Below are 72,089 nucleotides of genomic sequence, written 5' to 3' on the forward strand. Positions count from 1 at the left end.
ACTCCTTCAAATTGAGGACATACAGGCTTCTGTGAAACATTGATGGGAAAAAAGCCTCTGAGACTTAGAGGTGAAATTTTTCAAGGCTATGAATGTATACACAGCCAGGTGTTAAAACCCTGAAAAAGAGAATAAATGTAAAAATGAGAGGCATTTCAAAGAGACAGCAACAGGAGTCTGCACAGCAACAATTAAGAATACAATGTAAAAGATGTTATATTGAAAGAGAGAATTTATATGTCTCTGTGAATGGGACAAAATTTAAACTATAATTATTCTTTTTTGGCATACTAGCAATTTTGCCTATTGAAAGTTTATTGTTTACAAAAAACTGGTATAAGGGTATTATGTTTACAAACTCTAATGATCATAGAGTCAATGGCTTAAATTTTGGAAAAAAAAGGTTTAACTGTGTTGGAGTCCACATAATAATTATTTGACAATTACAATGCACAACAAAATTATTAAACAGGTTTGTTCTTAGATACCTGTAACATTCAGTATGAAGAGCCTCAAAAAAGTTTTGCTGTCCTTAATACCTTCAGGGGTCTGTCAGCAAAATTTACTTTGAAGAGCAAAACTATCTCTCCATGAAATCAACAGTCACTCACCCTGACTTCAGAGGGAGCTGCATCAGGCACTGGTGACAGCTCTAAAATTCAAAGTCATTTCAGCAAGTTTCAGTGAAAGGAGGGGTGTTCAGCAGGACACAGCTCAGGCCTTCAGAGTAAATGCATTTCCATCTGAATAAGTCTATATAATATATATTTATATTTGCACTACAATATTTATGAATATGTGTGGAAGGAGCCTATAGAGCATGTAGCAATGCAATACCCAGAAGAATGAGGTAGTTTTCAAGACATCTCAAATAAAATTAGTTGATAGATCTTCAGGGAGGTTTTGGGGCAATACTCTGAACAACCTGTACAAATTGCTCTTTCAATATGGCAAGTATGATGCATAACTTCTAAGGAGTCATAGAATCATAGAATGGTTTGGGTTGGAAAGGACCTTGAAGGTCATTTAGCTCAAACTCCCCTGCCATGGGCAGGGACAGATTTTACTACACCACATTGCTCAGAGCTTCATCCAGCCTGGCCTTGAGCATTTACAGGGATGTAGCATCCACAGATTCTCTGGGTAACCTCTTCCAGTGTCACACCACCTTCACAGTAAAGAATTTCTTCTTAATATCTAATTTAAACCTGCCCTCTTTCAGTTTATAATCATATCCCTTTATCCTATCATTAGACATCCTTGTAAAAAGTCTCTCTCCAACTTTCTTTTTTCACCTCAGGATAGCCCAACAGTTTTATTAGTTTTGGTTTTGAGCAAATATACAGAAAAGTGTTTTAATTTCAAATCTGAAATGAAGCCAAGGCTGGGCTTGATGCTGTTGTTTAGTGATAAAACGTACATTTCTTCATGTTTTTCTGATCTTCCTTCATACTGCAGCTAATGATGGATGTCACGTATGATTAGCTGAGTTTCAACACAAGAATGTGCTGAACTGGGTTTGAGAAAGTGATCCTAAGGCAAAATTTTCTGTGTTTTGTAGGAGCAAGGCCCTTCATGTTCTAGAGCTGACTTTTAATTATAACTGTAGTTCCAGATTCAAGTCAAATGATTCAATATGAAGTACTTACATTTTGAAGAGATTATATGCTGAGGTTCCATTATTCAGTCCTGCTTCCCTTTCCACACTCCCCTACACAGGAGTGCTTTGCAACTTTTTATTATTATTTTCCATTGTAAGTAGTGCTCTTCTGGTTTCCTTTCCCCTTTCCCTCTCATAATTCCTGAATGTATTACTTTGTTCAGACATTAAAAAGCTGCAAATATTATAAAAAAATTGCTTAAAGTCATTGGAAAGAAGCACTGGAGCACAGGACTTTGCATTTCAGATCGTAAAACCAACAGAAATAATTTAGTTCAGATTGGGAGGACTGTAACTCACTGTTCACCAGAGGGGCCTGCTGCTGATCTATATTTTATGGAACGTACATTTTTAATGAAAAAGGAACAGTTTTCCATCTTGAAATGAAATGAAGTACTGATTGTTCCGTAATTTAAAAAGAATTTATAAAAGAAATCACTTGCTGCTCCTGGTTGCAGTAACCCACCTGATTGCTTATTTTCCTTGTACGTCTGTTCTAACACCTCATTTCCCTCTTCCCTCAAAGAAAACTCTGCACCCTCTCATTTTTTCCTTCTCCTCCCTTATTTCCCCCTCTCCTGATTCTTATGACTATTGCTCCTTCCCTTGAAATGCCCAGACTTGCCCACAGTACTCTCCAGAGGGATGTTGCCTCCATGTCAATGCACGGTGGAATAGATTTTCCATCTCAACACCCAAAGGGGCCAGCTGTGTCCTCAGGTGCATCAGGCACAGCTTCACCAGCAGGTTGAGAGAAGTGACTGTCCCTCTCTGCCCTACACTAGGGTGGCCTCACCTCGAGTCCTGTGTGCAGTTTTGGGTGCCACAATTCAGGAAAGATATAGAGCCATTAGAGAGCACCCAAAGGAAGCACACAAAGACAATTAAAGCCCTTGAGGGGAAGCCATATGTGTAGCTCCTGAGGCCACTTGTCTTATTCAGCCTGGAGATGAGGAGACTCTCATTACAGTTACAGTTTCCTCACAAGGTATTGATCTCTCCTCTGCGGTGACCAATGACAAGACCCAAGGAAATTACATGAAATTGTGTCAGGAGAGGTTAGATATTAGGAAAAGGTTCTTCATGCAGAGCATGTTTGGGCACTGGAACAGCCTTCCTAGGGAAGTGGTCACAAAACCAAGCCTGAGAGAGTTCAATACCTGGACAGTGCTCTTTGGCACATGATGGGACTCTTGGAGCATCCAACACAGGGCCAGGAGTGTTATTTGATGATCCTTGTAGGTTTCTTCCTGTTCAGCATATTCTTTGCTCAGCAAATTCGATGCCTTGTCTTGGCCATCTGTGCTGGACACCTCCATGAGTTCATGCCCTGAACAGAGGTTTTATTCAGAAACCAGGACCCCCTTCCACAAATCCATGTGCCCTTCTTTGCCTAGGCCACTTTGGACAGGGGAGTCTAAAGAGATTATTGCTACCCTGGGGCTGGAACAAGTGGGGTCTGTGCTGCAAGCTTGATCTGTCATTGTGGGTTTATTTTGATTTAAGGTAGCTACTCCACTATTCTCAGATTGCCTTTCACTCTTTTCAAGGGGGGTGTAGATTGATGGCATTGGCAAAACAACACAAAGAAAGGCAAACTGCAGATGCCAGCTCCCTGCGTGGCCTGAAGAGAAACTTTCTCCTTTCACAACCACAGTACAAATGCCCAGTCATCCATTCCCTAGCAGGAATAAGGGAGAAATTATCCTAGAATATGGCCTGATGCCAGCATATTACAAAGATCCATATACTATATGTAGTGGTACTGCACTTTGTATATTTTGAATCTCAAACATTTCTGCGAGAGCCTCTGCTGGGTCTCTTTTATCAGCCATGGGCACTTGGGAAAGAGAAGGGAGGGATTTAGAAAACAAATTAACAAGAAGCCTTCTCACAGAAAAAAACTTTCCAGAGGCTAAAAACAGATGAAACGAAACTCTAAGCTGCTGCTCTATCTCCCTCTAGTGAAGCAGCAGCACCTGGGAAGGGCAGCTGCTGCTGCCTCACGTCTCATTTTGCTGCATCTTCAGGCATTCATCCACCAACCACAGCTGGTTTTCTTTTCTTCTTTAGCCTTATTGCACATACTGACATACTCTTCCTCCAAAAAAAAACTAAAAAAAAAAAAAACCAACAAAAAAATACAAACTAAAACCAAGCACAAGATCTGCACAGCATACAAAATTTTATATAGAGATTTTGCTTTGTTGTTCTTCTCATATTCTTTTCTTTCAGCTCACAGGAGTGGTGATTAAACCTTTCCTGATGATTTCCTTATTTCTAGGTGTTTGAAAAAAAAAATCACTGCATGTTTATTTCTACTACCAAAATGTAAGCAAGATTAATTAATTAATAAATCTTGATGACAGCATCTAGGCAGCTATGTATCTGACTAGTAAATGGGATATGATTATTGGGGAGTAGTTGCAAGCATTTTTGAGGAGTGAGTGATACTCCACTTTAAAGAGCATATTGGAAGATATTTGGATCTGGTCTATCTGTCAGCTGCACCACAATTAATTTTGTGCTATAGAAAGTATCAGTATGGAGACCAGCAGCCAATGTAATTAGTTACATCCTCCTGTCACGAGCCACAGCATGTCAAAAATAGTGATTCACCTTATGTGTCATATGCCTTCTCTTTGGAATGCAGACATGGCCATGCAGCATCCTAAAACAGATTAGTGTGGTCCTACTGGTTTAAAGCCAAGATTACTTTAAAATTAATTTAAAGCTTCATATCTGACCAGTAAGTACAGCACATGAGAAATTTTCCTTTCTGCACTCATTATAATCTTGAGGTTCATCTTTTTTTGTGACTGCAAAGACAAAAGCAGAATCTGACTTCTTGCATTTGGTGAACTGTTCCTGCAGAAGTAGCAAAGTAAGAAGCCAACTTGCAAACTCCCCAGCTGCTATGAGGTCCAGATCTCCATTTTGAACTGTTCCTTCCTTCACACACTGAGTTGCTGTTTGGTCACTCTAATGAACATGCTTGTCAGTCACATTTCAACAGGCCTACACAGAGGAAATCTGTCTCTGTCTTTACATCCTACAGAAGGGCAGTATTTTTCTAAGACAATAATTTGAAATCATGAGGGAATGCTTAACCAGTTCCACAAGGTGGTATCTCTCTCTCCCATCAAATATGTGATTAACATATAGCAGGAGAGAAAGTGAGTCCCAAGAGAGTAATGAGAGAAGACTAATGCTACCTTTACATCATGGTTAACCTGTAACAAGAATCCATTTAATCCTGGGGATTTGTTGAGCCTTTTCAACTGAACATTTATTCAGCTACAGATTGATTTTTAAATATGTTATCTGGTTCTTTCAAGGACGAGTGGTGCTTCTAATCAGTTCCCCCACAAAATTAGATACTGTTTACACTCTCTAACTGCAAACATCCTTGACTTTGGGAGATTTGCATTCCACACATGTCTGTTGTTTTTTTCTTCTGGTACTGTTATGGAATTATAGAAGACTCAACTGTCTACATTAGTGAAGTTTTTCTTTTTTTCTTTTACTGTCTGTCTCTGCTTTATATATTCCTGACATGCACTAGATTTTTTAAAAAACATACTCAATAATTGGTGTTACTGGTTTTCTCTGCTGCAGGGTGTACTGTAAGAATGTACATTTTAGAGAGAAAAAGGAAATCAATTGCTTTCTAGCAGGCTGTACAGAATTTTCAGATGTATTCTATCTTACATCCTATGCAATATCCCACAGGATTAAAAAAAAATAAAAAAGGGTGCAAAATCAGTGGAAATAATGTTACTAACTGCAATACTACATGTTACATATATTATGTTCACATAATATGTATATTAAGTTTTTGATAGGTAAGCCCTCAACTCCTCTTTCTTCCAGAAGCCCAGCATGGTAGCAAATTCCTGCAGGTGGTTTTGCCACTGTTGCAGTAGGGCTCAAAGGAACTCAAAACAGCACCTGCCCCAGGCTGTCTAAAGACAACTTGAAATAAAAATCAAAAAATATGCAAAATGTTGCTCCTTGGATTTCCAAAATGTGTCAATTGCCAAGGTCATGAATCAAATCAGGGGGATCTGCAGAAAATTCAACCTGCTGTATTGGTACTTTGGATAGTAACAGGTAACAGAAAATCAGTAATTTATTACCTGTGTTTCTAATTTCAGCTTCCAAAAGTTGTCACGGTTTTAGAGCCAGACCAGTGACAAGATACACGGAGCTCATGCAGCAACACTCACTTTATTGAGCTCTTAACCTCCTTATATACCCATCCAACCCATGGGGTTGGTCCTCATTGACTGAGCCACTCACTTCCTGGGCAACCAGGCAATAGGAGCTTGAGTCCCCAACATCCTGGGCCTGCTCTTATATATAAGTAAGGCAATTATGTAATGGATACCATATTTCCATTATAAATTTATAATTATTTATACTTTGAGGCCTACAGGCCAGCTGTAGGTGAGCACAAAAGTTACAGGTTTCCAGGGTTTGCGACACTTGCCTAATAAACACTGTCTCATTTCTCCATCCCAGGGCATCAGGTTAGCTCTGACTCACAAGAAAAATCCTCCTATTAGGTAATGAACACCATGACCTGCAGCTCGCAGCCCCTATTAGTCACAAGGAAGATGACTTCTTAAGAGCTATATTATTTATTTCAGCAACCTCCAGTAGAATAGACAGGACAGCGGGGCTTGCATGTAAAAAGACCTGAGCTGATTGCTTTTAGGTTTGTAGCTAATTAGGAAATTTGGGAACCTCTGATACTAATCTATTTAACCTCAAGAGAAAATAATTGCAAGAGAAAACATTGCAGTAATGAAATCCCCTTTGCGTGCAGCTCTGCCTGCTGATGGGCATGGACAGCGGAGCAGCCAGACGTGCGCTGCTGCCCTGCGTCTGCCTCGCACGGACAAACACAGACAGAACCGCAGATGGAAACGTTCCCCTTTCCAGAAGCAATCGGCTTAATCGTCTGGCCAGCAGGTGGAACCCTCCTACTTCTTTTTCTCTTTCGACCACGACTCGAAAGCAGAGAAAGGCCGCCCCTGTCCTCCTGCCGGCTCGGCTTTGCGGTGGGGCAGCGCTGCCCGCTCTCATCTCCGATGCCGCTGCCGCAGTGCCCAGGAGCTGCCTGCCACCTTTCCAAAATAGGGGAGATAAAGCCGTTTCCTGGGGGCTATATTTCGTTGTCTGACCGCAAATGCAACTCTGAAATACTATGAAAATAAAACGTGTCATTGAGCTTTTCTGACAAATATATGTTAGTTTTCCCCCGCTAAACGGGTTTACAAGAAATCCAGAGAGGTACTTTCTACAGGGAAAGTGGTATTGGCTTTAAACTTAAGTAGGTATGTTTAAATTAGCTATAGGGAAGAGATTCAAAGCAATATCTGGTCAAAGAGTTCTAGGACAATATCCTGGCGTGACTTTATGATGCTTGCATCATCATTCATCTGTCTAGCCTGAAAATAAGTTTTGCACCTTAAAGACCGGCTCTTTAGCTTCTAAAGCCTGAGCATTTAATGCCTTTCACACAGAGATTCTTATTTAAGCAGAGCTTTAAACAATTGCTTTAGCAATAGAGTTTCTTTTTTATTGCTATGTTTTCTCTTTATCCATGTCCTACACTTGATTTACTTACTTTTCTCTCTTCAAAAACATCACATTACCAGAATATTTATTTTGCTCATCACTAGAAAAATATTTGATTGGTTAATACAAAATAATAATCAGCTCTTTGCTGATTTCACATGTCAATTAATTGCTAGTTGAGACTTCTGTTGAATTCTGTCTTTAGTAAAAGTGAAGTATTTTCCATATTTTAAAACATTTGCAACAAATCAGTCCCACTTACCTATGGAGTCATTCTAACCATGTGTAACCAGCAAGGCCTGGAGCAGTAGGGTCATGTGCAAAGAATGCTGCTTCTTCTTAGCAGCTGATCTATGTCCTCACATCCCCCCTCTCCCCTCCGCCCAGCTGTGTGCTCTACCAACCTTTTCTAAGTGATATTGCATTGCAAATGCATCCACATCCTCTTTGCTTTTAGCACTACTGGTCCAGAGATTTTTCCTTCCCATTTCATAAATGTGTATTATTTTATCTCCAGATGGATTAGCTTCATCTTTCCAAGTTCAGCATCACTCAGTCCTCAAAAATCTTTGCAACTACTACCCAGTCTCCTTTGTGTGAAGATCTATCTCTCCTAAAGGTTTCACTGTTTAATGTTCTTACTTCTCTTTTTATGTTTAAATTTTTTCTTTGAGACAGATCTCTTATTTCCTGGCCTGCCTCAAAAGAGTACATAATACAAAGAATGAGAGACATAAGTTTTAATTCCAAAAATTATTTTGGAATTTTTTTCTTCATTATTTGCTGTTCCTTGTGAACAGCTTATTCTCAGATATTTAAAGAGATATTGGCTCCAGAACTACATTAAACAGAAATATTCTTTACATAGTCATAACAAAATTCTCATTTTCCCCTTAAATGATTAGTTCACTACATTTTTTTCTTCTACTTTGTTGCTGCAAATTTCTTCATGCTTTATTGCAGTAGGCTACTGTTTATAACTTGCTATAAGGTATTTATATTTTCTCCTGAAAGAAACTGGATAGGCAGCACAGCTAAATTCATACTGCTATGAAAAATATTCCTTGTTTTTATTTCCCAAATTTTTTTAACTTTGAAAACTGAAAGAATTTTATTCATCATTTGGTAATGAAGGGGTTGCACCTTTTCTTCCAATGTCTTCTGACTGACCAATGGCTGCACTTAAATTCCCACTTTTTTTTCTTTTGGTGGTTCTTTTAGAATGTCTCTAACTGGCAACATCAGGAATGGAACATCTGTATTTTTTCACTTAACAAGCCTAGCACAATTAGCAGCATCAGTGCTGCTCTGATGCTGGCTCTGCTACAGAAAGAACAGATCCAGAGGCCCCCCTTTTATGGCAATATACAAATCATCTAAAATCCAGAGGGAGATGCACCATGTAAACACACAAAAAGCAAAGCTCATTATTACAAAAGAAAATATATATCCTTAGAATATGTCATTAAATGCTGGTGTCCTTTCTGAAGGTGAAGTCCCTTGTCAGGGAAAAGGGAAGCCACACATGACACATGGCAGGAACATAATTTTGTTTAGAAGCACCAGAATAAGATAGTACTGCATAAAATAATACAATGACTTGTAAAGTCAGGTGTGTTGTGGTAACTCTTTGTGTTTACCACAAAATAATTGAGAGGCAGCTTATTCCTAAGTGAAACTGAGATTAAGTTTTTGGTCATTTACAAATGAAGCAGCGTGTGTCAATGAGTAATAGCAGCAGAATAGTTAATAGCAAATTCACTCCTCCTGAATGTGGTGTCCATGCCTGTAGAGATCTCCTGAGGTGCACACAAAGTCCTTGATGATTAGAATGCATGAATGTCTAACCTGAACTGGAAGCAAGTGCCCATCGTTAATAGCCATGTCTGGATATAGTTTTGCTCTAAGGTCAGTGAAGATTTAAACTAAGAGCTTCAGCTTATCCATAGCAGCCACACAGTGCTTCTAATATGTTTGTACTTTCTGTCTATATTCAGACTGAATAGTGATTTGGAAGAAAAATAACTTTTTTCTATACTGTTCCTTGTTTTAGCAGCTTAGTTTGCTGTAAATGGTTGTTTTCTCAGATAAAGTTTGGAGGTAGGGGACAAAATAAATAGTGTTGTTCTGTCCTTTTTCCTTTTCCACTCTGTGAATATAGAATATATTTGGTGACATCCAAAACTATTACTCATGGAGGCAGCAAAAAGCTAGGTTTGTTATGAGTAAATCTAGAGACACTTGTGCAGAACAACCAAGAGGTCTGAGTACCTTCACAACAACTGCAGTTGCTGAGAACTAACAGTGCTGATGATTTCTGCTCAGACTTGGGAGGAAGTTGATCAATTTTCTGTGCTGTGTTTGCAGATATATTAATTACCAAATAAAGATTTTTCTCCATGTGCTAGAGAAAAATTCCTCAGAAAAAGACTTCATTCCTGTTGTGGCCATTCTAGAGAACACCCATTCCCTGAAGTGGACACCTGAGCAGACCCAGACCTGCAGCAGCTTGCAGGATTCTTGACAATAATTGGGCTGCAGCTCCATAAGATACCGGTGTTTTCAAGCTTGGAAGCACGTTTAATACAATGAGGACTAGAGAAAGAAATATGGGTCTGAGGGAGGTGGTAACCTCTTCAGATTGTACACTTTGAAGTGTGGACAGTCTGGTTGTGCTCTTACTGGATCTTGCTGCCCTGACCCCTGTCCAGTGCCTAGCACTGAGTAAACAAAAGAATTGTGGTGATGACATTGGGGGGTTGACCAGTTGAAGTCATTGGACTCACCAGACATTTCTGTTGTTTCCAATGCAGAGTAATAGAAGGATAATTAATCAATCTAGTGTAGATTAGCTTCCCTTCACTAACTGGGTTGCGTGCGCTACCCAGAATGCTAACCATGTTCTAAGCTCTGTAACACTGTACAGAACAGATCATCAAATTTTTGCACTTTCTATTTAAAAATGACCACAGTAAAAGTCCAACAAGAGTTGCCTATGAGGAAGAAACTACAATCTTTAAATATGGAAATCTTGATCTTTCCAAGAGTTTTCTCTGGTTTTCCCTCAAGAAAGATACAAAACAGCATATAAAATCTTGTTATCCCAAGACCAGACAGGATAAAGTCCTTAAAAATCTGGTTCTATTTTTCACAGTCTGCCTCTAGATAAAAGGCCTCAGGATGAAGTGAAAATAATACTTCTCTTCTCTATGTTCTTCTTGGATGATCCAAGGGATAGAAGCCATGTATCTCTGATGTCTGGTAAGAGAGCTGAAGAGTGAACTTCCCATCCTTGCCCTTTCATTCACCTGGGGAAAGGAAGCCTTGTTTCCATCAGATGTTGAGGAGAGCAGGCAAGAATTTTGTTCCCCCACTAGCTCCGTTGGGAGTCATCACTGCATAGCACTGCAGGAACCTTCCCTTAGCTGTGCTTGCTGAGTAATTATCTTCTCTAATTCCAGGCTTCTCACACTCCAGCAGATGTCATACTCTTGGCTGTAATCTTTACCAGTCTCAAGTGGCTCTTCTCACATGAAAGCTCTGGAATCACAGTACCTTTAAACTTCTTTCTTTCTTTTTCTACTCCTAGAGGAGTTTGAGATGCAGGTGGATTTAGCTTTGCTTTGTGCTCCTCAACAAGGGCTTTACCTTGACCCCAGGCTCAACACTGTTGATGCACAGATGATCTTTGCAGACATAATCCTGCAATGACTCTTCCAAATAATAGAACATACAAAACCCCCTGCAACTCATCAGACTGACACAACTCTTCTTTGGGCCCAGAGTGCAAGCAAGAAGCAGGAGAAAGGATCCGTGATACCATATCCTGTTGCATTTACTTACTTACTTCACTTACTTGTTTCTAGCACCTCATTGCTGCACCACGCAGAGACTTACCTGCAAGTGTCTGTGGCAAATCCAAAGGAATAATCTCAGAGATTGCATGGAAATACAGTATTTCACAACCACAGTGTAAGTCCCCAAAAGTATGCCTGAAACACAAAAATATTCTTAAATAAAATGGACAGAAATAACAATAATTTTGACAGTACAACCCTTTCACCTCTTCTCTGCTTTAATTAAACTTCAGTACCTCAAAGCACATATCAAATGTATCTTAGTACTGTTACTGCAGGAGACTGGTACTTTTAGAACACCAAATCTCAATGCTCTATCTTAAAAACACAACATCAGGATTCTTGGGCCAAAATTTGGGTCTTTGTCATGGACAGAATATCAGACAGACTGGACATCAGAGTATTTTTTTTCAGAAACTGTTCTAAGAAACTAACAAACAAAACATTCTACAAGGCAAACAAGGCAAAATGCCATTGAACTGATTTGAACTGATTAGATAATCAAAGCCAGGTTGGATGGGGCTTAGAGCAACCTGTTTTAGTGAAAGGTATCACTGCCCATGGCAGAGGGGTAATATTTAGATAGATAATCTTTACAGTCCCTTCAAACCCAAATAATTCTGTGATTCTAAGCTTCTACCTGGAGGAAAAATCTTTTAAAAAAACTTTGCGTTTTTATGCCAAGTAAAAGCTGAAGAAATCAGCAGATATTGACAAGAAAATTTAATTTTCCTGTAATTTGGAAATTGCCAAATTAGCTGAATTATCCTCATGGAGTTTGGAAAGTATCTACATTTGCTGAGCTGGAAAACAATCACAAGTGTCCTAGCAGCTTCCCACCTCCATTAATATACAACAGATATACAATCAGATCCAGCGTCACACACTATCCACTTGTGCTGCTCACAATCTCCAAGGTCTGAAACTTCATTAGGGATTCATTTTACAATATTGAAACATTAATTTTCACCCATGATGAGCATTGTTTGTCCCTGACAGAAAAGCAGCAAGGATTTTGGGGGATGTGAGATCACACTTATTAATAGATGAGCAGTTTAGGGTGGGGTGCCAGTAAATAAAGCATCTGGGCAGCCTGCTCAGAGAAACGGGTGGTAGGAGAGAGATGGGGACCTCTTCTGTTTGAGGCAAAGGTGATTTAAATGAGGCAAAGGCATTTAAGGCAGATTAAATGAAGACAGAGATAAGATGTCCTGCCTGGGACAGGAAATTAAAATCTGGAGCATATGGTTATGGGGACACAGGGAAGGAGTGACAGGTGGGCAGGTAACATTCTCACCCACCAAACTCTCCTCTGTGCCTTCATTCCTGTGCTGCTGAGCAGAGCTTTTTCTGACAATTCCTATTACCTGGTGATTTATAGGCATCTCTCTCTCAGATGAACCAAAACACATCTCTTCTGATGGACTGTATTCTGCAAAGCATGAGGTTTTACAATTCAGCTGCTATGTGTTATCCCACACAGTAAATGTGGGAATATTTATGTAGGTTTTCTAATACAACAAATATATTTCCCCAGATGCTCTTGACTGAACATATTGTTAATGGGAGTGTGCTCAGCTTTTCAGAATAAAATGCCTTTAGAAAGGAGAAGCTGCTAAAAAGCTCAAATTCAATGTGATTTTTTAAATTTAAAAGAAGCTTTCAGGTGCACCTGCTATCCTTTCTTGTCAAAACTGCTCTAAAATCAACACTACAATATTTCTCATTAGCTCCTTCTTCTCAAACATGTCATTACCCAGAGGAGATGGATCATAGTAGAAGAGAGGTGTATATTCGATGTTAGGATGAAATTCTTTACTCAGAGAGTGGTGAGGTACTGGAGCCAGGTACTTCCCAGAGAAGCTGTGGATACCCCCACCCTGGAAGTGTTCAAAGTGAAGCTGGATGGGGCATTGAGCAACATGGTCTAGTGGGAGTGTCCCTGTCCAGGGCAAGAGGGCTGGAACTGGAAGATCTATATGGTCCCTTCAAAACTAAACTGTTCTGTGATTCCATTAATTTTTAAACCTATGGATGCCAGAAACTCAATCTCAAAAGGCATTCTTGAAGATTTCTTACTCAGTACATTTTCCAGATTGCAGTCAAATAATTAGGTGATCAGCTGATTTTAATTTCACCAGATCTGTGTATTAAATATACACTGAAAAAAACAAATCTAAGAGGTACATGCGAAGTTTTTGTTCTTGTTTTTGTTGTTGTTAAGAGAATTCCTTCTAATTCAGATGTTAAACTCTAAACCAGAATGGAATCCAGTCTAAATGACATCTTGTAAATGCCCCTTTACAAATAAGACTACACTATAATATGTATATGCTTTCTTATGTGCTGGGTACTTGCTCCTGATATCTTCATGTGCTGCAGGACAGTTTGCATTTCCCAGGCTGTGTTCATAGCTTGAACAGAAATAGATTTTTAACTCCATACTTCATTTTCATATCTTCACTACCACTACAAAGAGCCCAAACATCAGATAATGCACATCAACAAAGTATCATGAATGTCTTGGAAGCATGGCAATTTAGAGCAGGGGGAGATCTAGTCTTAAATTGTAATTAAATGAGAAAAAAGAGGTCTGATCAGATTTACAAATCTGACACAGACTAAAAAGATTATTGATTTTTTTGTTTAGTGTTTTTGTATTTTATAAGCATGAATAAAAGTCCTTCTATAAGCAAACCTATTTGTTAAGAATTACATTGTGATTAATATCTCCCCTTAATTTATTTGTGCCTCAGATTTTGAGAATGACAATCATTTGTGTTACTGCCACAGCCTCTGTTTGCTCAATTGATTGCCTTGTTATTGTTTCTCTGTCTGCTCATCTATACAAGTGAAATGATCTTGTCCTTTCCCCTTTTCTGCCTTTCTCAGATCATTTAACGAGACACACTTTCCATGTAGTCCTTTGTGATGAAAAAGGGGAAAAACTGTTGGGAGAGGGACAGAGAACTGAAGTCAGTGTCTGATCCATACAAAGCAATTTACCTGCTGACAGTGATTTTGCTTTTCAAAAGCCTTTTCCAAAAAATGTTGTGTTCATGGTTAGATCCATTTATTTTCTTTTCCCATGGGGTCATACTTCAGCAGTTTAGTTCCACAGTCTAGCTTTATTTGAATCTGAAAATGCTAAGATTGTGTTTGTCTTTGGTATAAAAAATAAATAAAAAGTAAATAAAGCAAAACCGTATTTTTATTGTAGTTACCACTAAATGCACAGAAAGTAATAAAAAGTATTAAAAATCATTCAACTCCCACTTCTTTGACACTTTAAAAATGATTTACAATTGTATTGCCACTTTATTCCTGAAAACTCAAATTTGTTTGCAATAGACTTTACTGAGTATCCTCTTGAGCTGTGAGGGTGTGTGCTGGACTGCAGCCCAGAGCATGTGCCTGCTCAGGCAGCACTCATGGTTTGGTGTCACCTCCACACACCACAGGTTGGGATGCTGGGGGCAGTGGTTGCTGTTCCCTATTGACTCAGAAAATTGGTAAGGGATTGGCACATATCTGACACTAATGACCCAGGCATGTTACGTCTGCCTTTTCTCTAGCCTAACAGCACATGGGAGCAAAGCCAGAACCAAAATGGAAGCATGCCAGTGTGAGGAGGGATTCCTTCCATTCTCTGTGCCCCACATGGCAATGTGCATCTTCCTGGAGAGGAGAGGAGAGGAGAGGAGAGGAGAGGAGAGGAGAGGAGAGGAGAGGAGAGGAGAGGAGAGGAGAGGAGAGGAGAGGAGAGGAGAGGAGAGGAGAGGAGAGGAGAGGAGAGGAGAGGAGAGGAGAGGAGAGGAGAGGAGAGGAGAGGAGAGGAGAGGAGAGGAGAGGAGAGGAGAGGAGAGGAGAGGAGAGGAGAGGAGAGGAGAGGAGAGGAGAGGAGAGGAGAGGAGAGGAGAGGAGAGGAGAGGAGAGGAGAGGAGAGGAGAGGAGAGGAATTTATTGGGATAATTTTTCATTCACTAATGTGGATGGAGAGGCACAGAGAGAGGCTGAAAAGGAGACCATACCATATAACTCTGGCAGTAAGTGAAAGTGCCTATAGAAAGAGCTTAATAATACAAAATTTCCTAGCAGAGTGAAGGAGACAGAGGAATCTAGTACATACTCACATCCATGTCCAGAAGAAAACACCCCTTTTCCTTGGCTGTGTAGTCAAGGAAAATCTCAGGTTTTGGCTCAAGTAGATCTATCAGATGCCTAAAACTGGGTAACACAATTTTAGCCTTTACCACCAGTCTTTATTAGTCATCCAGCTCTTTGGATGAGTTTAGATCATCCTTCCTATTTCCTGAAGCAGAACTGTTGCTTCAGCTATCTGCAGACTCAAGAGGACAATATGGCATTAATATCTTCTTCATCTGATTTTCATTGGACTTATAGGAAGAAGAGGTTTCATTCAGAGCAGACCCCAAGTACAAAAGAGGGAGTTTTATATACTTTTCTTTTAATGACCTGATCCTGTAATGTAAACTTTATCTCCACCTTTTACTCTATTACTCTATTTCAATATTATAATCACTCTGTATTATATACAAAGAAAAAAAAAGGCATTTGAATTAAAACATATTTCAGCTTTTGGCATCTCTTTGAATAATTTCACTTTTTTTTTTTTTTTTTTTTTTTTTTTTTTTTTTTGTTGCTGAAATGTTTAATGGAAGGGATGCTGAAAAACTGAATAAACTAAAGAAATATAAGCAGCATCCAAGACAGTGAGGAGAATGCAAAGCTAAATCAGTTATGGTCTCATTTGTAATACTCTTGACAGAGGCTTATATTTGAGATCTAAAATTCATGCAGAGGAAGTTTAATCTGCAGGTTTTTGTCATTTGGTTGTATTTCAGTAAGACTGGAAGTGTTCTAACAAGTCAGGTACTATCTATCATCTGATGGCAAATCCTCCAGGCAAATGACTTGTGTGGAGCTTCCCAGCAGCCTCCCCACCCCCCGATATTTAATCCTCCAAAAGACATTCCTGATGCTTGCCCAGTTGCTTGCTCAGTGTCAGCCTTTGAGGGCTTTTTCTAGATAAAAACAGGCACCTGCAGTGGATAAGTCTACTTCTGAAGCAGTTGCCTCAGTGATCCCCTTTAGCCACTAGAAAATAATAAGATCACAGCAATAAGACCACCTTGTCCTTAGTAAATGTCTTCAAAGATTGAGGGGACCTGCATCTTTCACTTCAAGTGAGCACACAATTCACTGACCATTAAGGGAGTCTGGAATGATTAAGTCACATGAAGATGTCTCTGAAGTTAAGTAAGAAGTTTTCATATTTTTTGTTTAGATTGGTATGGTTGAGCTACAGACACTATCTACTGCCACCACAGTACCTGAGTTTGATACAGGCTTTCAACTCAATGGATAATTTAATTATTCTCCAAGTCATTCCTTAGATTAGAATAGAGAGAAATTAAAATCTTTGACAGGATTTTGGTGGGTTTTGGGAGGCTTTTAAAAATAAATTCAGTGTCATATCCCACATATGCTTTCACATATCTGTTGTGTGGAAGTCCCACTGCCCAGTGAGAATGCCCACTCTCCATTTTCTCCACTGGAAGGGAGGAGGAGAACAAAATGCTCTGTATATTTCACTAGAAGCTATTTAGTCCATAATAGTTTAATGATTGCTACTTAACAAGTAGGGGCATCATAATTAATATCACTTAGACCATTATTTTCAAAGATGAGTCCCTTATGTTATAAGAGTATCTGCAATATGCTTGACACTATTAAAAACAAACAAACAAACCCCACAAAACACCCAAAACAAATAAACAAACAAACATAAAAATACAGTCCTTACATCAAAGAGTTAACAGTGTCAAAGTAGTTTATTTAGGTGGAAAAGCACGATTTGTTTCTTTTTTTTTTTTTTATTGCAGTGTTTTCTAAGGTCTTGGAACTTATGAGACCTTCACACAAGATAATCTTTCCCTCCTTGCTCCCAACACACGGGTTATTTGGGTGATTAAAACTGATCAGGCTCTGCTGCAGGCTAAAGGTGTTTCAGACAGTCAGGCTCGGATCTCCGGGAGCCTTTAGACGCTCCCGTGCGCCGGCGCTGAGCGCCGCCGGCACCGCGGCTTCTGTCCATGGTGCTGATGCCCCCGGAGCCTGCCCGCGTCCGCTTCCCTAAACTGCAGGAGGCAGTGGTGGGGAAGAGCAAAACAAAAGTAAAAATAATAGTTTCACTGGAAAGCCAGTGAAATTTTGGTGTGAATTTTAGTGAGAGGATTTTATTTTAAATTCATTTAATTGATCTATAATAATTCTTATGCGCATAAGAATTGAAAATAACCAACCATTTGGTAATTATTTTGTTATTATAAATGCTACCGTAATTCTTCATGCTAGTTTATATTTCTTGGGATAAAAGCCCAAAGCCAGTCTGTAAATTAAAAAAAAAATAGTTTAAAAAATAAAAAAGAAAAAAAGAAAAAAGCAAAGCAAAAAATGGAAAAGCAAAGCAAATAAAAATTAATTCTAAAGAGAAGTATGTGCATTTGGCTTTTTTTTCCCAAGAAGAGAGGTAGAGACCAATTAAACCAGTACAGCCTAACTATAAATACTGGTTAAGCCAGTACATAAACACAAACCACTGTATTGAAGCACTGAGTTAGAGAGGAGGCAAGCTGGAAGCGTTGCTGAGTTTCAGAAGAACCTCTCATTCATTGATAAAAGTTTCAGTTTTGTAGGTAAATCTCTTCCTTTTATATTGTTTGAAAGTTACTCCTGCTAAAGCCCACAAGGTCTTTTTCTTGTTCTCATTACTTCTAACAGCTGGATGGATAGCCTGTATAGCACAGAGTGTGTAATAAATAATGAATCACTTTGAAACATTGCTTCCATGAAAAGTCACATACAAATATGATGTTTACTTGTAATTCATTTACGTTATAAAAACACTAGCTGAAAGGGTGACTTCCCAATAAATCTGCTAGAGTACTGGGTAATGGAACCTAGCTTCTTTCCTTTTATTTTTTAATTTTTCACCTCAGCTAATTTATTGGCCCTTTCAAAAATTGTACTCCAAGGCACATTTTTTAGCAAATTCCCCATGTGAAATGCATCTATGGAATTGTCACAAGTTCCTCCAATTTTTAATATCAGTTTTCCCCAGTTTCAATTCAATGAGCAACAAATAATAGAAAAATACCACCTTTCATTATATTTATATTTGTTTCCCACGTGTGTCAAAGCACTAATACCTTAAGGATCAGTTAGTGAGCTCCATTATTCCTTTCTCTTTTTTTCTTCATAAATTAAACAACAAAAGTAATTATTCTTATAAAAATGGAATTAATCAAATGTGCTAAAGAATGTTGTACTGGAAGTGTCAGTTTTGTCAGAGCTTTAGTAACATTCATTTATTTTAAACCAGATACTTAGGCCTTTTACAGACTCACAGACTGGTTTAGCTATGCAAGCTCCCTTTTTACTTGACCTGCTCTGACCCAGGTCTGCAGGAACCACAGATCTTTAAAAGTCACATTCTCCATTTCTTAAGCACATCAAGATTAGCAGCTGGACACAATTATGGTGATGAATGTGGAGTTTTGACACACAGAGAACCTTGAATGCCTTGCCAACATCACCAAGAGTGCAAGAATTAGTGGTAGGTACAAGGTTTTCTGGTCAACATTGGCTATCCTAAACTTAAAATCAACTTCCAAAATCTTTCTTTCTGTGATCAGATTCTTTTTAATCAAGTATTCTAGTATATAATATGGAATATTTTGGTCATTTACACTCTGTTTTGCAGACCAAGAGTCCTGTAGCAAATCAATGGCATTTGGGGATGCCATTTAGTTTCCGCGATTCACCATTTTTTTTTAACTGAAATCAGTTACGGTAATTCTGTCAAGCCCTGAAGCAGGCTCTTTGAATTGGGATGATCTATTTACTGATACACAGAATATGCAATATTTTATTTGTAATTTTATCAAAATAGATTTGTGTGCCAAAAGCTTTCCTACTGCATTTTAAATACATACTTAGATCAGAGAAACACAGAAGCAGAAAGGTGGAGTTTGGATGAAAGCATTCTTAAATGAAAGAGGAGATTTTTGTCCACAGTCGAGAACTTTCCAGTAAGAGATTTTTTCAGCTTTGACTGATCTGTTTCAATATATCTGTAGGTACTGAGATTCAGAGTTAAAGAAGTTTGTAAATCTATTAGTGGAACCACTGAAATCCACAGGATTATCATGATGAGCAATTAGTTATCTGTAGGAGAACTTGAATTACTGAAAGTAGAGCCAAACTGCTACATAGTGATGCAATCACTCCATAGTGATAACAATGAACATATAAACAGATAACTCTGTTTTCAATAGATGTCATTACAGATGCTGTAAGCAAGATATTTGTATCTAAGCAGCACTGACTGAAACAAATGACAGTGATAAACACAGAACAATGCCTTGTATCAGATACATCTGTGTACAAGGGCTACAAAATGCCCAAATACTTGAATCCTTTGCACTGAGATAAATATGTTTATATTGTGTCTTTCAAAAGGTCCAGATTACCCTGCTAATCCAGTTGTCTTCCCTTTCTGTTCCAAATAACTTGAAACTGCTTCAAAAGAAGAGTTTTTCTTGAAATTTGAAGTACTTTTTCAGTTCCATTGATTCAAACTTGCTTTCAAACAAGAAAAAGCATTCCAGCCACTTTCAACTAAGTACTACAGTGCTATGTTCAATAATGTTTCTGAATGTGCATTAGTAAAATAAAATGAAACACGAAAAAAACTCCAAAAAAACTGCAATCTACTTCTCCCATGCAGTTTGAAACCACTCATAAAATAATAACTTGTGACTAGAAACAACTAGTGTCACTAGTGTCCTGCTGAAACTGGACATTGTTTCAGCCCAGAAATATTGACTTTGTGAACCGCATCATTAAATGTGTAGATTTTCCAATTTGAGAATTTTACATAAATTCAATAAATGTTTTATGAGATTTAACTACAACATTTAAACATTATCTTTATAAACTCCTGAATACTCTGTCTAAGATTATGACTAAACCAGAAAACTTACCCACACTTCCTTCACATTCCTCCAAGGATATATGTATTATGATACCATTTTCTCCCACTAATTACTGGCACTGTTTTCAAATTCCTGGTAGCAGTACATGTGCTTTTCAAATCACCTCCTATCAGCTGACATTGATGAGAATAATTACTTCAAAGGTGATAAAATCAAAATAATTTTACCATTTGACTTCAATGCTATTTCAAGCTCTCTGACTTAACAGGAGAGAAATAATACATTTTCTATTTTTATTTAGACAGATTATTTAATTTGAAAAAACCAAATTGCTTTTCTTGTAAATCACTTATAAATTAGATCACAGAACAAAGAAGCATCTCTGAAATGTACCCTGATGGCTGTATGCAGCTTATTGGCTGCTAAAAAGCTGACACTTTTTTTAAACATTACTGGTTTATACAGGAAGGATTTCCATTTTTGTTTTTCCTCTGTTTACCCCTGTTCTATGTGTGGTTATTTTGTGTTATTTAAGACATCTGTATGTAGGCACTGACTTCAATTTTCTTAAAGGAATGGAGTAGTCTAATAAGAGAACTGAGGTGAATGGTTGAAGAGACACTAGCCAATTTTAAAGACAGAATTTAAAATCTCTGTAGAAGGCAGGCATCATGTTTACCATAAAAACTCAAGAAACATGAACAAGCATGGTAATATCATCTATTAGTGGGTTTCTCCCTGTCAATGGATGACCATCTGTATATGCTTAACTTTCATTATGGAAAAAAAGTTAGCTTAAATTACATTTTATGTGTCTTTCTCAATAAGCTAAGCAGATGTAGACTTTAGTTAGGTTTCTGTAAATATTATACAGGAGAGCTAGGAATTGTTCTGACAAGTGTTTTATTAAAAACTTGTTTAAAGCTGATATATTTATCTTCTTTCTTGAGATTTTCAATTGACTGACACAAGTTTCAACTTTTCTGTTATTACAGACCATGTACATAGCAACAGACTAATTCATTGCCCAAATAGGGTCATGTGACTTCTGTGGATATTTCAGCTATACTACTCAAAAACTAGTTCTTAAAAAAATTTAAAAGGTTTGAGTTCTCTAATTTTAAAATCCTCACAAAATCCAATGAATTTTTCAAGATTTTCCCTTGAGAAATAATTTATTCTTTAGCCAAAACCTATGGACATAGGTGAAGAAAAGCTGAGTCCAAATAGTACCAGTTTTTGATAAAGCAATTTACCCAGTGCCACAGAGAAAATTAATTTTTAATGCTCGGGATCAGTTACTAATAGTCATACCTGGAAGGCCAGTTTTTCACATTGTTCTCGCTAGATATTTTCAAGGAAATTGCCATGGTTTAATTATCATAAGATTTTATTCAATTATTTTTGTCAGTTCATACTTGGTAAAATTATGCACTGAAAATCATGTTTGTCATAAGAACATGAGCACCATACCTACTAATAATAGTAACATCTAAAGTAAGGATTATATAGTATCTTAGGATCATAGTTAACAAAATTTAGTTTCTATATGGTTTAGTGCTTAGGAATTTTACTATTTGCTTTTCTTTTTGTTTGGTTTTAATTCAGTTTGCTTTCTAATTTCTTAGTAGATGGTGGTATCCATGGATCTATAAATATATTATTCATCTGAAGTTCATCATAAGAAAGAACCAGTCATCAGAGGCTTTGCCAAAATTCTTTAGATGTTTCCCCTAAAGACCAAAGTCCTATCAGAACAAAGTTCAAAGCAGCATAATGCTGGGTGGTGCAGATTTTCTGGTGAAGGTACAGAAGCACATTTTCCTGAACTCTTCTGAAACTGCTGTTGTAAAGGTCTCTTCCATGCTGTCACCAAAAAAAAAAATTCTTCCTAAACTAAGTTTGAAAACCTAAAGTTCTTGAAATGCCTTCTCAATTTCTATTTTTGTTTTTTCCAATACCACAGCAGAAAATTTTCTAGTAAATTATGCACCATTTGAATCCAGACATGTTAACATCAAGTCCTTGTGACTGGCACTGCAGGGCCAAGCATCAAAATGTGAAAAACAGGTGAGCGTGGATTAAATTAATCCTAGTTTTTTCTTGCATCCTTTTCAGTTCACACCCAAACTCACTACGAGCCATTTTCACCATGGTTTCAGAATGTTCATATGGCTCCAAAAATGGTTCAGAAACTTCTCTCCCTCCTTTGGTTTCTCCTTCTGCTCTGAGATCTCTTGGGATATGAGACTTGTCTCCAAGATCTGCAAACAGCCACTTGTGCATCAGTTTGCTCATGACTGTGTGGCTTTCTTTGCTGGGGTGAAGCAGGGGCAGCCTCCACTCACCACACTTCTCTTTCTCCTTTGGGACTTACTTGGTTTTCTGTTTCCTCTGTGGATGAAAATTACTACTATGGTTTCAAGATCATAATGCTCACGCAGGCATGCTCCTTCTTTTTTGGGTTTGTGATTGATCACTGACACACTCTAAGCTGTCATACAAGGTGAATTATAAATGGTAGAAATGCTGGCCTGTAGCTGAGGGTGCTACTGTGCCAACTGTCCAGCAGTTCAAAGGCCCTTTGCTGTGAGCTTGATAAATGGTGGGTCTCCATTCAGACAGATTTGTTGCTTAGGGACAGATTTACTCAGAAATCCAATAAGCATTTCAATCAACTTGATCTCATTTAGTTCATGGTATTCAAAGAAAGGTGGATCTCTGATTTATGTATTTCTATTTATTGGTCCTAACTCACTGTATTTAAAAAAAAAAAAAATCAAAATAATTATATGCTTTACTTTTGAATAGCTTGCCAAACAGATATTTAGCATTATGTCTTCTACTAAGAACCCATTGTTTGCATTGTAGTTTCATTTTATTACAGTTATTTTCTTATTTATCATGTTGCTCAGTGATGCTGATCAGCAATGCAGGAAAGAATATGGGAAAATATGCAGCTTCTGCATCATGGTCTTCACTATAATACATTTCTTTAGCACTTATTGCAATGGAGCTTTGATGTCCCTGGCTTCTGGAAGTAACTGTGAATATAAGTATTCAATAATTATAATACTGCAAAACTTCTTTACTTTCTTCATTTCAATCAGTATCATTCAAATACAGGATTTCACCATTAACTGGTTTTTCTTTGATCTGATTTGCTCTTATTTACAAATTAAAATAGGAAAAATACAATACAGATAGTGTTAGAGAAAGAAAAAATAGAACATGTTCTATTTTCTCTTTCAATCCCTTAATTTTAAATTTTTAATAACAGCTTTTTTACTACAGGTATTCAAAATTTAATTCAGTTCAGGTTGCCCAAAATTTTTCACAATAAAAGGCTTATTTTTAATTGAATACAACTTTGCTGGGCACCAGTCTACAAGCTGAAATTTTTCATGCCAGATGTCTGACTTAGATTGGATATTGATTTTTCTTTTCTTCAGAACTTCAGAAAAGAAACAAAGCAAAACAAAACATTAGTTGCTGCTGAGATTTGCATAAGGCAGCTACAGAAACTGACTGGACTTATCTCTTAAATATATAAATCTATACAAAGGTGTCACATATTCCCTTAGTGTGCTCTCTAGATAAAATTATCTGTATTTCTGAAGTACTAATTTGCACCACAGAAACGTGGAGAAAATCACCAGTTTTATTTTCATTGCAAAGTTTGAATGAAGTGTACTTGTAAGGCCACATGGTTAATGAGAAATACAAAAAGAAATAGAGAAGATCAACGCTTATTGGAAGAGACAGGCATCTCAAAGAAGAATTAGTATGTGATTATGCAGTTAAAGACTCAAAAAGTACATGGACAAGAGAACATTAGTATTTCAGACACAGTCCTAACTCTGTTTCTCTTGTATTTTTAAGTACTAAACTTTAGATTCTTACAATTCTTTTTTTTTGTTTGTTTGTTTTGCTCACTTGTTTTATACTAAAAACTGTCTGGAACTATAGCACAGAATTAAAAAATACATCACATAGCATTTGTCACTGAAAAAAAAAAATCTGTTTCTTTGACACTTTATCCAGTTTACTATCAAAAGCGTCACATTTTTGATCTACATTGTCTGGAATCCTAAAAGCTCAGAACTGCAGCTATATCTTCCCAGCAAGGCAACCAGAGACTGCAAATAGCCATCTAATATATCTTTCAAAAGAGTTCTCATCCAGGTGGGGGTTTTGTGAGCTGTTGAGCAAATGGATGAATAATTTATTTGGGAACTCTATGGTTAATCAAGAAACTGCAGAAGGAATCTAAGATAGATACTACTCCAAAATGCATAAGATGGAGAGACCTCTCTTTTAGAACAATTCTACATAAACCTTTCTGTAAGTGTCAGTAAAACTCTAAATATAGGCCTTAAACTAAGCTGTAGTAAAATCTTTTTTTATTAAGGAACACACCTCAAAACCCTGGGGTTGGTTTGTTGTTGTTGTTGTTGTTGTTGTTGTTGTTGTTGTTTTCCTAAGAAGCAGGAAGTAACTCTGCAATCCAAAATCATAAAATGCATAATTACACCATGAAATTTTTAAACATAGAAATCTATGAAAAGTTACAATTTTGCCTCAAAAATTTACATAGCCATATAGATATTTATTGTTTAGATGTCCTACATCATGACCTAAACCTGTGACTTCTTTAATAGTGGGAATCACAGCCCTCCGTGTAAATGTTTACTGGCAGCAGCCTTCAGTTTCTTTCCCTCACTTTCTTATTGTTCAAACTCCTCTGGGAAACAAACTCACAGGAAGCATTAAAAAAAAACCAAAACAAAACTGGGTGACTGTTTAGCCTTATTTTCCCTGAAAAGATGATTTTTTATTTTTATCAGCTCAGTTAGTTGTATCCAGGGTGACCTTTTCCCAAGAAAAATTTTGGTGATGACCATACATTTAAAAATGCAAAAATCTGTATTATTGCCAAGAGGGAGTCCAAATAACCATACATAGGCTCAATAATTCTTCGTAAATATTGTAACATCTTTGCTTAAAAGGCAAGTATTGTATATGAAAACTAATTTCCATTGTTTCCACAAAGCACTCCTTAATAGCTGTATCAAAAAATGTGATTAAAAGCAGGAGTCCATGTCAACTTTCATAAAATCATAGAATGGTTTGGGTTGGAATGGACCTCAAAGATCATTTAAGGAATGGACCTTAAAGATCATTCTAATCCCTCTGCCATGAGCAGGGACACCTTTCACTCACAAGTGTGTCCTTTCTTAAATATAAATAAAACTAAGCTTCAGAATTTCAAACAGTATATTTTCAAACTGTGTTCCTTTAAAAAGAAAATTATGCTTAGATGCACTGCAATTGATTTAAAAGACAAAAATTACCAATGTATTGTCACTTTTCCTGGAAGAGGTGACCTAAGTTTAAGTGCTTCGACAGCAGAAATTACTCTCTTTGGAAACATGGTCAGGTCTCACATGGAATCAGTCTTGTAGTTGCATGAAATACCTCTATCACTAAAGCACATCTTTTCCCAAGGGACATAAAATTTGCTGTACACATTTGTGCACACCCTCAGTTACCATGAGAGCTGAGCTCTGTGGGGTGTGGCTGATGGATGCTGTTGGGTGCAGCTGGCAGAATGCACACAGGGATCCAGCGTAGCACAGTCCTTTCCCAAAAGAAAGCACTAGAAATCTACCTGATATAGTAGTAGTAGATGAGAAAAGAAGTCATAGTAAATCTAATATTCCCTAAAATAATTGTCATAGTCCTTCTCAGCTACATCCATATGAAGGCAATTTCAAAGCCCAAAGCCATATCAACTAAAGGAACCTAGAGCTTAAATAGAAGTCTCATGAGAGGATGTATAATTTAACTTATATCAAGGCAAAACTTGGACAGAGTTGATTCATGGGGTGGACAGTTGCTAATCATTCTAAAGCATCCAACAGACAAAACTTGTCACAAGAGCCTACATAAATAAAAATAGGTGTTCAGGATTTGTTTTAGTGAATTTCATTTAAATTGAATTTATTTTAAATTAAGTATTTTTGAGAAATAATTATAATGAAAAGTAGTTTTCCCAGTCCAGTTCCATAAAAAAGTGTTAATATAACCCACTAAGTACAAAAGAAATTTCTTACAGTCTTCATTGGAGATCAGAGTTGGGCTTTAATTTCAGAAAGGATTTTTTTTCCATTGGTTAATATTTTTTTAATTTGCCTAAGACAGGCTTGAGCCATGCACTGCATGGTCATGACTGTTTTTTGTTTTTTTTATTAAGCTGAACAAAACCAGACTATAATTGAAATTTTGTGTGAATTCCGTTTAATATTTGTTTTAACATCTGAGTATTTTCTATCATATTTTAATTCCTAGAACTTGTTTTTTTTTTCTTTCTAACTGAGACACCCTCATTGTTTCTAAGGAGGTGTGTAACTTCTACCTACTTTTTATATATAAACCATATGCGTGTATATATATATATATATATATAAAATACCTTTAAATACCTATTCATGTTTCTTCCATGGCAGTATTTCTGTTTAGATGGTGCCTAGATGGTCACTTGTGTCTGAGATACATCACAGCTGCCTACTACTGGGAGAGACTGTGCACTCCCAAGGCAAGGATTACACCAGTAGAATCACTGAACAATCCAAGAGTCTAGCTGACAAAAATAGTAACGTTTCTAACTTTTAATTCTTTGGCCACCTTTATATGGGTTTCTCAAGTGAGGCCAGACCTGAAAGCAGGTCTTATGCACACAATCAATTTATGAGTGTACAATCATAATTTATTGCCCATGAGGCACATAAATGGCTGGGGCTAATGTGGTGTGATGTGCTCAGCAGTTCGTGAGCAGGCAGACAAAGCTGCTCTGCTAGCCAAGCTGGTCAGGCAGTTGGCAAAAATACAGGAAAGTGCCAGTCCTTGGGTCCTACTTTGCAGTAGACTCAGCTTCTATGAATTTTCACCTTTCTCCTCTCTGACTTTACATCTACCCATATTGCAATTTTCCTCTTGAATCTAGGATGATTTCAGATTTTCTGCTTCAAGTTAGTTCTTCTGCCAGTAGCAGCTCTGTACTCCTGTGGGCTTTTTATTTCTACTTTTCAACTTACATGAGCCAATGGCCCATGTTAACTGCCTCTCAAGAGCTGACAGAGAATGTCACAGTTCAGCATGATCTTCCCTTTCTCCAAACTGGGGCAAGGGCATGTGTGGGTTCTCTTTGCACGTGTACCCTTATTCTAAGCACTTAGAAGCTCACTGTCCAGCATCATTTGGAGACGGAGAGCAAAAGTGCAAGCACAGGAAAGCTGGTATGACTGTAGCTCTGCAGATAAGGTTTGTAAGATGCATGACAAAAACGGTGTCTCCCAAAGAACCAGCTGTCCCAGATCTGAGAAAGGCCAATGCACATTCAACAAGGTTTGGACGGGGGGTGTGGCAAAAGATGGTTCTGACCAGTCTCTCATAGACGTACCTTGGCTTGGTTCTTGCCCAGTGCCAGGCCCAGGGGTGGCAAGGAAAGGCTGCCAGGGAGGCTTGAAGGGACCACAGAGCTCACCTTCCTCCCCTAACCTCTGCTCTCTTCCCTTTCTCCATTGCTCTTTTCAGTATGTCTTTTTAGATCAGCCCTTTCTTTTCTTCCTCTTTCCAGTTGGTTCAATAAGATCCTGTTCCTTCCTATTTCCCCTCATTCCCTTTTGTCTTCTCACCTCAATTTCACTTCCTAACCCTGCTTCCCTGCCACGACACGACAATCAGTCTCCCTTGAGTCATCCTTACTTCCCCCCAACGTCCCCTATCACTCTGACGTCTTTCCCCCTTCCTCCCCCCAGCTCTGACGGACGCGGTCCTCTCACCCCACCGAACCCTCCTCCTTTATAAAGAGATTTTCCTCTTTTTAATCCACGAGACCCCCGCCGCAGCCTCAGCACTCGGCGCACCGTCGGCACCGCGGGGCGAGGCGACCCTTCCCTCGCTCCTTCCCTCCCCCCGCCAGCGGGAAAGCCCCGGCCGGGCACAAAGCCCCCGGCGGCTCGGCCCCGACACCGCCCCGGGGATGGGCGGCCGTGCCCCGCGGGCGGCGGGGCAGCGCGGCGGCGGAGCGCAGGTGGGCGGCGGGCGAGCTCCTCTCGCTGCCCGACGGCGCGGCGGCCGGGCGGCCGGGCGGGCGCTGCTCCGCGGGCGCGGGCGGGGGGCGGCCGCGCAAGGCGGCCGGCGGAGCGCGGAGCCCCCGCAGGTAGGGCTGGCTCGGGCGGCTGCCCCGCCGCGGAGCCGCGGAGCCGTCGGGAGCGCGGACGGGTCTGCCCGGCGCGGCCGCGCGAGAGCGGACGCGGAGCGGCGGGGCCAGGATGGGGAGGGGGCTCCGGGAGAGGCTGGGTACGGGGCTGCCGCTGTCTGCGTCCTCCGGAGTTTTCCCCCGCTGCTGTTCGTATGCCTTACCATTTCTGCCTTCCGACAGCTTTTAAGCTTTCCGTTTGCTTCCCATATTGTGGGAGACCAGATTCGTAGGTTTCCTGCTGGACAATTAAATCGCAGATTTTAAAATATGACAAATGTTACAAGGGGGACAAGACTTGGCATTCCCATACAAATACTTTAAAGATATGTTTTGCTGTTGCAACTATTGCTTATACATAGTTCTAGTATTAAATAAGATAGTTTTGTCTTCAAAATAGAGATTTTTATTATGAAAAAAATAGCCAAGATCTTCTATGTCTTGTACCAAATTAGTCTGTGACTGAAAAGTTCCCAGACATTGAGGACTTGGTGATACCAAAATAATTCAGTGCTCGATAACTGACTTCTAAGGATAGTTTAGCTTTCACCCACGTCATTCATTCCTCTTTGTGTTCAGAGACTGTAACCACTGGTTGTAGCTCCACAGGCGTTTAAATTGGCATGTGACATTAATCTCAATTACATCTGAAACTCTCATTTCATAAATTCACTGGAATAGTCTCTTGAAAAACCATCTGAAGGCTTTTCTGCACTAATTCTAAAAAGCAGGCGTGCTAAAAGCAGACCTATTATTGCATTCTCTCCAGAGGTCTTAATGAAATAGCAATAAAAGAAACAGTTGGAACTTCAACATGGCTTTCCATGTGGAGGGACTGGTGGCCATAATTGTCTTCTACCTGGCAATCCTGGCAGTAGGGATATGGGCTGCTTGGAAAACCAAGAACACCAGCAGTGAAGGAGATCGCAGTGAAGCTATTATAGTCGGTGGAAGAGACATTGGTTTGCTAGTTGGTGGATTTACAATGACAGGTATGTAAAAGACCACCTTATTGTTTCCTAGTCAGTGTATAACTTGTCAGTTTTCCATCTGAATGAATTGCAATCTGCATGTTTAGTAATGCAAAGTGGGGAAAATATATATACTTTTTATCCAGTTTTTTAATGAACAGCCAAATGTAGCAAAACCAATATATTTGTAAATTTTACAAGAACTAGTTTTCATATATTTTCATTACATGTTCATCTGTAGGCCAGATTTTTTTGGGACAAAAGTATGGATTTAATATAGATTAATTAGAAAGTTTTAAAATAACTGTTATTGTTTTTAAACCCATCCAAATTTGTGTGTTATTATTGGGTTTCTTTAATCTGAGTGTAGGGAAAAAGACTGGTCAGAGGGGGAGGGTGTACAACATAAATTAACTTTCTAAAAGAAAATTGGCGTAACTGCAGACTTGTAACTGTACATATTTCAGCAAACTTATTTTGTGGATTCTTTTAGCTTCTTTTTCAGCAGCTGGACAAAATAATACTTTATTCTCAATAGTAGCATCAGTAAGAAAAGGCTGGGTGAAGGAAGAGTTCTTCACTGATTTTGTAAACAGTGCTCTCTGACTCCCAGAGCCAGTCAAACCAGCCATCCTACATGGGTAAATAAGATATTCACAATATTGTCCAAAATCTCAAAACTTCTATTATGGTATTGGAACAAAAAATAGGAAGAGTAAATTTGCCCACCATTATATTAAGGCAAATTAATGTTTAGACATGTGTTGTTGTTTGTTTGGTTGGGTTTTTTTATTCTTAATTTAATCTAAATCCTATTCAGACAAAGTCCTTTCAATTGTAAAATTGAATTTATCTGACTATATTTATGTTTTGGTGTTTTGTGCTGTTCTGCTTTCACGAAGATCTAATAAGGAAGAGCCAGGTAAAACTTGAGCCAAAACTCTGCATTCTTTATTTGAGATAAATTCACATTCTTTTGCAGGGATGTTTTGCTCATTCAAAGACTGAATGTTTAGATATTAAGTAAAGAATGTTTGTAAAAGTCAATAAAGTTTGAATACAGTCAGATGTTCTACTTTTTGCACTATGCTGTAATTTACTGTATCACACATCCATCAGCTGTTGGTGCATAAGATAAGAGTCTGCTCATAGTGAGAGCTGGTTAGACTGCTTTTTGCTGAATGAAATGTTTTCAAGGGCACTGAAAGCAGAATATTTTGCAAAAATATTTGTTGCCACAAAACAAGAAACATTAAATCAGGGGAGTTGAGATTAAAAAAGGCATTTCCCACAGAAGTGGGTACGACTCACAGATCTGCATATAGAAGGTACAAATTCTGGTCTCCTTAATCCTATTTTGCAGGAATATTTTGTGTAGCAGCTGAAACACAGATGAGACCTGAACTGGGATTTCCTATATCTCAGACATGTTCTATAGCTACCACAATCCACATCCGCACATGTTCCTCCTGTATTGTGCAAGCTCTAGAGATGGCGCAGTATCTCATCTTTGCAGCAGAATATCAGACTGATCCCAAAGCCTTTGGTTTGCTAAAACTATTACAGATTTTATACTGTCAAGGCTGACACTCTTTCTCCCCTATGCCTTCCTTAAACCTGGTAATTAAAGCTTGATATGGCAATTAAGCTACCTTTCAGTTGTAGCGTGCCATGCCTGGCGCATAAAGCAAGATCTGGGCACAAATCTGCTGAGCCAGGGGTTAGTCCGAGTTTTTTCTCGGTGAGGGTGTTTGAGGCACTCGATTTCTAATGTCATAAGAAAACAATTATGAAAGTAAACTGATGAAAATCCACAATAATTTTTACAGGTTGATAATTGTTACAAAATGGACACATTATTCAAGGGCATACTTGCTTTTTAAAAAATGGTTTATGCTGATTTTGCATCTCGCAACCATGACTATTTGCAACACATGACTATTCCAACATCATCTTTATGTTTTCCAGGTTTAATTGTCTAAATATAAACTAGCAAAGCCTACCCTGCAACAGGAAAACAGGAATTGTTTTAAAGATCTTCAGAAAATATATTGGTTTTATGAACATTAAGTACTTTGGATTATGAGATAAGGCCTAATTTTCTCTTTTTTGCCTGTGACAAACACTACAATATTCCACTGGTATTGGCCATAAAAGTGGCAGAAGCTTCTAGAGTTACTTAGTGGAGAGAATGACAGCACTTAGCCTATAAATTTGAAATAAAATTCAGAACATAAGCATCAAAGTCAAAATTCCAGAGTAATTGTAGCTGATTTTCTAAACAACATTGAAAAATCTTAAAGGACTACCTATGAATAACAGCTGTGGATATTTTTGGATATATGCTATGATCCTGAAGAAGAAAAAGCTGCATCAACCAGCTACTGAAATGCTGAACACAAAGCCTGTTGAAGGTTGAGTGTGTCTGAAAATAAGAAAACAGAAAGAGTGAAAAGGTTGAATTCTGGATGAATCACAGCGGCTTATATTAAAATGAAATAACATTGTACCATAGTAGACACATTTAATCTGTGTACAGTTTTATATAATTATAGATAAAATGCTGTATTAAATACTAGCATTCTAGCATTCCTTATTTTTGTGAACAATTTTTTAAGTGATATCTGCAATGAAATTGAATCAAATTTGATTTTAGTGATTGAGTTTAAACCTCAAAGGAAATAGTTGAGATTACATGAATAAATGCACATAAACATGACCCAAAATTACATCTATTGATGTAATTACACCTATTGATGTAATTTTTGCATTTTAGTTGGATAGAGCTACATAACCCTTCCACATGAAAAAAAATACACAATTCTACTTTATTCTAATCCTTGGATCAGAATTTTCATTTTACAGAACTCGTTGAGTTTATTAAATAATTTGAGTGTTCAGACAAGGAATTCTTCCTGAAAAGTGCCAAAAAATTGGTCTCCTAGTATATATCACTATATATCAAGAACTCAGAGATCAACTTCTGTGTGTCTCACAGGAACTAGAAGAAAAATTGCACTCTTTACCCTCAGTATTTGTCTGATATTTTTCACAGTGCATGTTTTAAATGGATGTAATGGATGTTGGTATTTGCTGCATTTTTTTTTTTGTTCTTCAGACAGCAGGCAAAGAGAAGATTAAAATAGATTACCACATGAATGCTTCCATAGATTATTAAATATTGTATTCCTTTTGGCTGATTTGGGCAAAAACAAAAAGAATTTAACCAAAAATAATGGTATTAAACTAACTTTATATTGTGGCTTAGCAAACTAGGATCAGAAAATTAATATCTAAGTTTGAAATCCCATCCTATCTTATCCCTTTATTAAATTTCTAATGTATTCACTTGTGTCAGTGTAGGCACTGACTATCCATTCACTCCCTCAGAAAAAGAAATAAAACACCTCCTAGAGCTCTGTGGTCCTTGACAGGTGTTCCAGAACAGTCATGTGCACAGAAAAATTGATTAGCAGCAATTTTTCAAACGCCAATCTAGAAATCAAGAAATAAAATTAAAAATAAGGGCTAAATCCTTCATGCCACCTTACACAGCAATATCTGTCTGCAGGGCAGACAGTGGAGGATAATGACCCCTACAACATCACACAGATGGAAATTGTCTTGATCACCTCCAGAAGAAAATAAGGGAGCTAGGCATGGCATCCAATTGCCCCTTGGGGAACACCTGACACCTCTGTAGCAGCCCTTGGCAAATCAATGCTGGAGCTGGAAGCCCCCTTCATCACAGCTGCAGCAGTGTTGGACACCTGCCCTTGACTATGGGATATTATTCCCACCTGTAACCAAGTATATAATTAATGTAGAATTCATGCTTATGCATTTTCTGGGAAAAGAGACAAGCTTCCCTTTCTAAATATTTACTTTTCGAAATTGTATACAGGTTCTTGTTCCATAAGATTATGCTGCTTAAGGCACAATAGGCAACACACATCCCAGGTAGTCACAGATTTTTCCTTAGAGAGTGGTGTCCCTCAGGGGTCCACATCAGGACCAGTACTATTCAACAGCTTTGTCGAGGCCATGGACAATGGATTGAGGGCACTCACAAGCAAGGTTGGAGATGACACCAAGATGAGTGCTGTGGTTGATACTCTAGAGGGAAGGAATCCCATACATAGGTACCTGGCCCAGTGAAACAGGCCAAGTGTAAGATCCTCCATCTGGATCTGGGCAAACCCAAACATGGTTACAGGGTGGGTGATGAGTGGATTGAGAGCAGCCCTGTTGAGAAAAACTTAGAACCACAGAATTGTACTATCATCAGGATTGACAGAGACCTTCAAGATCATCATGTCCAACTGTCAAGCCAGCCACTGTAACCCCTAAACAACTAAACCACATCACCCAGTGCCAGATCCAGACACCTCGTAAACACTTCCAGGGACGGTAACTGCACCACCTCCCTGGGAAAGATATTTGAATGCCTGACCACCCTAACAGTCAAAACTGTGTTTCTAACATCTAATCTGAATCTCACCTGTCTCAGCTTAGGACCATTTCCTCTTGTCCTTTTACTGCAGGCATGGTAGAAGAGACTGACCCCACATCACTACATCCTCCTGTCAGGCTGTTGTAGAGAGCGATGAGGTCCTACACTTCTCAAGACTAAGTATACCCAGCTGCCTCAGTTGTTCCTTATCAGACATCTTTTCTAGATCTTTCATGACCCTTGTCACCCTTTGCTGGACACCCTTCAGCATCAATGTCCTTTCTAAAGTGAGGGGCCCACACAGTACTAGAGGTGCCAAGTATAAGGGGATGATGTCTGTCCTGATCCTGCTGCCTGCACTATTGCAGATGCAAGCCAGGCTGCCATTGACCTTCTTGGTCACCTGGGCACACATTTGCTCATGTTCATCTGCTGCTGACCAGCACCCCCAGGTCCTTTTGTGCTGGACCATTTTCCAGACACTCTGTCCCCAGTCTGTAACACTGCCTGGGGTTGTTTTGACCAAAGCGTAAGACTTGGGCTTGTTGAACCTTATGCAGTTGGCCTCAGCCCATCTCTCCAGCGTGTCCATATCTTACACTCCTGCAGATCGACACTGACCCAACTTCGTGTTACCTGCAAATTTGCTAAGGGTAGACCTAATCCCCTCGTACAGGTAATCAGTAAAGATATTAAAAAGAACTGGGCCCAACACTGATCTCTGGGACAACTCTGAGAGAGTTGGGCTTGTTTAGCCTGGAGAGGAGAAAGATCTGTGCAGACCTGATAGCAGCCTTACAGTACCTAAAGGGGGCTTATAGAAAAGATAGGAATCAGGGCATGTAGTGATAGTATGAGACGAATAGGTAGGGAATTGAAGGGTAGATTTAGATTATATATTAGGAAGAAATTCTTTACTGTGTTGATGGCGATGCACTGGAACTGGTTGCCTAGAGATGTTGTGGTTGCCCCATCCCTGGAAGTGTTTAAGGACGGGTTCGACAGGGCTTTGAGCAACCTGGTCTAGTGGGTGGGATTCCTGCCCATCACAGAGGGGTTAAATAGAAGATTTTTAAGGTCCTTTTCAATCCAAATGATTCCATAATTCTAGAATTCTGGTAAACTAAGTATCACACTCCCCTCTATCTTAATTCACACTGTAAAGAGTCACAAAATTCCAAATATTTGACAACTTTTTATGTAGATTATGTATCCTTGCTCTTCTTATTAAGAATCAGCCTTAATCTATCTTCTCCATGTGGTCCCATATGGACATCACTCACCCCTTATCTCTGTAGTACACAATAGCTCTTGATAACCAAAAGTCTACTTGTAACAGCTCTTCTTGGGTCACTTCTTTTTTTGCAGTCTTTCTTTGCATGCATACACCTCACAGAAGTTCATTATACAATTTCCAACAACAAAATGGTTCATTCCTGTATTTCAAATTGCTGAAAGAGAGACAATTGTAATTCTCTGGTTGTTGGAGATCTTTGATTCTAAAGCCATAGTGTAATTCAGCAAAATACCTTGTAGTAGTACTTGAGAGATATCACAGTCAAATGTAAAATAGTAGTTATTTAGCTCTTAATGAAATTTCTTAAGGAATTTTATTAAATTTTCTTTTTTTGTTTTTCTCTCAAATTGTCTTAAACACAAAATCATGTTTGTTTGTACAACGGTGGATGATGAAAAAATTCTGAGGAATGTTTAAGGAAAACACATTTCAAACTATTGTGACTTTTTACACAGAAACCCTAACTACTCTTACATGAAAAAGTAAGGGCTTCTGACACAAACCAAAAGATCATTACAAAAATCTAGGTCTGTCTGCCCTTGTTCAAACTGGAAACTTGGATTTCAAAAACTTGCTCATTATACATTAGAAATAATATTTTTTTATTTTTGGCATGGAATCTGTAAACAGGAAGGGATGAATTCTGTTTCTTGATTTGTTATTGAATATTGCTGCAGATGTAATCCAACACATCTCTGTGTTGGAGTTTTTCTCTCATATATACTGTTGATCCCAAATTCTCAAATGTAGAAACTTCTCTGAATGTCAAAGAATCAACTCGTAAAGTGTCAGAGGTCGGTATATTAAGAATACTGATTTTTGGAGAGAGAGATAAAATCAAAAATATCGGAGATAGCACATATCTTTTATTCAATATGGCTCAAGGAACCAAAAATAAATTAATTAACGCTTAGAACTTATATGGCAACAAAAAAAGCATATATAGAAATATTTTGAGAACTGAGAGTTTATTAGTATGCATCATGTAGCAACAATTTAAAATTTAACAATGTTTAAAAGGTGCTTTTTTTTATGAAGGTCCTGGTAAATAATGTGTTCATTAAACTAATTTAAATGTTCTTCTTCAGACTCCCCCTTATACCTCTTCTTCATTTGTACTAACACAAACAAAATAATAATGGTAAACAAGTAGTGGGGGACTCAACCTTCACATCTTCACTGACTATAGAGAGACTTAGACACTTTGATGATTGCCTCAGTCCATTTGACTTCTTTTTTTATATGCTTAGGCTGTAAATTCAAATTAGGGCTGCCTTTAATAAAAGGATGCCATGCCTGGCACTTGTATTGTTCATTTTATAAAAAACAACCATATCCTACAAAATTATGATTTTATTATTCAGTGTGTGAGTTTTTCTTTCTTTGTGGATATGAAAGACTTTTCCATCTCTTCCTTTTCAGCCACATGGGTAGGAGGAGGTTACATCAATGGGACAGCAGAAGCTGTGTATGTCCCAGATTATGGTCTAGCTTGGGCTCAGGCTCCTATTGGATATTCCCTTAGCCTGATTGTAGGTAAGTAAATGCAAAAACTAATAATCCCTCATTTTAAAGAGCTCTGATGTCAGGTTCAATCTTTGAAATAAAGAACTAGGGTCTGATAAAAGGTTGCTGAGGTAAACTGGATCCCTTCTTCTGGTACGTTTGGCTATTGAAAAAAACAAAACAAAACAAAAGAAACAAAAAAAATCTTTATAAATAATTTGATATCTCAAGTCTCCTAAATTGCTTACCAAGACCTAATTGATTATTACAGCCATATTCTTGGGGCGGGGGGGACCAGGGGTCAGAGGTGGCGGGGCAATTGTCAATACCAAGTTTTTAAATTGTCAATACCAAGTTTTATATACTTGAGTTATCTTTAATTGCCTATATGATCTGGAATATGACCCAGCTGCCCAGGTATTAGTACACCTAAAAATCTTGGAATTAGACAAATATCCTTTTGGGTTAGGAAAGTGCTTATACTTTATAGATATCCACCAATAATCTAGGTAACTTCTGATTTTGTGTAGGAAGTACGCAGCACATATTTCCTCTGTAAATTATTTCCCTCAAACTGAAACATCCAACCTCTTAAATGTAGTACAAAACTCTAAATCACAAGTCAGAATGCAAATGCACAATCCTGATATATGCAGGGTCAGAGTGTAAAATAAAGACAGCATTGCAAGTTTTAATGCTGCAATAATGGTTCAATTGTTTAAAAAGCATGTTGTAACAGAAAAAAAGACACTGTGCTTTTAATATTTCCTTAGCAGGACTGATATACTAACCTTTCTAATATTACTTGACCTCTCAGTCTATTCTGAATCTATTCTGAGGGTCCTCCTAAGTAATCTGTCCCTTTGTTTCCTTTGGTTGCTTATCCAGATCCTCCTTCAAATTTTATTTCTTCCTATACAGCTTGTTTTCATTCCTTTCTTTTTTCCCCTTGAAAATGCTTTCCAATGGCTTGTCCTAGTTATCCTCACTTCCCAGGCAGAAACTTCCCCCAGTGTAGATGCAGGCCAGGTCCAGTTCTGGCAGTGGTTGTCATCTCTGAGAACAGCTCTATCTGCTGTAAGGAAAACAGTGACTGTGGATTATCGGTGCTGGGATCCCTGACACAGGAAGAATGATGCACAGAACTCCATGATATCAGAAGACTAATTAAATACTTTATTACACTATATTATGCTAAAACTATATTACACTATATTACACTAATAAGAACTATATCACTACTAACTAACTAGAAAACCATGACTCTCTCTGCCGAGAGTGCTGACACAGCTGTGACCTAATTGCTCAATCAATCCAAAACACCATCACCAGTATCCAATTAAGAAATCACCTTGGGTACACGATCTCCAGAACACATTCCACATGTGCACAAACACAGCAGCAGCAAGTGAGATAAGAATTGTTTTGATTCTGTTTTCTCTGCTTCTCTCACAGATTCTCTCAGGAGAAATCCTGAGAAAGCTAAGTCCCTCTGTGTTCAGGGGACATGTGAATACCACTGTGGATGTCTGCCTGGAGATGATTTGGTGTCACTGTGAGGTCATGAGGGTCACGATCCATTGGTGTCATTAACTGGCTGTTAGGACTGGAGTCACAAGCATCCTCCTGGCTCTCAGCCTCTGCAGAATTGACACAAATTACCAATAGTCCAGGAGAATTAGCCTCTCTGCTTGTTTGCATCTGTTTATAGATACTCGGACTTGCTTTCCTGAAAATTATGATGATGACTGCAGAGAAAAGCAGTCTGTATGTGTAACCATATGTAACATGCTTTGTGGAGCATGGAGAGATATATGGAGAGAGCAATTTCTCTAGGCATGATCTGTACATGAAGACTTGAGGGGAGCAATTATTTTGTCTTCTTTAAAAAAATACATAATCAAAATTATACAAGGCTGGGAGAAATATTACTGCTTCAGACAGGAAGTATTTATGATTGGTGTAATCTTCCCGTTTGTTCTCCATACAATTTTATTTTCCTTTTTTTTTTCCAAGCAATTTAGTTTTAAAAGTTTCAATACCTCCTATTTCCTTTGACAGGTGTTTGAGGATCCTAATGTATGCTTTTCTTCTTCAACTGTCTTTTGCAATGATGGCATAACAAGTTGAATAGGAAAAGGATCCAGTACCAAACCAAGAATCACAAAAAAAAAAAAAAGCTAAAGGGTTTCTGCATCTACCTGCCTAAACACAGGATTCACATAAGCACTAGAAATTGGGATGGCAGTGTGTTACCCAGTACCTTCAGTTCAGGGAACTTGATGAAATGAAGAAATAGGAGTTATAAAAGGCAATACATAGAAATTTGGAAAATCTTCTGTACAATACAATGAATAAATGACCAATTTGTCATGAGGAATCTAATGAAGGGTTGCCAAATGCCATACAGTATATCTTATTGGGAACTGACAGGGTTTTCAGTTCATTATTATACCTTATACAGCAGTTTTGCTGTGGTGACTTGGTTATAGTCATGTGCAGATCTCAACGACACAGGTTTCCATACAAGGGCTCTTTCAGCTTTCCTCAGATAGGTCCTTTTTTTTCCCCAAGACAGAAAGAATTTGAGGAGGGGAGGCCTTTGCACATTTATGTATAAATCCAGCCCATATACCAGCCAGGCAGAGCGGAATAGTGATACAGCAAAAATACTAAACATACATAAGTGAAATAACCATATGACAAATATTCATGAAATCTGACACTGGCAGAACTCAGAATGACCCCTACAACCCCCTCTGACCTATCCTGCAGATGTACTAAAGTTGTTTCAAACATACATAATAAATCTGAATTGTCCTGAAATCATCCGATTTGCTGTATGTGCTCTAAACCTCATGTGAAATTTTATTTCTGATTCAGGATCTCAAGGGTTCTCTTTTTAGAGCAGGACTATTTGAAACTTCATGCTGGATTCTGCTCTAAGAATCAACAGGATTAGTAGAAAAGCCATTCTCTAGGCTAATTCAAAATTAGACATAACTCTGACAGTATCTATAATGGGAGATTACATAAACTGAGACAGAAAATGCCTTTTTTTTTAAATCATCAGACTATAGATACTAATGGAGTGTGTGTGTTAAGTAATTCTGTAGACATATGTAAGAGTTTCCAGAGGATATTTTACTTACAAACAAACAAACAAATAGTACTGGTGACATTTTTGTACCCTTAACTGTCAATGGATGTTTTATCCCTTAATGATAATGCATTTCTAAACTGCAGCTGGTGTCTTACGCAGCTTTTTCTTTATAGGTGGCCTTTTTTTTGCAAAACCCATGCGATCCAAAGGCTATGTGACAATGCTGGACCCCTTTCAGCAGCTTTATGGAAAAAGGATGGGAGGACTACTGTTTATTCCAGCTTTAATGGGAGAAATGTTTTGGGCTGCTGCCATCTTCTCTGCCTTAGGTAAGGAATAAGCAGTATAAATATTAATTTATTACAGGTAGAAATTATTAAGAATATCAGAAATGCATTAAAATCCCGGCTTCAAATTTTAATGTTTAAGCCAAGTGATTTGGACTGTGACATTTCTAAGACCCATGCTAACTAGCAAATAAGTCTGGTAATGCTAACGCTTTATTATTTTGATAAGGGAAAGATATGCAAACTATCTATTCATTTTCACATACCTTTAAGTTATACCTCTTCAAAGAGCATGAAAGAATTTTGGAACAAATTTCTGTTAATGGTGAGCGTGACATAAGTGATTCCAAATACCACTTTTGTGTCAAATCTGAACCAGCTTTTCTTTTAGATTCTGGGATGAGAGAAGGCAGTCAAAATTTCCCTTAATGATACGTAACAGTATTTCCAATGCATCTAAACAAAATAATCCTTGCATATAGGAGATCTACATATACAGACCATTGCATAACACAGACAATAGAAGTAAACCAGACGCTGATCAACAAATTGAAGAATTCTTCAATTCTAAGTGGCTTTATTCTTCACAAAATGAAGAAAATGCTCAAGAAAGGATTTGGAGAATTAGCGAAACTATGACTCAATAGAAAATCACTCAACTACTCATCTAGTCCTGAAAAAAATCAGCTTCCAGGGTTTTTAATTATATTTCAGGCCTGAATTTAGCAACCCCTTTAAGAATAGAGAAAGCCCTTGAGTTGAAGCACCAGTAATTGACTTTTACCAACTAATCATACTAATAATGCACATGCATGTGGTAATGCCTTCTAGCATAAGCTATTTTAAACAAAAATAAACTTTGAAGGTACTCTCCAACTGCGCTCTGATGAACTGCAAAGCAATGGGGAGCTTGTTTACCACAATTTCATCACAAAATCCTTAAAAGACTAAGAAAAAACTGCATGCTGAGGTGATAGGAGTTGAATAACTTGAAGAACACTCAGAGTATTTACAATATTTTTGGTTAAGGACATGCCATTCTCCTTTATTTCAACACAAGTGGTGTGAATACCCTTCTAGATTTATAGAACAGCCAACAGTTAAAGACTGTCAATGATTATAAAGGTCATTAAAGATTTTGATTTTAATTATTTTGTAAGTAATCTAGCTCCTTTTTCACACCCATTCTCACTGATGAATGTTTAATCCCAGTATTCTTCACCACTTGCTTTTCATCAATACTCCTTGCTTGGCAGGGTTTTAGATGAGAAACACTGGTCTTTAAGCTATAGAAGAGGTCTGAGCTTGTAATTCTTAATTATATGAATTTTGAAGCCCCATTGTGCAGCAAAAGCCACATCTGTCTGCTCCCAGAAGCTTTTATATATCACATATCATACTGTCTTCTAAGGCCAAAACTCTTCCAAATACGTGCTCCAGAATATCCATCTACAATAACTGCAAGCACTAAAAGCAAGATGTTCCATTGAAATAATAGAAGGAGAGGAATTTTTTAAACACGGTCTTAAAACATTGCAATCTCTTGACATAGCTAATACATCTAAGGGAAGTGTATAACCATCCTGAGAGCTGCTGGAGGAGCAGTGCAGGAGGACACAAGCTTTCAGGAGGTTTCTTGGGTGCACTGGCAATAACTTCTTGACACTAATGATCAGGGAGCTGTTGTAGGGAGGTGCTCCACTGGACCTGTTACTCAGACACAAGGAAGAACAAGTCAGGGGTACAAAGGTCAAAGGCAGATTTGGCTGCAATAGGCATGAGATGGTGGAGCTCATGGTCCTGAGAGGGGGAACAGGCAAATATCACTACTGCAACCATAGACTTCAAAAGAGTAGAGCTGGGCCTCTCCAACATTCTGTTTGGAAGAATCCCTTGGGAGACTGGAGTCCAGGTGTCCAGAAGAGCTTGTTGATATTCAGAGATTACCTCCTCCATGCTCAAGAATAGTTCATCCTAACAAAAGGGAAAATGTGGACTGCTGCTGAATGGGATGGGGCAACTGGTGGTAAAAGATGTGGGGAAAGCTGAGGTATTCAGTGTCTTTTCTGCTTAATTCTTTGCTGGTAAGATCAGTTTTTATGAATCCCAGGACCCTGAGAAGCCTGGGAAAGTCCAGTGCAAGGAAGACTAGCTGGAAGAGAAGCAAGTGAGGAAACTTTAAAATACACTGGACAGACACAGTTTCATGGGACCTCAGGGGATGCATCCTGCAAGTGCTGTGGCAGCTGGCTGGTAGCATTGCAGGAGCATTCTCAGTATCCTTCTGAAGACTGTGGTAATCAGGGATGGGCATAGGTGGTTTTCACAGACAGAACAAGAGAGTGTAGTCCTTACAGACCTTGAGCAACATAATGAAGTGCTGTTGGGACATTTCTCTCCTCCATTTCCTAAGAACCTGCAAAATGACACATGCTAAATTTAGACCAACAGGAACAATTCTTTTCCTATTCCCTTCAAAGGTGCACAAAGGGTGTGCAGAATACAGAGGGGAGGAATTATTAGTGCTGTTACTAAGTGTCAGACCAAAACCAATATATGCACTTAACAGAGGTGGGGTTCTCATCAGACATGCTGTGATACACACTAACACACAGTGCTTTGGTTTTCCCCTTAGGTGCGACTATAAGTGTGATTATTGACGTTAATGTCAATATTTCAGTCATTATTTCTGCCCTGATTGCCACTATGTACACACTTGTGGGTGGGGTTTATTCTGTGGCCTATACTGATGTAGTTCAGCTCTTCTGCATCTTCCTGGGACTGGTAAGTTTTGCTTTTTTCACTCTTTTGTAAAGGATTTTGTCCTGAGCAGGTGAGCAGGATTTTGCCCTGAGAAGGGCCAAGCGTGTTCTGGGGTATACCAGGCACAGCATTGCTAACCAGTCAGACTCACAGAGTGCTGACTTTAAAATAGAGTCTGCATTTGCATCAGTGTACAGCCTGTACTTTGGAAATAGTACTGTCCAAGAGGTCTGATTCTTTGGCTTTTTTCCAGCCAGTCTGGCAGTCCAACCCCTCTTGCAATTTTCCTCTTGAGTATACATCTAACTCGGAATAGGACTGGTGCTGACTCCTTCCCTGTCTGTCTGTAGGACTGTGAGTCAGGCACTGGAAGGAGGCATCTGACATAGGAAGCTGCTGGTAAAGAAATTCTGTCACAGGACCTACTGCTTCTCTTCTCTGTGGTTGTCACCTACACTGCTTAGTTAAGCTCCTGTTAACTTAGTTAACCTTTTGGTTTTTCCCTCATTTCCCTCCGCCACCCTTGGAGACAGTAATACAGAAGTCTTACCAGATGTCTTAGCTGTTTCAGTGTGGAAGTGTGGCTATCCCTCATCAGCTGTCAGTGATATGCTAGTGGGTAGCCTTTTATTTTCTGCTGTTCTTTAAGTCCCATATTGAAAAACATCAGTGTGACAGGGTCCAGATCACAAGGGTGCAATCAAAGAAGCTGCTGGCTGTGTTTGCCAGTGGCAGTGACAGTCACAGGTGTGCAGAGAACAGTGATATGCTAAAATAAATGGAGTGACTCAAGATGAAGGAATCAAAGGGCACCTTGGGGGCCTGGTAGTCTTTCTCTGCTTTCAACAGAGCTCTTGTGCAGCTCTAGGGAAAAGCCAGTGCTTACACAGGTGGTCACTAACCAGCTCTCTGTGTGTGCTTACTCTGTGGCTTACTGTGAGGACTTTGACCTTTAAGTGATTTAATCGAAATGCAAATCCAAGTTCCAAATTGCCACCTCAGATGAAAAGTTATTCCAGACTTTCTTCCCTTTCTTCCCTATTTTTGTTCTTCATCTGAACAGAGGGGAAAATACTGTCTCTTTCCCTAACATAAATGTTAATATTTGTGAAACATTAAGTTTCTACAGATGGTATGCATTACAGAAATTCCCAAAATTGGAGATAAATCAAAGTACAGAAATTGTCTTCCAGAGTGATCCACTCATGAACCACTAGAGAGCCTGATCCCACAGGAATAACTTAAAAATTAGCAAGAACCTGATGGAGGGGTTGGAAGCAAATGAAGGTTGTACAGAAGTTTTCTAAATTATTTGATCTATAGCTGTATAGTGTTTTGCTTAATTCAGGTTGGGGTCTTTATGTCATTTCCTATTTGAAATAAACAGCAGTAATGTAATGCTGAAGAACTCATATTCATGAACTCAAAAGTGTCATCAGTGAGGCTGAAGAGTTAGTATCTAAATGCTCAAGGGAGGCAGGTTTAGATCAGATGGGACACTCCCACAGTAGATGTTGCAGCAGAGGAGAGCACAAATTCAATTATCCCAGCTCCTCCTCCTCCTCCAGATTCTGGAGCAGTTTTTACTCCCAGTGTCACAGATTTTTGCTGCTCCTTCCTCTAATGTCTGGTGGTCCAGGAAAGACTGTAAACAATATGTGAGAAGGTTAGGTAAACTAGAACAAAGTTGTATAAATGTGTCTTTGCTTCTACTTTTGCAGTTTCCATTTATTAATTCTTTGCTCACGCTCTCCAGGACACATGTGATACATTCACTACCAAGCCCTCTGGATTTCAGAGATGTTCCACCTGCACATAATCTGACTTTTGCAAATCATCTTGATAATTTGGTATTCAAACTTATTCAAACAAGCAAGAATAAGAAAACTAGATGAGTGTTAATATTTAAATTTCACCAATTTAGAATATCTTCTTTAGACCTGAGCACATTGTTTCTCTTTGGTTACAGTGGATCAGTGTCCCCTTTGCCATGTCCCATCCTGCAGTAACAGACATTGGGCTTACAGCTGTGCACCAGGTGTACCAAGCACCCTGGCTTGGATCTATCAACTCACTTGACATTTACACATGGTTGGACAATTTCTTTTTACTGGTAAGTGATGATTTGTATGAAGGAGTGAAGCATTTAAGCACTTACACCATGTCACCATAACAGCTGAAAATGATAGAGTCTAGTTAAGAGCTTCTCTCAAATGGAAAACTTTTACCCTCTTGACTTCTGCTTGATATTTCTGCACATTTGAATGTTTTCCATGACAGATGAGCCAGCATTGCCAGGAATGCAATTTAAATATCATCAGACTGAAAGAGCTGACATGTTAAAATTAAATAAAAGTGTGCAGCTAATGCTTAACTGATGTCATTGTTGGCAGAGGAATTCATATATTGCAGAAAGCAATAAAGACATTATACAAATGATTAAATATGCCTTAGGTACAGGGGAAGAAAAGCTGCAGAGATGGATGGCAGGATAGATAAATTCATACATGCACACATGCCAGAATGAACCAAGGTTTTTCATTATTTAATACCTATATTACACATGGGATCAGTGGTTATTAAGTACTTTCCATTAGAGGATCTAGAAACACATGCTAACATTTTCCATTCTCAATGTCCCTATGCAAATTTACACTGGTTTTATTACCATGTTTTACTTTAGGATTACCTTTTCTGGCTTTTTTTAAAATCCTCTCAGCCAAAAATCTTCAGGGGGTTTTTATAATTGGTCTATTAAAAGATGTTATTTTATTCAGCATTCTCTGAGACCTAAAGTATGACATTAGCTCAAGTGGCTGTATTCTTTCCTGTAAGCCCAAAGGTTCAATTTCTGCTGTTGACCAAAGGAAAGTTCTGACATTGCCAAATTATGATACACTTTCTTTTCATCTTGTCTGTTTCATTATAGCTCAAGAAATTTACACATTCTTGAAAAGCTTTGATAAAGGAACATTATTATCAAGGCAGCAAAGAAAAACATAAATAGAAAGTCGAAACCAGACTTGTCTGTGAAACATTAATTTAGTCCCTATGTGTGCATGAAGCTATATGAAACACCTGTATACACACTTTCTGGTCCAAATGCCTCCTGCCTCATTTAGTCTATAGAACTAGGTTATGAAATTTGCTTGGCTTTTTTTCCACAGTGTTTAGAGACAGACATTTGTTACTTAGTGGAGACTATTCAAATCCTGCTCTCAAGACAGAATTGTTAGCACTTGAGTTTTCAACCTTCAGTAATACTCTTTTGTGTCATATTTTGCAGAAATAATTTTAAGTCCAATCAGGATTCTCAGTTACATATCCAAATAAAAGAAAAGGGGTTTTACCATAAATAAAAACTTTTCCTTTCTTTGCCTATGTCTTCTACCAATTTCTATTCTTATTGTATTTGCTTAAGGCAGTAGGAGAATCATTTTTCAGATTCCTGAGTTCAGTGTACACAGAATGCCTTGCCTTCTGTAAATGACTACACGCATTCACAAAGGAAGATAAAATCTTGCTCTAATATCATGTCAGAGTCTAATCTAATTTTAATGGAAGAGGAGTATTGGAGGGCAAATTCTTCAAATATGAAATATGAAAATATTACTTTCTATAAAGTTGTATCAAGTCAAAAGACTTGGTATTACAGAGACTATGAAAGTGCAAAGTATTGATGCTAATTGTATAAAAAAACAACTTGTCTAAACGAATGGGATTTAAGCAACTTACACAGGCTTAACATTGCTTATAAGAATAAAAGTTGCAGTTATTACTGGCTGGCTGATATTCAATAAATAAATTAAAAAGTAGCAATATGGCTTTCAGCATTCAAGAGATTCTTGTGCATGTTCTCTATATGGTGATAGTAAAACAATTCAGCTACCCCACCAGTCACAGCATGCTGTTGTGTTTGCAGACATTAGGAGGAATTCCATGGCAAGCGTATTTCCAGAGAGTTCTTTCCTCGTCTTCTGCCACATACGCTCAAGTTCTGTCATTCCTGGCTGCTTTTGGCTGTCTTGTGATGGCTATTCCTGCAGTACTGATTGGTGCAGTTGGAGCATCTACAGGTAAATTATCAAAAATAAGTAGTACAATAAATGTAAAATGAATAGTGCAACAAGTATCTGAAAATAAATCTTGTGTTATATATAGGTGACATATAGGTTAGATAACCTAAATGGCATCATTTTCAACTCATGACTCCTTCAACAGAAGACTACACAGAAAAATAATGTTATAGAATATTTCTCCTAAAGGAAATTGCTCCTACCACAGTGGATGCAATTAAATAATTTTGTACATTCTAGGTATCTACAGACACAATACTTCTATTCAATGTTTGGGTTAGACTCTGGTACTTTTATTTGGTTGTTACAGTAATAATGGGGAATGGCTGAGGGAGCTGTGGTTATTTAGCCTGGAGAAAAAGAGACTGACATTTTGCTCTCTACAACTACCTGAAAGGAGGCTGTAGCAAGGTATATCTCCCACATAACAAGCAATAGGATGAGAGGAAATGGCCTCAAGTTGCAGAAGAGACAGTTTAGAATGGATATTAGGAAAAACGTGTTCACCAAAAGGTTTTTAAATCACTGGAACAGTCTGCCCAGAGAAGTGGTGGATTCTCCATCCTTGGAGCTATTTAAAATATGTGTATCTCTGGCTCTTGGGGATGTAGTTTATTAATGGGCTTGGCCGTGCTGGCTGATGACTCAACTCAATGATCATAAAGGTGTTTTCCAACCTAAATGATTCTTTGATTTGTCAGAAATTGCTTACCTTGCCAAGTTTTTTTTTTTTTGTCATAGTGAAAGTGATCCCCATCACAGTGACTGTATAGTTAAACTGCTAAAAATATTCTGTTAGAAATGTTTACATTGCTTTTAGCCCCATTTGTAATCCAAAAGAGTAAATAAGTCACAAAAAAACTTGGATCCCAGACTTATTTTATTTAATAAAACTACATTTATGAGCTATTTAAAGTTTATTTTAGAGACAAGGAAAAATGCTGAGCAGAACCAAATCTGCCTAATAGAAACCTGTGTGACACTGCCTCCCTGAAATGCCATCAGTCTGCCCTAGTAACAGTTTGTTCATTGAATGTGCATGAAAATGTGGTAATATGAATCGATTGCTACACATGAAGTGAAGAGGTGTAGCTAATGTTACTTATAACATACTGGTGTCCATATTGCAGCTTGGAACCAGACTGAATACGGTGTCCCTGACCCCAAGAGCAGAAAAGAAGCAGATATGATTTTACCTATCGTGCTGCAGTACCTCTGCCCGGTCTACATCTCGTTCTTTGGTCTCGGTGCCGTATCTGCTGCTGTGATGTCCTCAGCTGACTCCTCAATTTTATCAGCAAGTTCTATGTTTGCTCGGAACATTTACCAGCTTGCCTTCCGCCAAAATGTGAGACAATGTTTTCCTTTTTACTTTTAGAGAAAATTTTAGGTGAGACCTTCACTAGGTGATGCACAGACTATTTCATAATGAAACATCTCTGTCATGTTCCTGCCTATATCTAGAAAAATAATTTAATTGCTAACAGTATGTTGAACAAACAAATAAAAATAATTATGGTTGTGACTGACAACAAAAGTGAAAAAGCTGGCTTGGAGAGGCCAGTTAGCAAGAGTTCTCATGGAACTGCAATTTATTCAAACAGCTAATTAGTGTGGCTATAAGTGTAAGTTCCACTTAAATTCTTCACAAAATGAGACATTTTTCTAATCTTTCATTTATTGGGAAACAATTTGGCAACAGAATGGTCTAAGGACTTGGAGTTTTTCTTAGGAAACAGAGAAGAAATTCTGATGCTGACAGGTTTTTTCTCTTTGCCTCATCATCAAGCTTTTTGCTATGTTCAAAGAGTAATGGCTTTGGGAATGGCAACCATAACCCCGAGGGTTTTTTCTCTGAGCTTGAGATTTAGATAGAGTTATTAGATTGTAATTATTATTGAATGACTCATGCAAAACTTTCTTTTACATTCAATATTTTATATTGACTGTATCTAATGTAGGGATACATGTACAGACATGAAAAAAACACCTAACACTGCCCTTCTTTTTGCAGGCTTCAGACAGGGAAATTGTGTGGGTGATAAGAATCACCATTCTTCTGTTTGGCGCATCAGCAACAGCAATGGCACTGCTGGCTTCATCGGTGTATGGCCTCTGGTACCTCAGCTCCGACCTCATTTATATCATCATATTCCCCCAGCTCTTGTGTGTGTTATTTATTAAAGGAACCAACACCTACGGTGCCATTGCAGGATACCTGTTTGGCCTTGTCCTCAGAATAACCGGAGGAGAACCGTACCTCTACCTTCAGCCCTTGATCTTCTACCCTGGCTGGTATCAAGATGATAACAACCTCTATATCCAGCGATTCCCATTTAAAACACTTGCTATGCTCACCTCCTTCTTTACTAATGTCATAGTCTCCTACTTGGCCAAATACTTATTTGAAAGTGGGACTTTGCCACCAAAGCTGGACTTTCTTGATGCTGTTGTTGCCAGATACAGTAGAGAACACATGGACAAAGCGACTCTTGTAAAAAGTGACAATATTGTATTAAATGAACTTGCACCTGTGAATCCACGACACAGTCTAACTTTGAGCTCAACTTTCACAAACAAGGAAGCCTTCAACTACGTTGATTCAAGTCCAGAACTGTCCAACACTGAAGATAATTAAAAAATCTTGTAGCCACAGGCAAAACAATGAGAAGCAGGATATTCTACAAAGAATAGTAAGAAGCATTTTATCAGAAGAAAAGCAAGAATTGAGAATAAAATGCCACTGCACATGCTTTAAGTTCTGTCTAGGAGCAAGAGCATCCCATGGGAGAAACTCTTTTCTGCTATTATCTAATATGTTGGATTAGATCACAGAGTGTTTACTAAAGTATATGCTCAATCCCATTCCTTCCATCCAGAGCTATATACTCTGCCATTAAAAAAAATATTTAAAATTTAAAATATATGTAGAAGAAAATGTGCAACAGTTCTTAGCTAGGATATCATATGAAGAGATTACAATACAGTAAGTCTGAAATATTATCACTCAGCATTTTATTGGCATTAAGTGAAAATATATTGCCACAGCTATAAGTGATTTATTGCTAAAGAGCTAGTTGCTTGAGCAAAGACAGATAGAGAAATTCCCTGGGGTTTTGGTCTGGTAATTTTTTTCCTCATAAAGAAATTTAAATAATACAATCTAGTACTTTATTATTTGTATGAGACAGCAAAATGCACAAATAGTAATAAATTTCTAATAGGAGTGATAAACATGATATATTAATTTTCAAAATTAAAATTAAATCACCAATTTAAAATTATATTATAGCTGATATAAGGCAGCTTTAAGCAAAATATGTTAATATGGGTGTTCTCTTTCTTTTTCTGTGGTTAGTGAATGACACCAAAACTCTTAGAGCAATAACTGGAGTTAAAATTCAGCTTGTGAAAAAAGGCTCCTATAGAAAATCTCAAACTAAATAGAATTTTTCAGTGTTGGGTGGAGAAGACTTATCTTGACTTATCATCAAAATGAACACAAGCGAAGCAGTCTGACACCAAGCAACTTCACCAATGGAATAAATATTGAAAATTAAAGATAATCAACAAGGCTTGAAAAGAGAGATCAGATGATTTTCCTTGCAGAAAATTCCCAATTTTCACTTATTATAAAAAGCTATTCTTAAACATGCTGAAAAATCTTTTGGCTTGATCATGCTGGAATTACACTGAAAAATCCATATTTTCCATAGAAAATAACATTTCCTCAAAAATTTCTCAAAAAACCAGGCTTGCTGTACAGCTTTCCACATCTCTAAGTGTTTGCCTCTGAAAGCAGCTTGGAGAGGAACTGAAAGGAATGCTGAACCCACAAACATAGTGAGAGGCACAGTGGTGTCTTCCACTAAGTGCCGGACTCCTCCATTGATCCCTGTCCTCCTGGCCGTCACAGTGAGCCTGTGGAGCAGCAGCAGTGGCCAGGTGCAGACAAGACGTGGCTCACAGAAGGCAATGCTGGCCAGAAGCAGCAAAGTGGGGAGATGAGGCCTCTGCTGACTCTGCCCAGGCCAGCAGGAACGTGCACTGCTGTTTCCACTTGCCCACGGCCAAGATGATTGTGTCTGTCCCCATTGGTATGTGCCTTTCTCAGCGCGAGCTCTAGTAGCTACATTTCTCTACACTTAAGAGTTATGCTCCAATAATTCTTTTTAAAATCTTGTGTATGACGCAAAATGTGCGGTTGAAATCCAGATATCTTCCTGTTGCTGGTCACCAGTGAAATTTCTTTTGTTAACACTTACAGCATGAGGAGTTATACTGGAGGATAGGAGATGTAAGAATAGGTTTTGCTGCTAAAGGAAGAAGCCATCAACTTGTGCATGCAATGTTGACATAAACTTTCACAAGGTTGAATCCTTAGATACGTTTTTCTCCTTTTGTGGAGTCTTAACAGCAAACATATATGTTTAACATGTAGAGAAATTTGATTTCAGAGATGTTGGGCTTTTTTTCTCCTTACACTGCATTTAAAAACAACATTGCAACTCATTTCTGAATATGCACTGTGACCTGCAGTACTACTGTGCTTACCAATATGGAGTGTGCTCTGGGTGGAGGGAATCAAAACAAGGACCTGCACTAAAAACTCAGAGGAGGCAATATAGCAAAGAAATTAAAAATTCCTGTGAGATGAGTTAATGGGCCACCAATAAAATTTGGGGTGCTGACTATCACAAACTAAACACAAGCCCAGCACTCTTAAATCCCCCATGAACCACAGAGGGGAGATAAGGAATTAGACTTTATAGAGGAAAGAGGGGAAGAACAGAGGCACTGCTGAATTATTCTCCATTTTCAGCCCAAGTCCACTAGTCTGAATACCTTCTTATGGGAAAATATCAAGTCACAGTTTTACCTGCTTACATAGCCAATGCCTTATTCTGCTGTTCCAAATTAAGTTAGAGGATTCCATTTTACAGTCACCTCTAGGCCTTCCTAAAAACTTTTCTCTTACCTCAGTTTTGTCCAGGAATTGCTAGAATTTCACTATGAGATGCTGCACAGTGACCAGATGCTTTGAATGCAGTAACATTTTAATATTATTTATTTCAAAATGCCCAGCTGTGGGGAAAAAAAGAAAAGAGAAGAGGATTGAGACGGAATAATATAAGAAATTTTGACTGAAAAATAAAAATATTTTTCTTTTGTAATTCCATTGTTGCCATAAAAATGTATGGTTTTAAAATGCTGAAAAAATAGGTAGGTGAAAAAAATAAGTGTTAGTCCAAAAATTTCAAAGCATATGCTTTCAACATTATCAGAATATTTTGCACTTTCTATCCTATAGATTTTTTTTTAATTTATGTGATTTTATGCAGTATTCCTGCTTAAATGGACTACAAAAGCCAAACCAAACAGTCCCAAGCAAAGTCTGTTTACAGGTTTTGTTGCCTTAGCTTTCCTACCATTAAATTTGCATAGAGATGTTCATATAACCAAAGGCCATATCTGTGATTGATAGCTGTGGGGGAAAAAAAAAAAAACAAACAAAAAACCAAAACAAGCAAAAACCAAAACAAACAAACAAGCCAACAAAAACTATGTTACTTCCACAAGCAAAATGCCAACAGGATATGATTCTTTAAGCAGATTTTATTTTCAGAGGAATTATCATTCTTTCTCCCCTTTTGCAATTTGTGGACAATAGTACTGTGCAGTAAATTTGATTTATAATCAGTGAAGCAAACAGCTCATTTTCAGACACTGAGGTTATTGTTTCTGAGTCTGAGCCTACAATTTTAAAATAAAATATTCATGACACAATCATACATTTTACTTTCATATTCTTAACATTTGTGAATAACATTTATTTGACAGGGTTCTTTTTTCTCCTTTGCATGAGATGTGTTCATAAAATCAAGGCTGGTAACATAGCTGACATGTCAAAAAAGTTCATCTCTACTTGTCCAAATGGGATGGAATACATATTATAAACAAACCATACTTTTGTGAATCTGAACTGAATGTAAACATTAATTGAATCAAATAGAGTCAGATTTAGTCTTTTATTTTCATATAGTACAAGAATTTAGGATTTCAAATAGAAGTGTCATAGGAAAAAACTGTTATTCATTTTTCCTTCTGCCCTTCAAGTGTATTGGTCAAGTTCCATGTGCAGTTAGTAAGTTATTGTAAGTCTGCTATTAATCAGGGCAGTATTTGTGGATGTAGTTTAAAAAAAAGTATATTTTTGTCTGTGTCAGAAATGCTATATTATGACTATACGTAACAAAGCAGATAGGAAGCAGAATATAGATATATATGTTTTAACTTCATTTGTATTGTGTTCAATGGCGTCCATGCATTTCAGGAAAACACTGTCTGGTTTTGGGTCTATTTTGTCCATCTATTAAAAATAAACACATTTATTTTATTATCACTCAGCATCACCTGAGGTTCTGTCTCGCAAGCCCAGCCCCACAGAGATGAGGTGGTCCTGGCAAAAAGGGATCTGGCCCTCACTCCGGCAATCAGTGTGGTCTCAATGGCTACAGCCCTACCCCAAAATCTGGCTTCAGTGTTGGAAATAGAGCTCTCATTTCAGTAATCTGCCCCTTGTTCTCACAGTCGCAGAGAAGAAGAGAAGCCCCTGAGCTCCAGGATAATCTACATCCAGTGGGATTCCCTCCTGCAGACCCCTTGCCAAGGACCTTTTACTTGGGGGTGCCACACTGGGACAGAGGCTGTAGCTTGATAAGGAGCATAAAATGCACTATGAATCAGGAACTCCCACACCTAGGGACTGCAGCTGTGATCCACTTCTGTGTGAACCCACTGGAGAGTGGGTCTGATAGCTTTTCCCTTTGTAGAGGGACATGAAGTCATCCTGGGCATTAAATGCGTTATAAATATAATTATTTAGAAATACAAAAATTAGTGGATTGAAAACTAAATCTGTGCTTTTATACTCCTATTAAGAGTTTGATCATCACAGGAAAGATAAAAATGGGTGGCATTCCAAATGTTAATGGCATTGTCAAATAATGGCACATGCCAAATATACAGAGTATTTATCCCCCAAATGCTTTGAAAAAATACATGAACAATACTGGCCACTCATAGATGGGGAAATAAGGCACACTGGTTTGTTTTCCAGGGCACTGAGGTGTTCCTTTATGGAACAAGCACAGTCTGAGATTTTCAAAGAGTGTTGAGCAGTGGAGACATTTCAGTGAGGCTGTAACGCTCTGGTCTCTTTTGCAATTAGTAGTTTAATTCCCACACGCATCTTTGAAACACTGAAGCATGCTTTTAGACAAGACCCCTGATATCCTGTAGCTTACAACTTAGAAGAAAAGCAAGTCCATAATCCTACAGATTCAAAAAAAAGAAGAAAAAACTTAAGTAATGTTGTGCTGATTGTTGCAGTGGAAACAGTAATGAATGGTTTCGCCACCCTACATCATAGATAAAATGCTATGTGCAGGCCAGCTCTGGCCAAAAACACAGAAAACCTGCCTAGGAAACTCTGCTTAGGGATTCTGGGGCTTTTAACCTTCAGGAAGCATTCCCAGAAAGAGCATAATTCCCAGGGGTGAGTTTGCACCTGACTGGAGCACTGACCTTCAGCAACCAAGACCAGAAAAACAGATAAAGAAAAACATCCATCTAGGTTGCAGGGCACATGATATGATTGAGAGAGACATAGTCTATATGAACAACTGGTGTTAATAAATAAAAGGTAAAGTCAATGTAAATGAGGATGTAGTCAGGTATAAGGCTATGCTGGAGAATAAAGTAGTGGAGACAAAAAATAGTATTTCTGTGAATGAAAGAATTGATCAGGTTGGCTATATTCAATTGACTTAGGAAACACTCTGAGGCCAAAAGGAAACAATGAAGTTTTTTGTGGAGTAATGCAGGAAATGTGGGTAATGAGATGGAAGAACTAGAACTGCAAGCAAGATGTGGAAACCTCTCATGCAGAATAGAGGAATGACGATAGAATGGCTCTCAAGATAGAAAAGGATTTGAAAAGACTATTTTCTGAGGTTATACAGACCTAAAGAATTTAATATGAATGTGGAAAAATACACATTAGTATTTTTAGTGAAAGAAATCCTACTTCAAACTGTATGATCCTGTAAACATTTGAAATCTGACACAAACTGGGAAGGAAAGACTCTTGTGGTGCCCAAAAATTAGCAGGTTTAGTCCTGTGGGTAACAGATTTCTGCCTCAAACAGTCAAAGCACAGAAAAACAGTGCTGATATTTCAATTTTGCACTTAATGCAAAACCATGTCATTGAAAAATATCTGGTGGTAGAAAATCACTTTGTATTGGAAGCTAAGAGTGATAAGATTATCTTTATATACAAAGATTAATGAGAGGAACATATTTAAGGTGGAAATACACTAATTAAGTGGAAATACACAATATTAATTATTAAAAATATATTAATTAAAATACAATACTATAGAGTAGATCTGCAATGGCAATTAGTAACAAATTCCTTATCATATGATTGAATTTCTGAAATAATTGGAACAAAAAGCAGAAGTAGTGCTAAAAACGAATTGTGTGGATGAAACAGGAATGATGGTCAGGTCCTGCAGATCACAGACCAACATCTCCTGTTGCTCCTGGACCTAATGTACATCATTCTAGGAGTCTAGGCACACTTGAAGTAAATTTGAGTGCATCCTTCAATATATAATGGCACTTAGCCACTTGTTAATTCTTCCAAATGAAAGTTTTCCACAACTATGAGTGAAGCACTAAAATTGACTTACTCCTTTCAAAATGGAAAAGGTCGTTTTTTTGCCAAGCTAATGAATTTCATAGCAAGCAAAAGGAATTGAATATATCCGGCTAATTTGCTAATGGAATATAATTTTTATCTATATATTAATAACAGATATTAGAATGCTGAACTGCTTTTTGTGTTATTCAGCAGTTCACATCCATCAGAATATTGGATACAATTTTCAAATAGACTGAGAAGGAAAAATGCTCCCAAAACTTATCTGCCACTTGAGAGCATGCCAGTCAAGGCATGGGCCTGCTCCAGTTATTTGGTTTCTTGTGGTTTCAGCATGTTTAGATAAAACACAGATTATCTTTGATCAGTGCTACTTTGACAACAGAGTCAATTTTTACATTACACCACTAACCACTGCAGAGCCATGACTGGGTAAGGCTTGTCCTCCTGTGAGGCTGGGCAGGAGCATGGCCGGGGTGTGAGGAATGAAGAGGTGCCTGCTGGCCACCAGCCTTTAGGTCTTTTTGCTGTCTCTCCATCCCTTGGTACTTGCATTGTTCTGGTCTATGGTCAAGCATAGCGAGCAAGTCTGTCCTCAGCATCACATGAGCTGTCTGGGTATGAACTTGCACATAGCTTACTGGCAGTCAGTCAAAAATGAGAGAAAGCCATCTTTAAAAACCACATTATCCCACAGAATCAAACAACTTTATTTGATATAAATGAAGTTCTCCTGGGTTTGATCGCATGTTATGCTGAGCAACTCCATTTTGCTTGTGGAACTGCCCATCATAACTTGTAATTGCTCCTTTAACAGTGTTAAGGTTTCCTTCTTTTCTTTACGATATACCAGCGTCTTTGGAATCTAAAGTACTTAATTTGACATCCTTCACAATGTGCTCTTCCCACTCCAGTAATGATCAACAGCTACTTTTGCCAGCACATGAAGTGCAAGCCTAGTTGCTCAACACATAAGAGGAATGTAAGTAGTTTGCAATAAAAAAACGCGGTTTCTGTACAGACTGTGTCCTACCCACAAAGATGAGGTGAAAGAAATATGACAGTGAAGTTAACTGAACACCAGAAGTAATAAAATTTCTCAGGGCTTGTGTATCAGAGAGCTATGTAAACTTTATTATCCTGTGAGATTGTTAGAAAATATTATGCTCCAACAAAGCAATGAACTAATAACTTCTGCTTAATTCTTATTTCCTGCCCAACAGGAAAGTAATATTTGAAGACACGATATTCTTTTACGTCAATTATCTGTTCTGCTGGATATTGGTAAATGTACATTTTAATTACTATACACTCAAAATCATATACTAATTGTAGATCAGTGATAATCTTCAACAACTAAAGGTAAGACAGCCAACCTAAAAAGGACAGCTCTATTCTTTAAGTTTTAAAGTAGGCTATTAATTATTTCATCTGTAAAGAACTATACAGAACACCAGGCTCTGGTTTATGAAAACAGGAAAGAAAAATAACTGTGGTTCCTAGATAAGATGGGAGATTGTTTTACTCAAAATAACACCAAGAAAACTGACAATAAAAATGCAAATGTCTGGAAAGTCATCTTATACAGCCTCTGAATTGTAGCCATTGGATAGTAATGACACCTTCCTGGTGTCACACATGGGAACATGCTGTTGAGTAGGATCAGCTGTGTGAAGCCAGAAGGTGTAGAAGCACCTATTGCAGGAGACAAAGAAAGGAAGATTTGGGCTCAATGAGTTAAAACTCTAACTATCCAGCAATCATGGTGGGGTGGCTGACAGAGGCTGGTTAGTATTCTACTGTGTAAGTTAAAATTATATTTGCACATTATTTGATATTTGTGTATGCACTCATATGCAGCAGCTATGCACGTAATGTGTCCATGCTGAGGAACAAGCACAGTTACTCAATTTTAAGACTGAAAATAAAATTTGTATTTTCCATCAGTTTAAAATCAAGTTTTCTGCTTCTGGTGAAGTGTCCTCAAGGATTTTACTTAATCAATACTGTTTGTAATATAAGGGAAATGTCATTTTAGCAGCCTAACATAATATTTGAATAAGGAAAATAAACTAGTTATATTTTCACAAGGATCTTATTTCCCTTCTTAAAAAGGGAAAGATGAAACCTTCATTCCTGAACAGGCCCTCTTGCAGGATTTCAATGCTAACATTTTAAGGGGACCTCATTTTTAAGAAGAGTTAAATGTTTGCTCCTTGAATACTAAAACAGCTCAAAGCAGAAATACAAACTTAAGAAAACCCGGATTGTACAAACAGTTCAGTCCCATGCCTGATGAATTAACTAAAATATATGTTTAGCTTATCTTGCATGAATGCTTGCATCAAAATTTGGGAAACTTGGCACTGCTATTTTATAACTGATTTTCATTCACAAGCAGTTTCTGTTCAGGTGTACTATGAGAAAAAGTACATGCACCAGAGCAAGGCAAAACCAGAAATTAGTTGTGTTGTAGCCCATATGTTCAGAAAGAAAGGCTTTGTCTGAGGGATTTCTCATGTCATTCCCTTTTGCTTAACCTAGTAAAGCATTTACAGCTGCACTGCTCATCCATTTCCCTCTCAACATATCCTCTAGATTTATGTTTCTTTCCAACAACCTAAGGAATACTGCAGAGGTTTTTAATGAATCTAGAGAAACTGTCAGCAAAAACATTTATTTAACAACATGTTTCTAATTTAAAAATAGGGATATAAAAATGCAGAGGTCTCACAGCAATTACAGTATCTACAGTCATGAGAAGAAATGTCAGAGAAAATAGACATTTGGCAATATGACAGTGAATAGCAATACCAGGACAATACAGAGCATTTCCATTACTCAATTTAGTAAAGAAGGTTAATGGTCCTGTCTCTGCTGTCACTGCATGCCAGAGTAATCCTGGAAACAAGCAGTGGGGATGCAACTGAAGAGTTACCAACCATAACTGAATATTCAAAAGTAAACTTTACATTAGTAATACATTCTTATTAATCATACAATGAGCCATTGTGCCAGGTGTTATCAGTGAGGAACTTCTTGCTTATAAACCCACTCAAAATGCATGGTCTGGGATGGTTTTCAGCCACACAGGGTAACAAGACCACATGAAAAATATCATGCTTTAATAAACAATCTATGTATGGAGATAAAGCAAGTTGGGAATAAAGGTAGCTACTGATAGCAAGCTGACTTTTGCTTCTAAATCAAGGCATCACCAGCAAATTAGGATGCAAATGGATAGATCATATGTGTTTGTCCTGCTCCTCATTGCACCTATGCAATGATCTGTGTACAAATATTTTGTAAGGAGGGTTACTAAACTTCTAGATAAACAGCAGAGTCTTTGTAATTAAAAATCTATAAGGCACCAATAAATTGTTTTTCTAAATGCAGGTCCACCACATCATATATATGTAGCTGGAACTGAGGGTCTGTGACAAGGAGGACAAGAATAGGGCTCACATAGGTGGTATAATTTGGATTTCCCTAGATGATGCATTAGAGGAAGCTAAAGCAGGCCTTGGAAGACCTCTTCAAAGTCTTCATACTGCTTCTTTCCCATCTTTTTCTTCTCAATCTGTTACTAAGGGCATGAGACAATGAAAATGTTTGAATCTATTTGCTGGATTTATTTGTTCTACCATAACAAAGGTTTGCACCAGACTATTCCTCTGGGTTTGTCTAATTTCTCCTTATATAATTTCTTCTCACAAACTTATGTTGATTTTTACAATTTTTGCAAAGGTCAAATGGCTGCAGTTTCACTTCACTTAGGAAAAGCACAAATATACAGGGAGACAGTCCATGTTCTGGAGAGTTATTTCCATACAGCTGAAAAAGAGGACATACATAAAACTACCAGGAATTAAATGGGAGGATAAGGGCAAACGTTCATACAAACTGGCTGGGAACACAACTCCTGAGGTTCAGCTTTTAGTTTTGCTATTAAAAATAAAATAATAAATGCCAAATTAGGCCACATGGCTCTTAAGTGTCCTGTCTTATAACCTGAGTAGTGGGACCAGGAAGGGAATGGCATTGTCTGTAGAACCAGGGAATTGGAAGGGTGGCAAATCCATCCAAAATGTCTTCTTAGGTGTCTCAGACCACCCTGTGCACTTTTACAAAATGGATTTTTGATGCTACTGTTCTAGTTCAGGCCAGCTGGGCAAGCAGCAGAGCAGAGGAGGTGAAGAAGGGTGTCTTCCTGCCTCTCATGTGTTGACTGGTCAGAAGTCACTGCACCTCCAGTCACTGCACCTCTCTGCTTTTGCTTGTGCTCCACTTGTTTATTTTGTTTAGCTTTAAGGTCTCTAAGGCAACGTCTCTTCCTATGTGTCTGCAATGAGCCCAAGAAGGCTTGAAGTTGTCTAGAATACCTATATTCTGTTATAATATAAATAATGATATAAATAATGAATACATCCCTAACCTTCTGCTTCAACAGCCATTTCCCCAGCACATTAGCAAACTTAATTCAAAAGCTACTTTCTTTGACTTTCATTGCTCTGAGTAATGTCTGGCAGGTTTTCTATGCCCTTGTGCAGAACAGTGCAGTGTGGTGTTTACAATTTGACATGCAGAACTATTTCCTGTAGTAGAGGATTTATAAAACTCTCATGTTGCCATGCAAAGACACTCTATTCCAGTCAAACACTGTGTTTGTCACAGTAGTTGCTGCTAAATTAGCAATTGCTAATGGGTTACAATAATATTATTGTTGAAAGAGGCATTTCATTTCACATGAGCTGCCTACTCATTTACAGCATTTCTGTAGTTGATGGGAAAATTAGAAACACCTTAGAGGCTTTGAAATTCAGTGCTCTGTCTCAATGCCAGAAATGATCCCCTCTTTAATGAAATGTGCACCCTGAAGGACTAGAAGGTAATGAACTTTGTAGTTGTTCATTTTTCCAGCCTGTTTTTAAAGTCTGCCCTATGGCTTTTATAATTTAGTTGTGCTTTTATTATCTAAGGCTCAAGGTTTTACGCCTGATCTAGTAGATATTTGAGTTCCATTGCTAGCACTTTCATAATAAATAACTGTCTCCTCTTTCAAATACTGAAATATCTCTTTGAAGCCAATTATTAAAGAAATCCCGGAGAAATAGCACATGCCCTAGACAGCCTGTCAAACATATACTGCCAATATCATATATTTGTACTAATCCTGTGTTAGAAAACAACCATTCCTTGGATTTCATAACACATAACTCTAATGGTAAATGAATTTTTCATCCCTATGTAGGTAATTTTCTGAAGGGCTTTAAACTGTAAGCTCTTTAAGCCAGGACTTATGTTTATATTTGTCTTCTGTTCTTGACTAAATATTTTTAAGACCCCAAACCCTTAACACAATACCATTTTTTGCATGGTTGACAGATAAGTTGTCCAACTAGCTAAGATTTACTGTCTCTCCTTGGGAGACTTTGCTTGAGTTTTGCAGATGGATGGCAATATAATATCAAAAACACTGAAGTAATTTTAATAACAGTACAGAGAAAGTGGTAAAAATCAACTGTATACATACATGTAACTTTGCAAGTACATATACAAGGAAAGACCTTGATTAGAACAACTAGCACTTACATATATTATGTCATATTTGAGACCTGGAACACAGAATCTTTGAAATACACAGACTTACAATAACAAAGAAAAATATTTCATTCACAGACCATTCATGCCATAGTTCCATTTCTTGTAGATTTTTTTAACTATCTAAAGAGCAGTGTAAGTGTATGTGAAACTTCAGAGGGACCTTCACGACAACTGTCAGGAATTCCATAGTAAATGTTCTGTGTTCAAATATACACAAATATGCACAAATATATATATATATAGGCTATACTGCTCACTTTAAACATTTTCATTGTTGCAGTATTCTCTTCCTCCAAAATTATATGGATCATATGCAGATATTCTTTTAAAAGCAAAAGCTCTTAAATTAAAAGCTTAGAGCAAAAAGAGTAATTATTTGTCTTCACTCTCCAAGGGCCAGCTGAAGAAGAAATACTTTGCAAGTCAATCATTGTGTGCAAGCACCAAAGTGAAATCAAGTAGAGTGAAGCATAAATCACCACCATCAATTCTGATCTTGTTGCAGTCAAAGCCCCCAATGCAAGGTCATTACTGAGGGAAATGAAAAAACTTTAGATGCTGAAGGTCTTGCTTCCAATAAATAAAATTCCCACATGCATATTGGTCCCTTTCCACTTTAACATGTAATTGCTGGTATATTAGGGGACTACCACCAGCAGTCCATGAAAGATTTTGAGGGATATTTTAGTTTCTGCAGTGCTTTTGTCTGACCATACTAATATTAACCAGCTCTGCCAAACACTAGCTTGTCAGGCAGGCAAAGTTAAGCAAAGAAATTTCAAAATCATTCTGAGCAAAACAGTGACCATTGAAAGGGCCACTGAAGTAAGGAGGGGTGTCAGCAGAAAGGCTACGTGTGACTAGCACAGGAAAACTTAGGCCTGCTTAAGACGCCAGTTGGGCAGGTCCCTACCTTGGGAGGCAGTCCTGAAGAATAAAGGAGTCCAGGAAGGCTGGACGTTCTTCAAGAAGACAATCTTGAGAGCAGCCCATCCCCATGCACCAGAAGATGAGCCAGAAAGGAAGACCAGCTTGGCTGAACAGACAGCTCTGCTGGAACTTGGGAAACGAAAAGAAACTTTACAACCTTTGGAAAAAGCAGCAGACAGCAAGGGTGTCATGAAATTAAGCAGGGAGAAAATTAGAAGGGCCAAAGCACAATTAGACTTTAGTCTGGCTACTGCCAGAAATGATGACAAAAAATGTCTATAAATGCATCAACAACAAAAGCAGGACTAAGGAAAATCACCATCCCTTATTGGAACCATAGTGACAAAGGATGAAGAAAAGGATGAGGTGTGTAATGATTTCATTGGCTCAGTCTTTAATAGCTGTCCAGGTACCCAACACCCTATTCTGGAAAAAAGTGATGGGGAACAGAATGAAGCATCCATAACCCAAAAGGAAGAGACCTGATACACCACTTACACCCACACAACCCTGTGGGACCAGATGGGATGCACACATGGATACTTAGGGAGCTGGTGGAAAGGCTGACTGAGACAGATTCCCTCATTTATCAGCAATCCTGGCTAACCAGGGAGATGCCAGGTGTTTGGAAGTTGGCAAATATGCTGTCCATCTACAAGAAGGGCTGGAAGGAGGATCTGGGTAACTAGAGGCCTGTCAGCCTCACCTCAGGGCTGGGGAAAGTCATGGAGCAGAACATCTTGAGTGCTGTCATGCAGCAGGTACAGACAGCCAGGGGATCGGGCCCAGCCAGAACAAACCTGGGTTTGTCAAAGACAGGTCCTGCTGGAACAACTTGATCTCCTCCTATGATAAAGGTACCTGCTTTGTGATGCAGAGTTACAGGCTGGGGGAAGAGTGCCTGGGAAGCTGACTGATGGGAAAGGACCAGGGGATCCTGGTGAAGAGCAGCTGAACATGAGGCAGTGTGTGCCCAGGTGGCCAAGAAGGCCAGAGGCATCCTGGCCTGTATCAGCAATAGTGTGGCCAGCAGGAGCAGGGCAGTGATTGTACCTCTGTACTCAGCACCAGTGAGGCCACACCTCAAGTCCTTTGCTCAGTTCTGGCCCCCCGCTGCAGGAAGGATGTAGAAATGCTGGATAGTGTCCAGAAAAGAACAGCAAAGCTGATGAAGAATTTGGAGTATAAATCTTATGCAGACCAGCTGAGGGAGCTGGGTTGTTTAGCCTGGAGAAAATTACTAAAATTACTACTTCCCACAACTACCTTAAAGGAGGCTGTAGCCAGGTGGCGATCAGCCTCCTCTCAAAAGTGACATGTGACAGGAGGAGAGGAAATGGTTTCCAGTCACACTAGGGGAGGTTTGGATTGGATATTGGGAAAAAATCCTTCACTGAAAGGGTGGCTAAGCATCAGAACAGGCTGCCCAGGGAAGTGGTGAAGGATACTATTCCTGAAGGTTACTGTGTCACCTGAGAACATGCTTTGGTAGTGGACTTCATTGTGCCATGTTAAAAGTTGGGCTCTATGACCTTATGCCTAATGATCCTATGATTCTGTGAAATGGATGGGAAGGAAGTTAAAATAATACAGCAATCTAATATTTAATTAAGACGGGATTGTATGTTTGAAAAAAGCACTGAGAAAAGGTAAAGCTGTAAACTCTGGAGCTGCCCTGTACTGAATGGGTAAAGAGAATGAAGGCTTTCAAGGTTAAGGGCTGTCTTGGCACAGGCGTCATATTGCCCTGTACCTTTTTGGTCCTAGACTATAAAGGTACTGTGATGTCAGTATTTATGCAGGACAGTAAAACAGATACAAGATCACATCACATTCATATAGCTAAGTAGTAATAAATCAGAAGAGGAAAAAGGAGTTGTCATAGTCACTTCAGCTTTTCCCAGTCTAAAGCTGATAGCATATTTTAAAGGGGTTTGTTTCTTTGCTTGTTTGTTTTAACAAAAGAAAAGTCATTTAATGCTGCTAAAACTTTGGCATTTGGCTGGCTGCCTGAGCCAAGGTACAACTATGACAGCTATGACAGCAGACACCACAAATGGCTTGTTAGCTGAAGCTGGAAGGATATTTAATATCTCAGTTTTTTTTAAAGAACTAAAAGGACCCTGAGACAGTTCATCAATATCAGTACACAGAATAAATAAAGCAATGTATGGATCCATCCTCCTTTGCATATCTGATATTTAGACAGCTTGCACAGACTTTCATCTCAGATCTGAAAAATGGCTTCTGAATGAGTCTAAATTTAAACACAGAACAATATGAACAGTAAAGCTCTGTTTCAAAAGACTTATTTCTTAAGGAGAATGGAACAGAATGATTCATCATCTTATCATAGACAGAGCTGCAAAAGTGATCTGTAGGAATGCTCAGTGAAGATGCTCTGAAGCACAGCTGCAGAACTACAAAATATGGTATGATGGAGAATGTGTGGTATCAGTAATTCAGTGAATAGATTAGGGTCATCAAGTTGCATTGAAAAAAAAAAAAAAAAAAAGGAAAGTTATTATTTGTAGCATGCATTTACTGCAGCTTAGTTTTCCCTATCAGTGATTGCCTCTAGAAGTAGCTTCCTAGGGAAGTTCTGTAGGGACCAAAGACAACCTGCCTAAAACTTTGACATGGCTATTTTAACATTAGTTAAATCCTTCATTCACATTCAGGATAGTTGCATTCTCACAACCTTCTTTAATACACGTCCCTGCATCTGTGTCTTCTGAAGCTCTACAAACCTGGATAAATTGCTCACTTTAAACAGCTGCTCTAGTCCAAGTCTGTGTCAGGATGCTTTTTATAAAGTTGTCTTTTTTCTAAGTTAGATTTCTGTGTTTCTTGGGAAAATGTGTATTCTCTGAACGAAAATATCATCTGATACAGAAGATTTCCCCAATTAGGGAGTTTAACTATTAAAATGCACATCATTCATGACACAATATACTTGGCATTTATAAGCCTTGTGTACCAGTTTAAAATGGTGGCAGACTTGTGTCTAAAAAGTCTATTGCAGCCAAAAGTTTTGATTTTCTCCTAAAAAGCATCTTGCCAAATAGTTGTGATGCTGACATTTTCCAAGGTGGTTTCTGATTCTGGTTATTTTATTCTCATGAGTCCAATTTTCTAAGCCACTCTCCATCCATCCTTACAACTGCTCCTCATGGGTGATCTGCCCATGCAAACATGGGCCCCAACATTCCTGTAGCTTGCAAAAATTTCATAAGTAGTCAACTGAAAGTACAATTATGTTAAAGCAAATAAACTCACGCAAACAAAAGTGCTTATACTGTTAAAAGTTCTGGAACTATTTGTTTAATTTTCAAAGCAAATTGGCTAATGTATATTAACCATCGTTGGGAAGATATTTGTGTTATAAGTCCAAGGTATTGGTATTATTCTGATAGCTGAGTGACGACATTGCAATAAATTTTGTGCAGATACAGACTTTAGATACAGAATGGCAAACAGACAAATGTCCCTGAGGGGCTTTTAAGAAGCAGAAATCTTAATGAGCTCATCACTTAGAAAAACTGAGTACCTGCCTGGGGACAGACAATGTGAATGGTAGAGGAATCATGTGGTTATGGTTCTCTTCAAGTTCATCTTGTGTCTGCTCTTGCACAATGCAACGTGCACTGAAGCAAGACTGAGCTATATAGGTTATATTAATCCAAGGAGATATTTTGTTTTCTAGTCATTCCTGTAAAGGATGTGAATGAACCCTTCTCAAACAAAACAGGTTCTCTTCTTTTGCAGTTGTTTATTCTATTTAGTCTTTAATTGCAAATATGGCTTTTAGAAATCTTAGGTGCTCCTGCAGGAGCTAAGTGTTTGGTTTGTAACATTTAAGCATGCCTGGTCAGAAATACAATGTCTGCAAAAACATTGACTTTTATCACCTCTCAAAACCTATAAATGCAGAATATTGTCAGTTTGGAGTTTGATTCTTCACCAAAATCAGATTATTCTTTTCTTAGTGGCTTCTGGGAAGTATTTATAAGTCGTTATACATAAAAAACCAAAAAACATGTATGTGTGTCTCCCTGTTAAACAACTTACTAAATGTCTGTGATAAAAACTGTTTTATTCTGGAATATTTCAGATGTCCTCCAGTCTTCCTTACAAATCAATTTGTCCTTACAAATGGGATTTGTTTTATAGCTTTTCTGTGAGCATCAAGCTAAATCTTCCAAGGACTTGGACAGAAATTCCTCTAAGGGCCAGTTTAAGCTGCATGATGTGAATTGGTTTTGTTTTCCTTTTTTTTTTAATTTCTGCTTAGCTACCCAGGGACTCAGTAAGTCCCTTTCTCCATGGGAAGTTCAGGAAGTGCAGTCAAAATTGAGATGTGAGGGAAGGAATCTTCTTTTACTGGTAAATAGATTCAGGAAAGGGAAGGCTGTCTCCTACAGAAAGCAGGTGAAGTTCTTATTACTTCAATGCCAATTCCCATCTGTGTTCAGCCTCTAAGCCAGGCCAAAGAAAGGGGATTCACCCTTGCCCAAGCTGCTATGCATTAAGGAAAGAAATGTGACAGCACAGAATATATTTTAGAGAAACCTCTTCTGGCTAGCAGCATGGTAAAATTGAAGCCTAAGTGCATGCCTGGCTTTTTTCCTTCCCCAGCATCACTTACCTGGGGGTAATAGCAAAACCATGACAGACCCTCAGCTCAGGATTCAGAGACCAAAATAATTTTCATTTTCATGTTATACATTCTCCTGCTGGCTACTGGCCTCTTATTACAGTAAAGCACTACTTCGGCATCTCCCCACTGCTCACCTCCCTGGGGGCTGACATTGGCCAAAAAAGCAGATATCTCATCCCATGGTTAAATCACCATACAGTCAGCATCCTGCAGACACTTCAGGTATCTAGGAGCAAACAGATGCTCACTGGCTCCCCAGCTTTGTGCTGAGTGTTGCAGGAGCATGCTAGGCATGGCTAGGCTGGAGTTCTTAACTATGGTCAGCATCATGCAGAGACATAAACAGTCTGGGGTTTTCACAACATTTCATTAAATTGGACTGTGTCTGCAAAAAGAACCACATCTACTGATCAAAAGAGAGAGGTAATAAAAAGATACATGGGACAGAGCAATCTACCAAATGGGCACATGAGCACCATTGTAGGCACAAATATACTTTCCAGAGAAAAAAAAACCACCATAAGAGAATAAAAACATTTTTTGTATTAGTGCTGTGGTCGGTTTCTCCAGCTGCTTTCTTTGTGACTTCCTGGATTTACAGCAATGTTGCATGCAGCCTTTTTTTTTTGTTTTTGTTTACCCCCCCCCCCATCTTTCCTATTCTCTTAGCCTTCAAACTCCTTTTACAATTTCAATTATGTACTCCAGCGGGAGACCTGAGCTCTCAATGACTAACAACCATAGGAGCTGATTTCATATAAACTAGGCAAAAGTCCAGCATGTGACTCAGAAGCAGTCATTCTATCAGAGTTCATGACCTGCAGGAGCTCACTGTGGCTCCACCACTCGTACCTACAGCACTCCAGTTAGTATGGGGCTGAAGGCTGTGCTCCAGCACAGGACAAATCAGCTGAAGCCTGTCTGCCTTCATCCTACTTAGAGCTAAATGGAATAAACCAGCAGAGCTGGAGTAAATGAGCCATAGCAAAACTGATCTTAACCTCCACTCCCTTGATTTGGCAGGCAGGCACTAGGGCAGGAGACAAGATAATTCCAGTCAGCTCCAGCGGGCTTTGTAATGCAATTTGACAAATCAAATAGATAGTTTTATTAACATAACTAAATGAATTATTGCAAATGGGAGATGTGGACATTGATCTGTCTTCATTTTTGCATTCTGCTTTGGGGGAGGGGAGATAGCCTTTAAATTCAAGCAGCTGCTGCCTGAGGTAGGAAGTCACTGTAATGAATCTGTTCTGCAGTTTCATATCCTCAAAATGCCCATTTAACATCAATACCAATAAAGATAAAAGGGAAATACAGAGGAGTACTATGCATGTAGAGCTGTCAATGTTCACACTTGGACATACGAGTGACTATTCAGGGCCAGATTTTTCTAAATATGAATGTCTGCTTTGATTTTCTGGTGATGAAATGGGACTTGTTGAAGACTATGATACCAATGAAAAACAAGGATACCCTGACTATACTCCTTAATAATAACTCTTCCTACATAAACTGTTTAAATAATATATTTTACAGAACATATGATGCAAATAGACAGATGACTTCCTCAATGAAATCATCCAAGTCCAGTTCTCACAAATCAGACAAATAAATTCAGAACATAAAGAAACCTTAATATTCTTGCCCTATTATCAGGGCTGTGATGGAAGAACATCCATGTGAAAAACCTAGATTTCATTTGAAACAGGACTTTCTTATGTCTTCACATTCTCCAGAGTTAGCTCTGAGAAAGCTAGAGGGTGATTTGTGTTCTTCCTCTCCTCTCTTGTGTGTACCCCAAGTTAAAATCCTGCTGTGCAGATGCCAAGCATACCTATGCTGGCTGAAGCATAGAATGGATGACCTCCCAGTACTGGAAGAAAAAGCAAAATAGCATAAGCAAAGATTGATTTAACATGCAATAGAGGAAGTCTTCTTGGAACCATTTAATGTGCTGAATTTCTGGGAAAGCAGATTAAGCAACTCTTGGCTTTGTATGTAAATCACTTTCAAGATAGCAACATATTATATTGAGCTGCTGAACATGTCAGATCCTCTCGGGTGGTTCAGCTAGAATGGTTCAGCTTTCTACACAAGACAAACTGGGGATGAGTTTCGTTTCATTACCATCCAGTAAAACAGGCACCCTATTCAGGTAAGCAAAAATATTTGTGTTCAGGTTTTTGGAGGTTTTTTATTCTTACCAAAACAGAAAGTTTTGGTTTAGTTTGGTTTGCTTTTATTTAATTAATTTGGGTAACAGTGAATAGCTGTTTAAAGTACTTCTCGAAATTTTTATAGTATTTATTCAAGTTGGTTTTTTTTTAAGCCATTCTCCTAACATCATAATGGAAGAGTGTTAATGCAAACTTAAAGTATGCCATGTACAAACAAAATCTATGTCTCACAAGTATTAGGGAAAAGTGTGACTGAGATTGCAATTATAGTTTAGATTTATTTTACTAAAGGTGTTTGATTTGAAGGTATCTAATGCATCAACTTATTGTCACAAGGAACACTATCTATACAGCAGAACAGAAACTGACATTTTCATCAGTATTGGAAGTTCTGGACAACAAAGGTGCACCTAAAGGTCTTTCAAAGCTTTTTACCAATGCCAGTGTCCCCCTTTTAAAGACAGAAATCCTGGCTGCAGAGACAGGCTATCACTAAAGCAAATCCTCCCAGTACAAAGAGACCCTTGGTAGTACAAAGTCTTCATCAGCCTGCAGGCTTCAGGTAATTTCAGTAGGAAGTTGTACAAAAAGAATAAGTAGCAGGTTTCTTCTCTGAGAAGAATGCATTCATTTCCTTCCCTCTTTTTATGCCTTTCATTGGAAGGGTATTACAATGAGCATTAAAATAGAGACTTTCAGGATTATAGTGGGAGAGAAATCACAGCTCTCAAAGTGGGTCCATGAAACAAACCTGAGAGTTGTCCTGCTTCTCCTCTTTTACATTTCTGATACAGGACTAACAGTTCTGTCACACTCTCTCGATTTTGAGAAATACGTGCCCATTACTTTGCAATTGCAGCTGGTTTTGCCAGAATGAGTTCTTGGTATCTGTTTGCTGATCCAATATACCATGACAGAATACACCAGAGACCTTGGATTACTTTTGACTCCATCTCTGCTTTATGTTCTATAAAGATGCTTCTTCCCTCAACAACCAGTTGAGACCTGCTTACAGACCTTCCAAAAATATTGCTGGGCAAATTGCACAGCCTCCCAAATTTAATTAACTGTTCAAGTCAGCATATCTCAGTTTCTAAAAGGGACCTTGGGCAAACACTGGGGCAGGTGAATGACTGTTTCTTACTGCACTAAGTCATCAGTGTGTACAGCTCAAATGATCCCAGCTCAGGCTGATGGTAAAATACAAATTCACTATTGCTAGAATGGTATGAAGGAAAAATAAGAAAAAGAATGTGATACTCAAGCACTATTACTGTTTGTTGTGGAAATAGGAATTAAACCATGAATCCATCCTTTCCCATCATGCTTCCCTTTTGGAGAGATGCCATTTTAGGCACAGAGGCTCTTGAGGTATCTTCATGTCCCAGAAAAATGCTGAGCAGCTGTGGGAGGGGGTCGCGGGGTTAGTCCACCTGGTAAACCACTTCTGTATAATTTTCCCGCCTCCCCCGATGCCAATCATTTATCCCTGTTCATGTCCATCATCGTTTGAGCTATCCCTTTGTTCTGGAATGTTCCTTGCTCTTTATGCTTTCATTGGTTCCCTATTGTTAGCCACCCCTTCCCCCCTGTCCCCATCGGTCCTCACCCTGTCGGTCATCCCTACTCCTCCCCTGTATCGGACCATTATCGGCTGGTTTGTACCCCGACCCTCCGATCCCGTTTCTGATATATACCTTACCCTGCCCTCGGGACCGTGCGCTCAGACCCCGCTCCATTCCTGAGAGTTTGTCTCCCTGCACCTCCGACTTCACTTTTCCCTCAACAAAACCCTCTGGAAAGCACAGCAGCCTGAGCGTCATCCCGCCTTCGATGGAAGCTTCTCTTTGGCTATCCGGCTCCGGCAGACCGTACCCTCCGTGGCATTCCCGGTGGGACACAGGTCCCGGCTGCCACAAGCAGCCATTGAGCAAGACCACAGAAAGAGAGGTCCCAGCAGCATTTATTCTAAAACATAAGTGATGGAATTTGCCAGAGCCAGCTTTGACTAAGAAATGCAAGAGAACATTAACAGCGTTACCCAAGACAACTTTAACAGTATAGAGATCTTTAGTATTCCCAAATGCTGACAGATCAAGCAAACAGTAAGGCTTTGTCTGAATTGGCAATTGCATCTGAGTAAAGAGAATTAGTTTTTGTCTGTTTTGAGCTTTGTCTAATACCAGAGCATGCAATAATGAAAGCATAGGTAAACTGGACCTGCAAGGCTTTAGATGCCTTTCTGATCCGTGGTGACAGGACAGTACTTCCTAGAACATTTACAGCATTTTATGATTTTATGGCAGTGAATCGTTTGGTTTTCCTTGTGTTACTGAGTTTAATAAAAAAGTTGTCATCTTAAGCTACATGATATGGATGGATATCTTTTTTTCCCTCACAGCAAAAACATTACATCAGCAATAAATTGTGTGGAAGACGGTAGTTTTGATGACCTGTTTACTTGGAAAAATGCAAAAAGTAACATCTAAGATTTTACTGGCTCTTAATGCCAGTCAGACTGAAAGAGAAAAAGGAATTGCTCTGGCTTTATTAGCAATCTTTATTGCTCAAAGTATGAGAAATTGGGAGAGGACAGAATCAATAATCTGTATTTTCATCGGTTTAGAAGTTCCCTTGGGATGAAAGTATGCATGTGTATTTCCAGTGAAAATCCAGAGCAGAACTCACTGCTGTGCCTAGGGAGGCAGCATCTGGATAGCTTTACTCCACTGCGTTCTTTTCTCTTGCTCACTTTTTCCCTCTGTAAATAGCATTTACTATAAAAGTTTGCAACTTGCATTTATCTTTTTGTTCTATGTGTATCACTAATAGTCTAATAAGGCATTAAAACATATTACTCTTAATATTTTAGCTTCTGGTCCTGTCCTGCCTAATGGACTTGGGAACTCTTCCAAGCCCCTGTACTCTGCTGCCCATGCCCTCATTGACTCCTGAATATCAGTACAAGCAAGACTCATGCACGCAACCTTCCTGCCCTCCACTGTGCACAGTTTCCACAGAGAGAAAAGCAAATTGTTCAGGATAGACAAGGCTGACATACCCTTGTCCCAGTCCCATTCCAGACGGCCGAGGACCCTGTACTCTGGGATGTGCTTCAGCACACAGCCACCCTCAGCTGTGGT

At 38.5% G+C, this 72,089-nt stretch overlaps 1 protein-coding gene across 1 annotated transcript; it reads left to right on the forward strand.

Annotated features, from left to right (window-relative positions):
- Positions 1–28,029: 28,029 nt before the first annotated feature.
- On the forward strand, positions 28,030–53,245 carry SLC5A7 (solute carrier family 5 member 7). Its single transcript, XM_021545555.2, has 9 exons — positions 28,030–28,218; positions 29,156–29,378; positions 36,530–36,643; positions 39,890–40,045; positions 42,639–42,787; positions 44,736–44,879; positions 46,689–46,842; positions 47,973–48,190; positions 48,857–53,245. The coding sequence occupies exons 2-9, from the start codon at positions 29,201–29,203 to the stop codon at positions 49,478–49,480; spliced, it is 1,737 nt and encodes a 578-aa protein (XP_021401230.1). The 5' UTR covers positions 28,030–28,218; positions 29,156–29,200; the 3' UTR covers positions 49,481–53,245.
- Positions 53,246–72,089: the final 18,844 nt, after the last annotated feature.

Source organism: Lonchura striata, chromosome 2 (genome assembly GCF_046129695.1).
Source record: "Lonchura striata isolate bLonStr1 chromosome 2, bLonStr1.mat, whole genome shotgun sequence".
Classification (NCBI taxonomy): domain Eukaryota; kingdom Metazoa; phylum Chordata; class Aves; order Passeriformes; family Estrildidae; genus Lonchura; species Lonchura striata.

What these genes read in the sequence shown, in the direction of transcription:
- SLC5A7 (XM_021545555.2), top strand. Translation starts at nt 29,201, where the DNA reads ATGGCTTTCCATGTGGAGGGACTGGTGGCCATAATTGTCTTCTACCTG. An exon ending in TTCCCTTAGCCTGATTGTAG is followed by an intron (nt 36,644 to 39,889) that starts GTAAGTAAATGC and finishes TTTTCTTTATAG; the next exon opens with GTGGCCTTTTTTTTGCAAAA. An exon ending in AGCTTGCCTTCCGCCAAAAT is followed by an intron (nt 48,191 to 48,856) that starts GTGAGACAATGT and finishes TTCTTTTTGCAG; the next exon opens with GCTTCAGACAGGGAAATTGT.